Raw genomic sequence first — 60,948 nt, forward strand, 5'->3', positions numbered from 1 at the left:
TGGGAGGAGGAGAAGGGGGAAAAGGTACAGGATTAAGTAGCATAGATGGTAGGTAGAAAATAGACAGGGGGGAGGGCAAGAGTAGTATGGGAAATACAGAATCTAAAGAATTTGTGACACGTGGACATAAACTAAAGGGGGGGTGGGGGAGGGGTGTGCAGTTTGGATGGGAATGAAGGGGGGAAATAGGACAACTGTATTGGCATAATTAATAAAATATATTTAAAAAGTAGAAATTAAATAAAAATAATAAGCAACGAGAACTACCAGAATATCAAACTACATGGAACTCTGACAATGAAGGAGTTAAACAATCATTCATCCAGACCAGTCGGAAGGATGGAGATGGGCAGGCAGGAGGAGAGGACCTGAAGCAAGGCAGAGGACTGGAGGACTGCATGGACAAGGAGGGGTTGGTTGACATGGAAACTAAAGACTCAAGAACTCTAGCTGTAGAGACTTCCGCCAAGATGGAGGCATAGGTGGAAACACTGTGCCTTCTCCCACAACCAAGTTTGGATACAACAAAAGTTTTGGAGAACTAACACACACCCAGAGGCCAGAAAACCGAATTATACGGAAGTCCGACAGCTACGAACCGTTCAACGAGGACGGTAAGAGGCGGAGCCAGCAGTGCAGCTGGGTTGGGCAGGACAGACCTAAGAGCGCAGGCAGCCCAGAATTAGTCGGGGTGCGGAACAGACTGACCAAGGTCGCACATTCGAGCGCAGTGAGACGGACCACAGAGGCCCCGGGGGCAAACCCAGTGGTGGAGGGCTGACAGCGGTGGCACACTCGAGTGCCCTGGAGCGGGGTGCGTGGCCCTGGTGACGGTGGTGGCTGCGGTGCTGGTGGGGGTCGCAGCGGGAGCCAGAGGGAAGCCGTAGTCCCTCTTTGACCCCACCCCCACATACAACGTCACAACCCAGCGACTTAGTTGCCCTGCTCTGGTGAAAACCCAGGGCTCCGGTCTGGCTACTTAACAGGCACGAATAGCCCAAAGGATGGCTCAAGAAGAACTCAAAGCCCCAGAGCCAATAACTCTAAGCGACCAACAGATTTCCAGGCTCTCAGAAGCCCAATTTAAAACACTATTTATCAGGATGCTCACAGAATTGGTAGAGTACAGTCACAAATTGGAGGAACATATGAAGGCTAAACTAATTGAAATGAAGGGAGATGTCCAGGAAACCAATATCGATGGAAAGGAAACTGGGACTCAAATCAATGGAATGGACCAGAAGGAAGAAAAAAATACCCGACCAGAAAGGAATGAAGAAATGAGAATTCAAAAAAATGAGGAGAGGCTTAGGAACCTCCAGGACATCTTTAAACGTTCCAACATCCGAGTTATAGGGGTACCAGAAGGGGGAAGGAAACAGCCACGAGTGGAAAACTTATTTGAACAAATAATAAAGGAGAACTCCCCCAGTCTGGCAAAGGAAATAGACTTCCAGGAAATCCAGGAAGCTCAGAGAGTGCCAAAGAAGTTGGACCCAAGAAGGAACACACCAAGGCACATCATAATTACATTAGCCAAGACCAAAATGAAGGAGAGAATCCTAGAAGCAGCAAGGGATAAGGGGACAGTCACCTACAAAGGAGTACCCATCAGACTGTCAGCGGATTTCTCAAAAGAGACCTTACAGGCAAGAAGGGGCTGGAAAGAAGTATTCCAAGTCATGAAATCCAAAGACCTACAGCCAAGATTGCTTTATCCAGCAAAACTTTCATTTAGAATGGAAGGACAGATAAAGTGCTTCTCAGATAAGGTCAAGTTCAAGGAGTTCATCATCACCAAGCCCTTATTATATGAAATGCTAAAGGGACTTATATAAGAAAAAGAAGATGAAAAATATGAACAGTGAAAGGACAGCAAACACACAGTTATTAACAACCACACCTAAAACAAAAGCAAACCAAGAGGACAGCTAGATCAGGAGTGGAACCATAGAAAGGAAGAACACATGGAGGGTTAGAAACAGGGGGGTGGGAGGAGGAGAAGGGGGGAGAAGGCACAGAAAATAGCATAGATGGTAGGTAGAAAATAGATAGGGGGAGGGTGAGAATAGTGGGGGAAATATAGAATCTAAAGAACTTGAGACACGTGATTATAAACTAGGGAGAATAGTGGGGGAGGGAGTGTGTGGGTGGAGGGGAATGAAGGGGGGAATAGAACAACTGTAATGGTGTAATCAATAAAATATATTAAAAATATATAAATAAATAAATTAAATTAAAAAATATTTTTCTTGTTCTTTAAGATAGGCTAGTAGTGCTCTGAATTCCACTCAGGACTCTTCAATATGTCACATAAATTTTGCATTGTTTTGTTCTCATTTTCTTTTGGTCAAGGTATCTTTTGATTTTTTCCCTCAATCTTATTATTAACCTATTCATTGTTTAGTAACATGTTGTTTAACCCCTGTGTCTTTGTGTATTTTTCACTTTTTTCTTGTAATTGATTTCTAGTTTTATAACATTTTATTCAACTGAACAGAATAGAGTCCACAAATAAATCCATGTCTTTATGGCCAATTAATATTTGACAAAGGGGGCAAGAGCATACAATAAAGTAAAGACAGTCTCTTTAATAAATGGTGTTTGGAGATGAGACTGGAACATGCAAAAAATGAAATGAGACCACCAAATTACACCATACAGCAGAATAACTCAAAATGAATAAGTGACTTAAATATAATTTGTGATACCATAAAAATCCTAGGGCATATATAGGCAGTAAAACTCCAGATATCTCACATAGCAATATTTTTGCTGATACATCTACTAGGGCAAGAGAAATAAAGGAAAAAAATAAACAAATGGGACTACATCAAATTAAAAACTTCTATACAGCAAAAGAAACCATCAACAAAATGAAAGGGGACCACACTGTATAAGAAAACTTATTTGCCAATGACACACCTGATTAGGGGTTAATTTCCAAACTACATAAAGAACTTATAGAACTCAACATCAGGAAGACAAACAATCCAATTAAAAAATGGGGCCCTGTCTGGTGTAGCTCAGTGGGTTGAGTGTAGGACTGCGAACCACACAATCATGGTTGGATTCCCATTCAGGGCACATGGCTGGGTTGCAGGCCAGTTCCCAGTAGGGGACTCATGAGAGGCAACCATACATTGATGTTTCTCTCCCTCTCTCCTTCCCTTCCCCTCTAAAGATAAATAAATAAAATCTTTTAAAAAATGGGGAAAGGGGACTTCAGGCCAAGATGGGGGCATAGGCGGAAACACTGTGCCTCCTGCCACAACCAAAATTAAGGACAAAAAAGATTTAGAAACAAAAACACAACCAGAACAGACAGAAAAATAAACTGTACAGAAGTCTGACAACCATTCAACCAGACTGGTAAGAAGGGAGGAGTCGGCGGCGGTGGCAGGAAAAGGTGGTGGCTGCCAGACCTAGGAGTGCAGGCAGTGCTAGGCTGACCATGATCACACATTCATGCGTAGATAAACTAGGCAAAAATGGGCAGCAAGATAGACCGCGCAACCCAGGGCTCCAGTGTCAGGAAATAAAACCTAAACACACTGATTGAAAAGGTGCCAGGAGAAACTCCTAGCCTCACAGGAGAATGCATTAGAGAGACCCACAGGGTCCTAGAATGTACACAAGCCCATCCACCTGGGAAAGAGCAAGTGCCATTGTTCCCTCTTTGACCCTGCCCCCACATACAGCATCACAACCCAATGACATGGTTGCCCTGTGCTGGTGAACACCTAAGGCTCCGCCCCTCATATATAACAGGCAAGACCTGACCAAAAAATTATGGCCCAAATGGAAGAATAAATCAAAGCCCCAGAGCCAATACTTTTAAGCGACCAAGAAATAGCCAACCTATCAGATTCACAGTTCAAAATACTGGTGATCAGGATGCTCACAGAACTGGTTGATTTTGGTCACAAATTAGACGAAAAAATAGAGGCTACACTAAGTGAAATGAATAAAAATGCACAGGGAAGCAATAGTGATGGAAAGAAAAATGGGACTCAAATTCAATGGAGTGGACCGGAAGGAAGAAAGAAACAACCAAACAAAAAAGAATGAAGAAACAAGAATTCAAAAAAATGAGGAGAGGCTTAGGAACCTCCAGGACATCTTTAAACATTCCAACATCTGAATTATAGGGGTACCATAAGGGGAAGAGGAAGAGTGACAAGTGGAAACCTTACTTGAACAAATAATAAAGAAGAACTTCTCCAATCTGGAAAAGGAAATAGACTTCCAGGAAGTTCAGGAAGCTCAGAGAGTCCCAAAGAAGGTGGACCCAAAGAGGAACACACCAAGATACATCATCATTAAGTTACCCAAGATTAAAGATAAGGAGAGAATTCTAGAAGCAGCAAGAGATAAGGGGACAGTCACCTACAAAGGACTTCCCATCAGACTGTCAGCGGATTTCTCAAGAGACACCTTACAGGCCAGAAGGGGCTGGAAAGAAGTATTCCAAGTCATGAAATCCAAAGACCTACAGCCAAGATTGCTCTATCCAGCAAAGTTTTCATTTAGAATGGAAGGACAGATAAAGTGCTTCTCAGATAAGGCCAAGTTCAAGGAGTTCATCATCACCAAGCCCTTATTTTATGAAATGTTAAAGGGACTTACCTAAGAAAAAGAAGATAAAAATATGAACAATGAAAGGCCAGCAAACTCACAGTTATTAAAACCACACCTAAAACAAAAGCAAACTAAGAGGACAGCTAGATCAGGAGCAGAACCACAGAAATGGAGATCACATTGAGGGTTAGCAACAGGGCAGTGGGAGGAGGAAAGTGGGAGAGAAGGTACAGAGAATAAGTAGCATAGACAGTGGGGAGAAAACAGAGAGGGGTAGGGCAAGAGTAGTGTGGGAAATGTACAAGCTAAAGAACTTATGACACATGGACATGAACTAAAGAAGGAGAAAGTGGGTGGGAGGGGGTGTGCATGGTGGAGGGAAGTGAAGGGGGAAATGGGACAACTGTAATGGCATAATCAATAAAACACATTATAAAAAATAAAATAAATATAATCTATTATAAAAGAAAAAATGGGGAAAGGACCTGAATAGACATTTCACCAAGGAGGACATACAGATGTATCATAGACACATGAAAAGATGCTCAATGTCACTAATCATCTGAGAGATGCAAATTAAAACCACAATGAGATACCACCTGACCCCTGTCAGAATGGCCATCATTAATAAATCGACAAACAAGTGCTAGGAGCCTCTTCAACAAATGGTGTTGGAAGAACTGGACAGCTACATGCAAAAAAAATGAAACTTGAGCACCAACTTTCACCATACACAAAAATGAAATCAAGGTGGATGAAAGACTTAAACATAACTTGTGACAACATAAAAGTCCTAGAGGAAAACATTGGCAGGAAAATCTCGGACGTTCCACACAGCAACATCTTCACTGATATGTCCACTAGAGCAAGGAACATAAAGAAAAGAAAAAACAAATGGGACCTCATCAAATTAAAAAGCTTCTGCATGGCTAAAGAAAACAGCATTAAAATACAAAGAGAACCACCTATATGGGAAACCATTTTTGCCACGGATACCTCAGACAAAGGTTTAATCTTCAAAATCTATAAAGAACTCACAGGGCTGCACTCAGTGAAGACAAGCAACCCAATTAAAAAGTGGACAAAGTACTTGAACAGACACTTCTCCAAGGAGGACATAAAGAGGGCCCAGGGACATATGAAAAGATGCTCAGCATCACTAGTCATCAGAGAGATGTAAATTAAAACCACAATGAGTTAGCATTTCACACCTGTCAGAATGGCCATCATAAACAAAGCAACAAACAAGTGTTGGAGAGAATGTGGAGAAAAGGAAATCCTAGTGCACTGTTGATGGGAATGCAGACTTGTGCAGCCACTAGGGAAAACACTATGGAATTTCCTCAGAAAACTAAAAATGGAACTGCCTTTTGACCCAGAGATTCCACTACTGGAATTATATCTTAAGAACCCTGGAACACCATTTCGAAAGAACCTATGCACCCCAATGTTCATAGCAGCAAAATTTACAATAGCCAAGAGTTGGAAGCAACCTAAGTGCCAATCAGTAAATGAATGAATCAAAAAACAATGGCACATATACACAATGGAATTCTATGCAGCAGAAAGTAAGGAGACCCTACCCTTTGTGACAGCATGGATGGAATTGGAGAGCATTATGCTAAGTGAAATAAGCCAGGCAGTGAAAGAGAAATACCATATGATCTCACCTTTAACAGGAATCTAAATAACAAAACAAACAAACAAGCAAAATATAACCAAAGACTTTGAAATACAGAACAGGCTGACAATGACCAGAGGGAAGAGGGGAGGGAATTTCAGGTGAAAGGGGGAAGGGTTTGAAGGAACAAGTTTAAAGAACACATGAACAAAAACAAAGGGGGGGTGGTAACTGGAGGGAGGTGGAGAGGGCTGGGAGGTGGGCTGGAATGGGAGTAGAAGGCAGAAAACTGTACTTGGACAACAATTAAAATTTTAAAAAATGGGAAAAATATGGTACATTTACACAATAGAATACTATGCATCAGAGAGAAAGAAGGAGCTCCTACCCTTTGCGACAGCGTGGATGGAACTGGGGAGTATTATGCTAAGTGAAATAAGTCAGTTGGTAAAAGACAAATATCATATGATCTCACTTAAAAAAGGAATCTAATAAACAGGTAAAGTAATGAACAAAATAGAACCAGAGGCATAGAATCATGGAATAGATTGACAGCTATAAGAGGGGAGGGAGAAGGTGGGGGCTGATTGAAAGAAGGGGAAGGAATTAATCAAAGAACGTACATGAGGGACCCATGGACATGGACAGCAGTGTGGGAATTGACTGTGGAAGTGAGGAACAGGCTGGGTGGAGGGGGTCAATGGGGATAAAATAGGACACTTGTAGTAGCATAAACAACAAAACATAAAAAAGTTAATTCAGTCAGATTTTAGTCTTACGTTGTTACATTGTTCTATAGCATCAATAGAAATCCTATTGTTTAGATGTTGGGAACTTCCCTGCTACCTGTACTCTCTCAAGTTTGATTGTTCAGCTTTTCTTAAATTTATTTTTTATTTAATTATTGTTCAATTACAGTTGTCTGTCTTTTACTCCCATCTCAGCTCACCCCACCCAGTGCTCCCCACCTCCCTCCCATTTCCAACCCCCTTAGTTGTTGTCAATGTGTCCTTCACACTAGTTCCTGTGAATCCTTCCCCTTTTCCCCTGAAATTTCCTCCCCTCTTCCCTCTGGTCCCTGTCTGCCTGTTCTCTATTTCAGTGTTTTGTTTATATTTGGCATGTTTATTTGTTTTGTTGTTTAGGTTCCTGTTAAAGGTGAGATCATATGGTATTTGTCCTTCAACACCTGGATTATTTCACTCAGCATAATGCTTTCCAGTTCCATCCATGTTGTTGCAAAGGGTAGTAGCTCCTTCTTTCTTTCTGTTGCATAGAATTCCATTGTGTAAATGTACCATACTTTTTTGATCCATTCATTTACCGATGGGCACCTAGGTTACTTCCAACACTTGGCTATTGTAAATTGTGCTGCTATAAACATTGGGGTGCATATGTTATTTGGGATTGGTGTTTTAGGGTTCTTAGGATACAATCCCAGCAGTGGAATTGCTGGGTCAAAAGGCAGGTCCAATTTTAGTTTTCTGAGAAAATTCCATACTGTTTTCCATAATGGTTGTACCAGCCTGCAATTTCACCAAGGGTGAATTAGGATTCTCTATACTCCACAACCTCTCCAACATTTGTTTGTTTGTTGCTTTGTTTATGATAGCCATTCTGACCAGTGTAAAGTGGTATCTCACTGTGGTTTTGATTTGCATCTCTCTGATGACTAGTGATGCTGAGCATCTTTTCATGTGTCTCTGGACCCTCTGTATGTCCTCCCTGGAGAAGTGTCTGTTCAAGTCCTTTGCCCATTTGTTAATTGGGTTGCTTGTCTTCTCAGAGTGGAGGCATGTAATCTCTGTATATTTTGGAGATTAAACCTTTGTCTGAGGTATCATTGGCAAATATGTTTCCCCAAACAGTTGGTTCTCTTTTTATCTTAATATCTTTTATCTGTTTTCTCTAGCCATGCAGAAGCTTTTTATTTTGATGAGATCCCATTTGTTTATTCTTTCCTTTATGTCCCTTGCTGTAGGGGACATATCAGTAAAAATGTTGCTGCACGAAATATCTGAGATTTTCCTGCCAATGTTCTCCTCTAGGACTTTAATGGTGTCACCACTTATATTTAAGTTTTTTTATCCACCTTGAATTTATTTTGGTGTATGGTGTAAGTTGGTGCTCAAGTTTTATTTTTTTGCATGTAGCTGTCCAGTTCTCCCAACACCATTTGTTAAAGAGGCTATTTTTACTCCATTTTATGTTACTGCCCCCTTTGTCGAATATTAATTGACAATAGAGAGTTGGGTTTATTTCTGGGCTCTCTGTTCTGTTCCATTGGTCTATGTGCCTGTTTTTATGCCAGTACCAGCCTGTTTTGATTACAGTGACCTTGTAATACAGTTTGGTGTCAGATATTGTGATCCCTCCTACTTTATTCTTCTTTCTCAAAATTGAAGCTGTTGTTTGGGGTCTTTTATGGTTCCATATAAATTTTTGAAGTGTTTGTTCTATGTCTGTGAAATATCCCATTGGTACTTTAATAGGTATGGCATTGAATCTGTAGATTGCTTTGGGTAGTATGGACATTTTGATTATGTTAATTCTTCCAATCCATGAACATGGTACATGTTTCCATTTGTTTGTGTCTTCCTTGATTTCTTTCTTCAGTGTTGTGTAGTTTTCTGTATACAGGCGTTTTACCTCCTTGGTTAGATTTATTCCCTGATATTTTATTTTTCTTTTTACTATATTGAATGGGATTTTTTCTTGCTTTCTGCTTCTGCTGTTTCATTGTTAATATATAAAAATGCCTTTGATTCCTGGATATTGACTTTGTAACCCGCTGTTTTGGCAAATTCATTTATTAGGTCCAGCAATTTTGGGGTAGCATCTATAGGATTTTCCCTGTACACTATCATGTCATCTGCAAACTGTTCAGCTTTTTGAAGAAGGATTTTATTATTTTTAGAGAGAGGGAAGAGAAGTAGAAAAAGATGGATAGAAACATCAATGTATGAGAGATACATTGATTAGGTGCCTCTCACATACACCCTAACTGAGAACCTGGCCTGCAATCCAGGTATGTGTCTTGACTAGGAAATTAATTTTGTTCTCAGATCACCATTCAATCCACTGAGCCACTCGAGCCAGGGCTGATTGTTCAGCTTTTTATTTGATTATATGAAATATCCCTTGTCCTTTCAATAAATTCTTTGATCAAGTTAGCATAAGTTAAAGTCTATCATTTGTAACCAAAGAACATAAGATAATATATAAAATAGTACTAAAGAGTGGATTGTAGACAACAGAACATGAAGGTAATGACTTATTTGGAATAGCTTATCTAGATAAGTTGGAAAATATTTATTTATATTTCAGATCAGAGTATGCAGTGATAAAACAAGTAATTTATTGCTTATGGTGGGCTAAGACCAAGGACCCACTGAGGGCAAATATCCAGAAGAAATTGTTGTAAAATGCTGAAAAGAACATGAGAAACAATGAGATCCCTATATAATGTGGTTACTTCTGATGGAATGGATACTTTAAAGCAAGAGAATTAAGAACTGAAGTCCTGAATTTCTCAGGTCAAGAAGCAGAGTGAAATTCAATGTTTTTGTGACTGGCTGAAACTGTGGGAATGAGATAGCTAAGAGTCAAATTCCAATATGGGTTGTATTAGTTTAATTACAATGGTAGCTGAGTTCATTGTCCTCTGTTATTTCTTGTATAGAAATTAGAGAACAACTTGGAAAAGATTGGCACACTGACAAAAGTGATGGCAATATATACTTGACTTTAGAGAACTTGGAGAACTGCAGACTTTCTACACTCTTTGGTATCTTCCTCACTATGCATACCCCGTCTGAGAAAGTGGTACCTCACTTCAACTAGCATTGGGCTGCTGAAAGGGCATCTCATTAACCCAATTGCCATTTTTTTCCCGCAGTGGTAAATTTCAGATTAGCATTTATATGAAACTTAAGTATGCTAGTTTTGGGTCCATTTGGCAAAAAGTTCATCCTATCTTTTCATCAGCTGTTGTAATCAATTGTGTTCATTTTAAATCCCTCACTTTCTGACCGCACCATTAGTCACTGCTTATGAATCAGTGTATACTCTGACCTTAGGCTATCTATCCTAGGCAAAGTAGACAGGAAGATATCCTGTTTAATAATATTGAATGTAAACTGTAATTTTTATGAAAATCTGCCCAATATGTGTCTTTCTCTGCTTTGTTGATCTTCCGATTTCTCCTAAAATAGAGCTAAGATGTCATATCTGTCTACTTTGCGCAGTTATTATCATTAAGAGCCATGCATCTGAGAACAATCTCACTTTACAATTTATGGGTACAGAGGTACAAACCAACAGATTTATGACAGTGTGACAAAAGGTACTCCACAGAGTCCAAGAAAGCTGTCAGTGCTACTTATTTGGGCCTTATAGAGGAGTGTAGGATGAGGATCCACTTGATGATGGAGTACTTTATGACTACATGGATATGATTGCACATACCAGTAATTCATGATGGGCATATGGTTCAGGTCATATGGTTAGCTGAAGATCACTACTTAGAGTACATTCTTCACCAGAGTATAGTACTAAATTAGGATCTGTTTCATATCTGTTCATTCAATATATTGAGCATTTATATTCCAGGCACTATTCTAGGTTCTGGGATGCAGCAAAATGCAGACAGACAAGATTCCTGCTGTCCTGGAGCTTATATTCCGGTAGTGAGAGGAAGATAATATACAAGCAACCAAGTATAGAAATAAAAATTTCAGGTACTTATAAGTAACATAATTTAGTGTGAGTTCTGCAGTTGAGTTGAATGTGAGTTCTCTTACCATTTTGACATCAGGATATATCAACCTAATGTAGCCATACATGCTTAAACAATACTAAGCATTTTCACTTTATGTGATCACTGGGCACTAATACGATCATAAAAGTAATCTGAGCACTAAATTTTCATGGCAGATACCCAGGTAATTTAGATAATTGTTAGAATATCTTTGAAATAAAAGCCAAAAGTGCTTAAAGCAAAATGTTTTAAAAATTTTAAGTACTCAAAGGGAGGGGATAATGGGGGGAAAAGGTGAAGGGTTTTCAGGAACAATGATAAAGGACACGTGGACAATAACAAGGTGGGGTGGAAACCGGGGGAGGAGGTAGGGAAGGCTGGAGTGGTGGGGAGGGGTGGGGGGGAAAGGCATAAAATTGTACTTGAACAACAATAAAAACAAATGTAAGTACTCAAGCATATGTGGGAATATATATATCCTGGAACACAAAGGGATCCTTGGACACATTTGCAAACCCTCAATATCGTCCAATTACATATATGTATATGCATACGCATATATAATTTAAATATTTTATTTGTTTTATATCTCAGATATTCATTTATATGATATAATGTTTAAAAATTTTTGTGTCTCTGATATTTTCCCCCTCTGATTTCTGATCTAAAAAACTGGAGTTTGTGTGTACCTCAGATTGGTTTTCAGGAGCAAATGAGATAATTCATGTAAAAAAATTAGAATAGTGTATTAGACATTGGTGTTGTTGATTTCTTTTATCTATTGTTAAAAGAACTGTGAGCACCCTTGTACAAACATCTTTGTTTATATCTCTATTTATAAGCATTACTTTCTTAGAAGTGGAATCACTGATTCAAACGGTATAAAATTGCAACTATTCTCGTGCATATTATTATACTCTCCTCAGTAAACTTCTACTGTTTTACCCTCCCATCAAAGGTACATAAATATAATTTCTTCCCTATGTACTCTCACTAATGCAGAGTATTATCATTTATCTATTTTTTATTTTTTATATTATTACAGTTGCTCCCATGTTTCACTCCCTTTGTCTACTATTACCCAACCCCAACCCCTTCCCTCCCTCAGTTGATTCCCAAAATGCTATCTGTGTCTATGGGTCATGCATATATGTTCCTTGCCTAATTCCTTCACCTTCTTTCATTCAGCCCCCTGCCCTTCTCTGGTAGCTGTCAGTCTGCTTCATGTATTTATGCTTCTGTTACTGTTTTGTTCATCAGTTTATTCTGTTCATTAGATTCCACATATAAGTGAAATTATGTGGTGTTTGTCTTTCTCTGACTGGCTTATTTCACTTAGCATTACATTCTCCATGTTCATCTATGCTCTGAATTATTTGGTAGATTTTGTTATATTATAGCAAATGCAGAGGTAGGGAGGGTTTGTTCTCATTCTGAGAACAGAATGACTTGTCCAAGAGGATTGAAACAAAACAGCTTTGAGGCAAAGCAAAAAGGTTGCCTAGGGCACCTTATATATACTTTTAATCCAGAATTTCAGGTACTTTAGTAGTAAAAATGTATTATTTCTTTGACAATTTATATTCCATTTACTTGTTATTTTGTAACAAATTTCCCAAAACTTAGAACTTAAAATAAAAATGTATTATTATATCTCAAAATTCTGTGAATTTACAGGGATCAGCTGAGTTGTTTTCATTTGGGTTTCCTCATGTGGTTATTACAGAGGGAGCTGACTGTCCAAGAATCAGGAAGTAGAAGCCACTATCTTATTAAATGAGTGGTTCTCAACTGGGGTTATTTTGCCCCAATCCCAGGGGATACTAAGCTACGTCTGAAGACATTTTTAGTTGTCACAAGTGGAAGGAGGGTGCAACTGGCATCTAGTTAGTAGAGGTCAGCCTCATTCAACAAGAAATTATTCAAACTCAAATGTCAGTAATGCTGCATTTGAGAACTTGTTTTAAAGTTTAGGCCCCAAACTGACACACTGTCAATTCTGCAACATTCTATTGGTCAAAGCATCCATAAGATAGAACTTTAGTCACCAGAGACTTTGAAACAAAAGGACTCTGGACACAGTGATATCAAGTACAACTGAGGAGTGAGGTAAGGTGCTTTTTGAAAACATCACGGTGAATTAATTGAAACTATGCATACCAATCAGTGAGATTGTAATGATTTTATGTGTCAATTTAGATAGTATTTTTTATTTTTATTTTTTAATATTTTTTTTTTATTTTTAGAGAGAGGGGAAGGGAAGGAGAAAGAGAGGGAGAGAAACATCAGTGTGTGGTCGCCTCTCACATGGCCCTCACTGGGGACCTGGTCCACAACCCAGGAATATGCCCTGACTGGGAATCGAACCTCGAACCTTTGGTTCACAGCCCGAGCTCAATCCACTGAGCTACACCAGCCAGGGCTTAGAGTATTTTTAGATGAGCTTAACATTTAAACCCAAGAACTTTAAGTAAGCAGATTGTCCCTGATACCATAGGTGAGCCTAATCCAATTAGCTGAAGGCCTGATAGAACAAAATGACCAACATGCCTAAGAAAGAGATAATTTTCTAGCTGACTGCCTTCATCTGAGCCATTAGCTTCCCTGGTTCTTTAGGTTACAGGCCCTTCAGACTACAACTGAACATCACCTGTCCTAGATATTTAGCCTGCTGATCCATACTATAGATTTAGACCTGCCACTTTCCAGTTATGTGACTCAATTCTTTATAATGAATGTATTTACCTATTTATTTTTTATTTATCCATTCTCTCTCTCTCTCTCTCTCTCTCTCTCTCTCCCTCTCTCTCTCTCCCTCTCCCTCTCTCTCCTTCCCTGCCTCTCTCATTAGTTCTGTTTCTCTGGAGAACCTTGATGAATCCAGAGATACAAGTGGCTCTTTTTCCTTAGGATATCAGATTATCTGTATTCAAGCTTATACATCCACATAGGAGATTGTATGACTCCTCTCTAGGCAAACTCACTAGTTGAAAAGAAAAGGCTCATAGAGAATGACATTGGTACAACCTAGTCATAAAATGGCCAGATTCCTACAAATTCCTCATGGTGGCATTAGATGACAAGCTCCACCCAGCCACCTTTTTTAGTGTCTAATTCTTAAATATAAGTGTTAAATATCTTAAATCACCAGGCATGTGAAGTAAGACTCTAACATTTAAGAGAGCTAGGAAAACAAGCCAAAATGGGTATGGGTTGAGAAGGGCAGAAACTAGGAGGAAATATGGCAATCTCGGGAATAGAAAAAATGTAAAACAAACAAAACAAAAAATACCAACAAATTGTAACTAATATAAAATAATATTGAATGTAAACTATAATTGAATTTTTTAAAGATTTTATTTATTTATCTTTAGAGAGGAAAGGAAGGAGAGAAGGAGAGAAACATCAATGTATGGCTGCCTCTCATGCGTCCCCCACTGGGGACTGGCCTGCAACCCAGGCATGTGCCCTGACTGGGAATCAAACCATGATCGTGTGGTTCACAGGCCCTCACTCAATCCACTGAGCTACACCGGCCAGGGCAATCATTGAATTTTTAATGTTGTACAATTAATAACTGAGGGCAGAGGACAGAAAGTCTTACATCAAGAAATAAAAACATAATGATGTAAAGAATAAAAGGCATAGAACGAGAAAGAGCTCATGGAAATTAAAAATAACAAAATTCGATAGACATTCTGATGAAAATATATGGGTATATACCAGAAAGAAAAAAAGAGACATTTGAAGAAACACATTGAAGCAAAGTAAGAGAAAAATGTTTTTAAAAACATTGGGAATCACTCCTGAAGGTCTAACATTCATGTAGTAGGAATTCTAGAAACACAGAATAAAGAAAATGGAGCATTATGGTAGTTAATCTTCAAAGATGGCTCCCCAATGAACCATGTCTTCCTGTATTCATGTCCTTGTCAATTTTCCTTCCTTTGTATTTAGGCTGACCTTTCTTTTGACCAGAAAATGTGGCAGAAATAATACATGGTTTCTTAGACTATGTCATTAGAAGCCTTGTAAATTGTGCCTGGGAAGAAATCAGAAAGCTTCTGGAAACAAATGAAAATGAACTCACAACAACCCAAAAGTTATGGGACACAGCCAAGGCAGTCCTCAGAGGGAAGTTCATAGCAATACAGGCTTACCTAAAGAAAATAGAAACATCTCAAACAAACAACCTAACCCGACGCCTGCAAGAACTCAAAGAACAACAACAAAGACAGCCCAGAGCAAGTAGAAGGAGGGAAATAACCAAGATCAGAGCAGAATTAAATGACATAGAGACTAAAAGCACAATTCTAAGGATCAATGAATCCAAGAGTTGGTTTTTTGAAAAGATAAACAAAATAGACAAGCCTTTAAATAGGCTCATTAGGAAAAGAAGAGAGAGGACACAAATAAACACAATCAGAAATGAAAGAGGAGAGATTCCAACTGATACCACAGAAATAGAAGGGATTGTAAGGAATTACTGTGAAGAACTGTATGCCAAGAAATTTGAAAACCTAGGTGAAATGGACAAATTTCTAGAAAAATATAATCTTCCAAAACTCAATGAAGAAGAAGTAGAAAGCCTGAACAGACCAATAACAGCAAATGAAATTGAAGCAGTAATCAAAAAACTCCCATCACACAAAAGCCCCGGACCAGATGGTTTCACAGGAGAATTCTACAAAGCGTTTAAGGAAGAGCTAACCCCTATTCTTCACAGACTATTCCAAAAAATCCAAAATGATGGGAAACTCCCAAACTCTTTTTATGAAGCGAGCATTATCCTAATTCCAAAACCAGAGAGAGACACAACAAAGAAAGAAAATTACAGGCCAATATCACTGATGAACATAGATGCTAAAATCCTCAACAAAATATTGGCAAATCGCATCCAACAATACATCAAAAAGATCATACACCATGACCAAGTGGGATTCATCCCAGGGATGCAAGGATGGTTCAATATCCGCAAATCAGTAAATGTAATACACCACATAAACAAAAGCAAGGACAAAAACCACATGGTCATATCAATAGACGCGGAAAAAGCTTTTGATAAGGTACAACACCCATTTATGATAAAGGTACTCAGCAAAGTGGGAATAGAGGGAGCATTCCTCAATATAATAAAGGCCATATATGAAAGACCTACAGCCAACATCATACTGAATGGGCAAAAACTGAAAGCTTTTCCACTAAGATCAGGAACAAGACAAGGTTGTCCACTTTCACCACTTCTATTTAATATAGTATTGGAAGTTCTAGCCACAGCAATCAGACAAGAAAAGGAAATAAAAGGCATCCAAATCGGAAAGGAGGAAACAAAACTGTCACTGTTTGCAGATGACATGATAGTGTACATGGAAAATCCTATAGACTCTACCAAAAAACTGCTGGAACTAATAAATGAATTTGGCAAAACAGCGGGATACAAAGTCAATATCCAGAAATCAAAGGCATTTCTGTATACTAACAATGAATCAGCAGAAGCAGAAATCAAGAAAAAAATCCCATTCGATATAGCAAAAAGAAAAATAAAATATCTGGGAATAAATCTAACCAAGGAGGTTAAAGACCTGTATGCAGAAAATTACACAACACTGAAGACAGAAATCAAGGAAGACACAAACAAATGGAGACGTATACCGTGTTCATGGATTGGAAGAATTAACATCATCAAAATGTCCATACTACCCAAAGCAATTTACAGATTCAATGCAATACCTATTAAAGTACCAATGGCATATTTCACAGACATAGAACAAACACTTCAAAAATTTATATGGAACCATAAAAGACCCCGAATAGCAGCTGCAATGTTAAGAAAGAAGAACAAAGTAGGAGGGATCACAATACCTGATATCAAACTGTATTACAAGGCCACTGTAATCAAAACAGCCTGGTACTGGCATAAAAACAGGCACATAGACCAATGGAACAGAATAGAGAGCCCAGAAATAAACCCAAATCTCTACAGTCAATTAATATTCGACAAAGGGGGCAGTATCATAAAATGGGGTAAAGATAGCCTCTTCAACAAATGGTGTTGGGAGAACTGGACAGCTACATGCAAAAAAATGAAACTCGAGCACCAACTTACATCATACACCAAAATAAATTCAAGGTGGATAAAAGACTTAAATATAAGCCATGACACCATTAAAGTCCTAGAGGAGAACATTGGCAGGAAAATCTCAGATATTTCACGCAGCAACATTTTTACTGATATGTCCCCTAGAGCAAGGACTATAAAGGAAAGAATAAACAAATGGGATCTCATCAAAATAAAAAGCTTCTGCGCAGCTAAAGAAAACAGCATTAAAATAAAAAGACAACCAACTGTATGGGAAAACATATTTGCCAATGATACCTCAGACAAAGGTTTAATCTCCAAAATATACAAAGAACTCACACGACTTCACTCTAAGAAGACAACTAACCCAATTAAAAAATGGGGAAAGGACTTGAACAGACACTTCTGCAAGGAGGACATACAGAGGATCCAGAGACACATGAAAAGATGCTCAATATCACTAGCTATCAGAGAGATGCAAATTAAAACTACAATGAGATACCACTTTACACCGGTGAGAATGGCTATCATAAACAAAGCAATAAACAACAAATGTTGGAGAGGGTGTGGGGAAAAGGGGACTCTGGTCCACTGTTGGTGGGATTGCAGACTGGTACAACCATTATGGAAAACAGTATGGAATTTTCTCAGAAAACTAAAATTGGACTTGCCTTTTGACCCAGCAATTCCACTGCTGGGATTGTATCCTAAGAACCCTAAAACACCAATCCCAAAGAACCTATGCACCCCAATGTTCATAGCAGCACAATTTACAATAGCCAAGAGTTGGAAGCAACCTACGTGCCCGTCAGTAAATGAATGGATCAAAAAACTATGGTACATATACACAATGGAATTTTATGCTGCAGAAAGAAAGGAGTTCCTACCTTTTGCAACAACATGGATGGAACTGGAAAGCATTATGCTGAGTGAAATAAGCCAGGTGTTGAAGGACAAATACCATATGATCTCACCTCTAACAGGAAGCTAAACAACAAAGCAAACAAGCAAGCAAAATATAACCAAAGACACTGAAATAGAGAACAGGCTGACAATGACCAGAGGGGAGAGGGGAGGGAATTTCAGGGGAAATAAGGGAGGGATTTAGAGGAACCTATATAAAGGATACATGGACAACAACTGAGAAGGGTGGAAATGGGAGGGAGGGGGTAGCATGGGGGGTGGGATGGGATGGGAGTAATAGACAGAAAACTGTACTTGAAAAATAATTAAATAAAAATATTGGGGAAAAAATAAAACCTTTTAAAACAATAAAAGGCATTTTTTCATATACATTAGGAATTCTTACCAAGAGTTAAATAACTTTAAATATTTAATATGTGTATAAGTGTTTACTGTGTGTATGTCAGGCACTTTCTTAAGCATGTGTGTGTGTGTGTGTATATATATATATTTTTATTTATTTACATATACACATATATACACAGGGTCTGGTAGAAATAATGCCACTGAGTCTGGTTGTCTCACACAGGATGGACAGTAATTTGAACATTTCATCTAAAATGTCATATGGTGTGCTTGAGTGTGATATTGTTATATAATATAAGTACATGTGAATGATTTTGTAATAAAAGTGTAGATTAGCACCTCATAAAAGGGTGTTATTTGTGCCAGAGTCTGTATATGTCACATATGTATAATTTTTTACATGTAATAATCCTATGAAGCAGGTACTATTCTTATTCCCATTTTATGATGAGAAAACTAAAACACACAGGCCAATCAGTTTAATTTACTTGTGGTAAATCCATAGTTTCCTGGATTTCAACTAGGCTATGCTATCTCTCAAATAGGCTTAATTCACAAGCCACTTCTGCCTAATAGGATTTTGTTTTGTAAAAATTGTCTTACAAATTCAATGAGAAATGATGTCACTCACCAGTGTTATAATTTAGATTCTTTAGTCAATAAATATTTATTGACTACCTACTATGTATCAGTTAGGTACTGGGGTAACATCTGTCAAGAAAATAGGGATCTTCCTTGCCCTCATAGATCTTATAGTGCAGCAGAGGAAACCAATATATTTTTATTTTTATATTTTTAAAGATTTTATTTATTTATCTTTAGAGAGAGGGTAAGGGAAGGGGAAAGAGAGGGAGAGAAACATCATTGTGTGGTTGCCTCCCATGTGCCCCCTAATAGGGTCCTTGCCCATAACCTAAGCATGTGCCCTAACTAGAAATCCAACTGGTGACCCTTTGGTTCACAGGCCAGCACCCAATCTACTGAACCATACCAGCCAGAGTGAAAAATATCACCTTTTGTGCCACTACTAGTTTCAAAATCATCCATCTCACTTTGTGACTTATCCTTTCTCTCATCTCTGGAAAATACACACACATGCACACACACACACACACACCTCATTATGGAATCTAAAACAAAATTTCTGCAATTATTGGAATTCACTTGTATTACTTAGTAAATTCTATCAAGTTTGGACTCCATAATACAGTTGTTATGGCATTAAAGTCATGTTGTCAAAAAACGTATACTAAATAACAGTTTTGGCTCATGAGGAATATTTAATTTTTTCTGAATTTAATGTCTAACTATTTAAGAAAGAGAACCAATTTTGATCTACATTATTATGTGATACATGTTATAATTACATAAAGACAATGTTCATGGGGAAAATAAAATTAAAATAAGTTCTTAGAAATTAATAATAAGCTGATTGAAAACTCTAGTTATAGAGGTATTATGTGAAAGTAAATGATTATTACTCTGTTTGCCTATTTACTATTTTCCAAGTCAAGAAAGTCAACTATACTGTACTCAGGAGAATCAAATTAATCATTATTAATGATAAGGCTTACATCCATGTATTTAAAGATAAAAAATAGTAATTGTATCTATTGTGTAAACATCACATTAAAACATTTTCTGCATCCTAGAAAAGTAACTTCACACAAATTGTTTCCTTCCTGTCATGTATAGATTTCATTTAATTTAAATTTAGCACAGGAGGCTGTAAACTGCAGCTGATTTGTGGGTTTTTTCCTCTGTTCCTTATAGAAGGGTGGGCAAATGTAGGCTTACAGTTCTAAGTATGCAAAACACAGCTTATTTTTATATTATTATTTATGTATGTATTATATATTTGTCCATGCAAACAACTGTAAGCCTCCTTTTTCTCATCCTTGTATGTTAACCAACTTGTTCCACAGTTGTTTGTTAAATGTGGAAAATTGTTACAATAGTATCTTGAAGAAAAATAATTATTTTAGAACCAAAACATTACTGTTAGGAGACTTTCAAAACTTGATTTTAAAGATGATGTCAAGGTATATTTGTGTGATCTTAGTAAGTCATTAAAAATACCTATTACATTGTAGTTTAAGAGATTAAACTCCAGCTCCAAGATGCACATGCTCTATCTCCCTTTTCTCACATCATCCCGAACATGAATTTTGATAAGGACTTACTTTTGATATTCAGGTTCAGTATGAAAAGAATGAAATGTTAAATATTATCAGGGGGAAACATTGAGGGTAGGCTACGCATTATGCAGCTGATGTGCCCCTGAATAATTGTGTATACTCTTTTTCTCAAGGTATAGACTAAATTGTACTGTTTGATATAATTACAATATGATTTCAAAGATTATTCCCGTTAATTTTGTTATCCTGAGGCATGCCCTCCCCAGTCAAATTTATGGTTATGAGGAAAACCCTTTAAAGTCATAACAGAATTTTTTTAGATTAAAACTTCAGCATTCTACATTCAAAAAATCAATTGTTGTCATGAGTCAGTATTATATATTACCAAAAATGTGTGTTGCCAATGAGAGTTAACAAAAGATGTTGCTAAAGAGATTCCAAGTTTATTTCTTGATCCTTTCTGTGGGGTTCCCCCAAAATTTATTTATGCCTTTGTCTATCCACAACTTTAGTAAGGATTGCTCTGCTATAGATTTATAATTCATATCCACCCTCACTTACAGTAATGGCATGCTGCCTCTATAAATTCACATTCCCTTACTTGACTCCTCTCTTCACATCTTCCTGCTGCTGAGCCTTTCAGAAGAAAAATTCTTCGAAGCAAGGTTTGAGTGTAAAGGGAAAGAAAGAGCCAATTAAAACATCAAAAAATAAAGTAATCTGAGACCTGAGTAAGGAAATTTACTTTAGTATCATGGTGGGAAGGAATGATCCTTCAGTAGTACACCATGGCATAGTTACATGAATGCTTTATTGTAGTGTTAAAATGTAAGGTGACAGTAGTTTTTTTTTATGTTAAGGGTAGAATTTCACATGAAAAGTTAAGATTACTCATTACCATGATTCTGCCCATCATGTGAAATGTGTTCTTAAAGTGGAAACCAAGATTGTTACTTTATTTTAGCCTTGACACTGAAAGAGCAGTTTCAGTGTTGGAAGTTATGACAACACATTTTCTGTGGCTGCAGAATATGACTAGGAAGTAGGGGATCCAGGCAAGGTACTTAGAAGTTTAAGAAATCCTTACTTGTTGGTTTTGATTAGTTCAGCATTGTATCAAGTTTTAAAAGAGAGTATGAAGTGGTGCAGGGCCTACCAGCCCCAAGAAAGAAGTAGAGTTAGAGATCTGTGCTTTGAAAACTGGATTTCTGAATTTGTGCATTAACTTCTTTAGAAATATTTTTGTAATTTATTGATTTGAGAGAAGAACATCAATTTGTTGTTCCATTTATTTATTATTTCATTGGTTGCTTCTTTTTAAATTTTTTCTTATCCTCATCCAAGGACATTTTTTATTGCCTTTAGAGCAGAAGGGAAGAACAGTTTTTGTCTGTATCTGACACAGAAATATACCAGAGTCTTTCCAGAGGCACAGAAGCAACACACCCAGTGGCCAACTTCAGACATCAGAGCTGGATCCAATAAGCTTCCCAAGCAGTTTACCCAAAGGGATATCTCAACAGGCACAAAAACATGCTGAGGCAAATTCAGCTTTGTGCGGTCAGCACCTGCACAACAGCTTATGTGCCAAGGCCAAGGTTGAGCCACCCTGAAGGTTGATCTCATTCATGACAAGCCAATAACAATCATAACTCAATTATAACAGAAGGGTTCACATAATACACACAAGAGATATTTCCACAGTGTCCAATTAAGGTGATCATGGAGACTGCACCACCAGGTCCCACAAGTCACCTATTACATAAGACTACCCCACAAACACTGGGAGTGATAGCAGATATATCTAACAAATAGAAACAAACATTTTTATACATCAACAATGAACTATCACAAAGGAAAACTAAGAAAGTAAACCAAATCACAATTGCTTTAAAATATAAAGTATCTAAGAATAAATGTAATCAAGCATGTTCTCAAAAATTATAGGATGCTGCCCTGGCTGGTGTAGTTCAGTGGATTGAGCACGGGCCTGTGAACCAGAGGATCACGGTTCGAGTTCCAGTCAGGGCACATGCCTGGGATGCAGGCCAGTTCCCAGTAGGGGATGCATGAGAGGCATTCATACATTGATTTCTCTCCCTCTCTCCTTCTTTTCCCCTCTAAAGATAAATAAATAAATTAATTAAAATATATATTAAAAATTATAGGATGCTGAAGAAGATACAAATAATTGGAAGCATATACCATGTTCACAGATAAGAAGAATTAACATCATTAAAATGTCTATACTACCCAAAGCAATTTGTAGATTCAATACAGTTCTTATCAAGATACCAATGTTGTATTTTACATAAATAGAACAAATGTTCCACATCATACACCAAAATAAATTCAAGGTGGATAAAAGACTTAAATATAAGCCATGACACCATTAAAGTCCTAGAGGAGAACATTGGCAGGAAAATCTCAGATATTTCATGCAGCAACATTTTTACTGATATGTCCGCTAGAGCAAGGACTATAAAGGAAAGAATAAACAAATGGGATCTCATCAAAATAAAAAGCTTCTGCGCAGCTAAAGAAAACAGCATTAAAATAAAAAGACAACCAACTGTATGGGAAAACATATTTGCCAATGATACCTCAAACAAAGGTTTAATCTCCAAAATATACAAAGAACTCACACGACTTCACTCTAAGAAGACAACTAACCCAATTAAAAAATGGGGAAAGGACTTGAACAGACACTTCTGCAAGGAGGACATACAGAGGATCCAGAGACACATGAAAAGATGCTCCATATCACTAGCTATCAGAGAGATGGGAATTAAAACTACAATGAGATATCACTTTACCCCGGTGAGAATGGCTATCATAAACAAAGCAATAAACAACAAATGTTGGAGAGGGTGTGGGGAAAAGGGGACTCTGGTCCACTGTTGGTGAGATTGCAGACTGGTACAACCATTATGGAAAACAGTATGGAATTTTCTCAGAGAAATAAAATTGGACTTGCCTTTTGACCCAACAATTCCACTGCTGGGATTGTATCCTAAGAACCCTAAAACACCAATCCCAAAGAACCTATGCACCCCAATGTCCATAGCAGCATAATTTACAATAGCCAAGAGTTGGAAGCAACCTAGGTGCCCGTCAGTAAATGAATGGATCAAAAAACTATGGTACATATACACAATGGAATTTTATGCTGCAGAAAGAAAGGAGTTCCTACCTTTTGCAACAACATGGATGGAACTGGAAAGCATTATGCTGAGTGAAATAAGCCAGGTGTTGAAGGACAAATACCATATGATCTCACCTCTAACAGGAAGCTAAACAACAAAGCAAACAAGCAAGCAAAATATAACCAAAGACACTGAAATAGAGAACAGGCTGACAATGACCAGAGGGGAGAGGGGAGGGAATTTCAGGGGAAATAAGGGAGGGATTTAGAGGAACCTATATAAAGGATACATGGACAACAACTGAGAAGGGTGGAAATGGGAGGGAGGGGGTAGCATGGGGGGTGGGATGGGATGGGAGTAATAGACAGAAAACTGTACTTGAAAAATAATTAAATAAAAAAATTAAAAAAAAACAAAAATAAAATAAAATAAAATAAAATGTTTAAAAAGAAAAAAAAAAAGAACAAATGTTCCAAATATTTATATGGAACCACAAAAGATCCTGAGTAGCCACAGTAATCTTGACAAAGAAAAACAAGGTTGGAAGAATCACACTACATGATATCAAACTATACTACAAAGCCACAGTGATTAAAATAGCATGGTGCTGGCATAAAAACAGGCATATAGATTCAATGGAACAGAAGAGGGTAAAAGGGGGATAGTAGGTGATGGAAGAAGACTTGAGTTGCGGTGGTAAACACACAATGCAAAACACAGATGATGTATAGAATTGTATACCAGAAACCTATATAATTTTATTAACCAATGTCATTCCAATAAATCCAATACAAATAAATAAACACACAAACAAAAATCTTTAAAAATCAGTTGTATTTCTATACACTAGCAATGAGCACCTCAAAATTGAGATCAAGAAAACAATTCCAGCCCTGGCTGGCGTAGCTCAGTGGATTGAGCGCGGGCCTGCGAACCACACGATCGCGGTTCGATTCCCAGTCAGGGCACATGCCTGGGTTGCAGGCCAGTTCCCAGCAGGGGACCCATGAGAGGCAACCATACATTGATACTTCTCTCCTTCCCTTCCCCTCTAAAGATAAATAAATAAAATATTAAAAAAGAAAAGAAAAGAAAACAATTCCACTTACAGCCTCAGAAAAAATAAAATACTTAGAAATAAATTCAATCAACTTCCAGCTAAGATAGAGGCATAAGTGGATATGCTGTGCTTCCTCACAGAACCCAAAGAAGTACAACAACAAATTTAAAAACAAAAAACAACCAGAACTCCCAGAAAAATCAAACTGTATGGAAGTATGGCAACCGAGGAGTTAAAGAGGAACTATTCATTAAGACCAATAGGAGGGGCAGAGATGGGCAGCCAGGCACAGAGGATTCATGGCAAGGTGGCAGTTGGATGACCGGGAGAGGCAGTAGCTGGCAGAGCAGGCAGTCCCACATATGTGTGCAGTTAACCAGGAGGAAAGACTGGGGAGGGAGACAGACTGTGCAACCTGGGTTTCCATTGCAGGGAAATAAAGCCTCAAAACCTCTGACTGAAAAACCTGTGGGGGTTGTGGCGGTGGGAGGAACTCCCAGCCTCATAGGAAAGTTCATTGGAGAGACCCACAGGGTTCTAATATGTACACAAACCACCCACCCGGGAATCAGCACCAGAAGGGTCCAATTTGCTTGTGGGTAGCAGCAGAGGGGACTGAAGGCTGGCAGAGAGCTGAACAAGTGACATGGTTCACTCTCCAACCCCTCCCCCACATACAACATCACAATGCAGTGATGTGGTTGCCCCATCCTTGAGAACACCTAAGGCTCCACCCTTTACTACATAACAGGCATGCCCAGACAGAAAACTGTGGCCCAAGTGAAAGAAAAGATCAAAGCTCCAGAAAAAATACAACTAAGTGATGAAGAGATAGCCAACCCATCAGATGCACAGTTGAAATCACTGATAATCAGGATGTTCACAGAAGTGGTTGAATATGGTCACAAAATAGAGGAAAAAGTGAAGGCTATGAAAAGTGAAATAAAGAAAAATGTACAGGGACCCAACAGTGAAGGGAAGGAAACTGGGACTCAAATCAGTGGTTTCGACAAGAAGGAAGAAATAAACATTCAATCAGAACAAAATGAAGAAACAAGAATTTAAAAAAATGAGGAGAGGCCTAGTAATCTCCTAGACAACCTTAAATGCTCAAACATACAAATCATAGCAGTGCCAGAAGGAGAAGAGGAAAAACAAAAAATGGAAAACTTACTTGAAAAAAATAATGAAGGAGAACTTCCCCTATCTGGCAAAGGAAATAGACTTCCAGGAAGTCCAGGAAGCTCAGAGAGTCCCAAAGAAGTTGAACCCAAGGAAGCACACACCAAGGCATAGCATAATTACACCACCCAAGAGGAAAGAGAAGGAGGGAATCTTAAAAGGAGCAAGAGAAAAGGAGAGAGTTACCTACAAAGGAGTTCCCATAAGACTATCAGCTGACTTCTCAAAAGAAACCTTACAGGCAAGAAGGGGCTGGAAAGAAGTACTCAAAGTCATGAAAGGCAAGGACCTGTATCCAAGATTACTCTATCCAGCAAAGCTATCATTTAGAGTGGAAGGGCAGATGAAGTGCTTCCCAGATAAGTCAAGTTAAAGGAGTCCATCATCATCAAGCTCTTATTACCTTAAATGTTAAAGGAACTTATTTAAGAAAAAGAAGATAAAAATATGAACAATAAAATGACCACAAACTCACAACTATCAGCAACCAACCCTAAAAAAATGAACTAAGCAAACAACTACAACAGGAACAGAATCACAGAAATGGAGATCATGCAGAAGTTTATAAGTGGCAAAAAGGAATGGGGGAATGGGAAAAAATTACAGGAAATAAGGAGCATAAATGGTAGGTAGAAAATAGACAGGGGGGGTTAAGAACAGTATAGGAAATATAGAAGCCAAAGAACTTATATGTACAACCCATGGACATGAACTAAGGTGTGGGAATGTGGTCAGGAGGGGTGTGCAGAGCACAGGGGGATAAAGGAGAAAAATGGGACAACTGTAATAGTATAAACCATAAAATGTATTTTTTTAAAAAGAAAGAAATTTAAGGCCCTGGCTGGTGTAGCTCAGTGGATTGAGCACAGGCCTGCAAACCAGAGGATCGCAGTTCGATTCCCAGTCAGGGTATATGCCTGGGTTGCAGGCCGGTTCCCTACAGGCCAGTTCCCAGCAGGGGACGCACGAAAGGCAACCATACATTGATGTTTCTCTCCCTCTCTCCTTCCCCTCTAAAGATAAATAAATAAATAAAATCTTAAAAAAAGAAATTTAATAAAGAACATATAAAAAGCTTCTGCATGGCTAAATAAAACATTAGCAAAATGAAAATGGGCCCAACCACATGGGAAAATATATTTGCAAATAGTACTTCAGACAATAATTTGATCACCAAAATATATAAACAACTCACACAGCTCCATTCTAAGAAGACAAGCAACCCAATTAAAAATGGGCAAAGAGACCTGGCTGGTGTAGCTCAGCGGATTGAGCATGGGCCTGTGAAGCAAAGGGTCATTGGTTTGATTCTCAGTCAGGGCACATGCCTGGGTTGCAGGCCAGGTCCTCAGTAGGGGACACGTGAGAGGCATCGACACACTGATGTTTCTCTCCCACTCTTTCTCCTTCCCTTCCCCTCTCTCTAAAAATAAATACATTAAAATATTTTTTAAAAACTGGGCGAAGAATCTGAACAGACACTTCTCCAAGGAGGACATACAGAGGGCCCAGAGATATATGAAAGGATGCTTGACAACAATGGCCATCAGAGAGATGCAAATTAAAACCACAATGAGATAGCATTTCATATTGGTCAGAATAGCCATCATAAACAAAGCAACAAACAACAAGTGTTAGAGAGGTTGTGGAGAAAAGGGGACCCTAGTTTACTGTTGGTGGGATTGCAGACTGGTACAAGCACTATGAAAACAGTACAGAATTTTCTCAGAAAACTAAAAGTGGATCTGCCTTTTGACCCAGCAGTCCTACTGCTATGATTATATCCTATGAACCCTGAAACACCAATCCAAAAGAACCTATGTACCCAATGTTCATAGCAGCATAATTTACAATAGCCAAGAGTTGGAAGCAACCTAGGTGCCCTTCAGTAAATGAATGGATAAAAAAACTGTGGTACATTTACACAATGAAATTCTATGCAGCAGAAAGAAAGAAGGAGATACTACCCTTTGTGACAGCATGGATGGCACTGGAGAGCATTATGCTAAGTGAAATAAGACAGGCAGTGAAAGACAAATACCATATGATCTCACCTTGAACAGGAACCTAAATAACAAAACAAACAAACATGCAAAATATAACCAAGGACACTGAAATAGAGAATAGGCTGACAGTGGCCAGAGGGGAGAGGGGAGGAAATTTCAGGGGAAAAGGGGAAGGGTTTGAAGGAACAAATTTAAAGAACACATGGACAAAAACAAGGGGGGGTGGTAACTGGAGGGAGGTGGGAGGGCTGGGAGGTGGGCTGGGATGGGAGTAAAAGGCAGAAAACTGTACTTGAACAACAATTCAAATTTTTAAAAAGAAAAAAACAAACTATGGTACAGTTATACAATGAAATTCTATGCAGCAGCAGGGGGGAAGAAAAAGGAGCTCCTCCCTTTTGGGACAGTATGGATGGAACTGGAGAGCATTATGCTGAGTGAAATAAGCCAGGCAGTGAAAGACAAATACCATATGATCTCACCTATAAGCTGAACCTGATCAATAGAACAAACAAGGAAGGAAAATAGAATCAGAGTCACTGAAATAAAGAACAGATAGTACCCAGAGGGGAGAAGCAAGGGAGATAATGGGATAAGGAAAGGAAAGGATCGTCATGGAACATGTAGAAAGGACCCATGGACAAAGCCAAAGAGGGGTAGGATTGAGGGTGGGATGTGGGGGTGGATGGGGTTTGGAGTGAGGGTGGGGTAAAATGGAGACAACTGTACTTGAAAAACAATAAACAAAAAAGTGTAAGATTTGCACACTAAAAACTATAAGGTAGTCCTAAAATAAAGAAAACCTAAATAAATGGAAATCTATCCCATGTTCATCGATTGGAAGAAAATTTTGCTAACATGACAGTGTGCCCCAAATTTATCTGCATATTTTTTGTGGTGCCCATCAAAACTCCAACTACCTTTTTTTCTGTAGAAATAAACAAGCTGATTTTAAAGCTCATATAAAAATGTCATGAAACCTGAGCGATCAATGACAAAGTTGGAGAACATATACTTCAATATTAAGACTAAGTATAATGCACCCTGGCTGGTGTAGCTCAGTAGATTGAGTGCTGGCCTGTGAAATAAAGGGTCCTGGATTTGATTCCAGTCAGGCAGGGGACATGCCTGGGTTGCAGGCCAAGTCCCCAGTAGGGGGCGCACAAGAGGTAACCACACATTGATGTTTCTCTCCCTCTCTTTCTTCCTCCCTTCCCCTGTCTAAAAAATAAGTAAATAAGATATTTTTTAAGAAGACTAACTACAATGCTACAGGAATCAAAAGTGTGGTACTGACATAGAAATATGTATATAGATCAACGGTTCAGAATTAACAGTCTAGAAATTAATTCATACATCTGTGATCCATTGATTTTTGGAGTGTGAAGACCATCTAATGAGGAAATAATCTCTTCAAGACATGGTACTTGGAGAAATGGATAGTCATATGCAAATGAATGAAGTTGTTCCCTACTTAACATCACATACAGAATTTAACGAAAGACATACAAAAAACCTAAATGTAAGAGATAAAACTATGTGACACTCTTTTTATGAGGGAATATCTTTGTACCCTGGAGATTGGTAGCAGATTCTTTGACATGCCACCAAAAACATAAGCAACACAGAAAAGAATAGATAAATTGGACTTAAAATTAAAACTTTTTGTGCATCAAAGAACACAGTCAAGAATGTGAAGAGCCCTGGCTGGTGTGGCTTAGTGGATTGAGCACTGGCCTGTGAACTGAAGGGTCACCAGTTCAGTTCTCAGTCAGGGTACATGTCTGGGTTTGGGGTGAGGTCCCCAATAGGTGGTGCATGAGAGGCAACCATACATTGATGTTTCTCTCCTCTTTCTCCCTGCCTCCCCCCCCTAAAAAGAAATAAAATATGCTTTTTAAAAAGGTGAAAAGACAACCTATAAATTGGGGAAAAACTGCAAATCATTATATCTGGTAAGAGACTTATATCCAAAATTTATGTCTTACAGCTGAATACTAAAACCCAAGTAAAAAACGAGCAAAGGCTTTGTTAGAATTTTCTCCAAAAAAGATATACAAATGCACAATAAGCACAAGAGAAGATGCTTAACTTCATTAGGAAAATGCTAATCAAAATCACCATGATTTTGATCACCTTTAAATCCCCCACTAGGATGGTTATAATGCAAAGACAGACAATAACAAGTACTGACAAAGTTGTAGGAAAATAAGAACCCTCATACATTGCTGGTGAGAATATAAAATGCTGAAGCCATTTTGGATAATAGTCTGGGATTCCTCAAAAAGTTAAACTATATGGATTACTATATGAACCAGTGGTCCACATCTAGATACACACATAGGAGAAATGAAGACACATATGCCCACAAAAACTTGCATATGAATGTTCATAGAAGTATTATTTATCATTGACAAAACATGAAAACACCTGAAATATCCATCAACTAACAATGTAGTATTTTGGTTCTATATATTAGCCATAAAAAGGAATGAAATAATATATGCTACAATAGGAATGAAACTGAAAACATTATGCCCAGTGAAAGAAGTCAGGTAAAAATGGCATATGTTCCAAGATTCCATTTATATGTAGTATCCAGAATAGGCAAATTGATAGGGACAGAAATAAATTAGTGGTTGCCAAGGACCAGTGGATGTGGAGTTGTCTGAAATTGGTGGTGATGGTTGTACAATACTGTGAATATACTTAAGAGCACTGATTGTGCACTTTGAAATAATTAAAATGAATTTTGTTGTTAATTTTATCCAAGTGCAAACAAAATTTTAAATGATTTCATGAACATCACAATGGGACTATATCAAGCATCATAATATTTTATTAACTATATTTTGGACATATAACAAACTACAATAATCTTTGAAGAGAATTTTTATTAAGATAAACAGTAAAATTTTGTGGATACACATATAATCAGAACTGCCCTTCTGGAATGAACAAGTCACAGTTGAAAAAGATAATTCTAACTCCTTAGCATTACATGAAAATATTTCACCTTTATAAAAGCAACCTAGAGAACCACGCATGATTTTTTCTTTTCAGAGCTCTGCACATTATGAAATTATCACATACAGGAGTAAAATTGAAGTTCAAAGATTTAACACATAACTTACACAAGAGGAAATTTACTGACAAAGCTGAAAGTGTCTTTTTCTAAATATTCCACTATTATAATCACAAAACTTACAAAGGTTTTATGTTAGGAAATGTGGCTAATGATCAGTGTGAAGATATAATGAAATTTAGTTAATGCTAAAGAAAAACTGCTTATAAAACATTTGATAAAAATATTTACCTCTATTAACATTACAACACGTAGGCACATATTACCAAATTATGAAACTACATAGGGCAGCTTTAAACAATACTCTGAGGGTCTTCTTTCTCTCCATCTTCTTTTACCTCTTCTTTTTCAACTTCAGCCTTATTTTCATTTTCCTTTCCATGCCTTCCACCTTTCCCGTCTCCTTTTCCACCTTCCTCCTCTTTTCCATCTTTGTCATCTTTTTCATCTTCTTTCTCTTTTCCATCTATCTCATTTCCATCTTCATTATCTTTTTTGTCTCCACCCTTTCTATTGTCATCCTCTCCATCTTCATCTTCTTTTCCATCTTCATCCTCTTTTTCATCTTCATCATCTTTTCCATTGTCTTCCTCTTTTCTAACTTCTCCTTGTTTTTCATCTTCTCCTCTATCTTTTTCATCCTCAGATTCTTTGCCATCTTTTCCTTTCTTCTTTGCATCTTCACCATCTTTTTCATCTCCTTTCCCTTTTCCATCTTCACCCTCTTTTTGGTCTTCTTCCTCTTTTCCATCTCCTTCTTCCTTTTTTCCATCTTCATCCTCTTTTTCACCTTTTCCTTCATTTTCATTTTTGTCTTCTTTTCCATCTTCACCTTTCTCTTCTTCTTCATCTCCTTCCTGATCTTCTTTTTCATTTTTCTTTTCTTCTAATGCCACTGCTTGTCCCTTTTCTCCTCCCTCTTCTTCAACATCAATTTTTTCTTCTTTCATTTCCTCAAATTCTGTTTCAAGAGCAGGAGCCTATATATACAGAAAAAAAATCATGATTGTATTTTTAAATTCAGAATCCCCCCTAAATATTTAGACCAGACTATATATATTTTATGAAAAAATAACACTTCATTTACAAAAAAGTTACTTTTTTGTGGAAAAGGCCTCCTAAATATCACATTACAAGGAAAACATTCTAAGAAATAGGATTAATTAAAATACCTCCACACAGACAGACATTTGGCACAATAACTTCAGGGAAACTTAATTCATATAAATAATCATTATAAAAATATGAAAAAGAGTAGTGCAGAAAAAATGACACATTCTATATCAGCAATTCTCAATGAGCAGCATAAATGTAAAAAAACTGCATTCCTTAAAGAAATATTATGTTTTTTTGTAAAAAGTTACTTGAAATGTTTTTATCATATATTATAGGATCACTTAGAAAAAGATTTTCCCTATATGCACAGGTTTAGTTTGTAGATTTGACACTTTATCCCATTTTCAGAGTTTTACTATAATACCTAAAAATGTGGTATGCATTACATGTACAAAGCAAGACCTATTGGAAATATTTACATAATATTTTGTTCTGCAATCTGCAGGGGGTGCAAATAATCATGATTAGGGAAAAGGATTTACAAATAATCAATGTCATGACAAAAGGAATAGATAATTAGTCTATATTTAATGAGAGTCATTATATTACTAAATCATTATCACTGGTGTTCTACTAATAGCAATACTAAGCCACTACTCCTACTACCCATACATGTAAATCTCATATTTAAATTAATTTTCATTTTATTTTCCCTTTACAGACCATTATACTATATGTTATAGATTGAATGTTTGTGTTCTCCCTAATTCATATGATGAAACCTAATTCCCCATGTAGTAGTGTTTGGAGGCAGGTCTTATGGGAGGTGTTTAGGTCATGAGTTAGCTGTCAGGAATGGAATTAATGTCTTTACAAAGGACAGAGCTCTCTGGACCTTCCATCATGTCAGGACACAGAGAGGATTGCCATCTATAAATCAGGAAGCACGTCTTCACCAGCCCCCAAAATACTGTAGCTTTGATCTTGAACTTCCAAGCCTCTAGACTCAGAAATAATTTTATGTTGTTTGTAAACCACCCAATTTGTAGTATTTTTTATAGCAGCCTGGAAATACTAAGACATGATAGAATCACTACTAAATTAATATATCTCAACTTTTAAACTACAAGGCAAATAAGATTCATCCAGTTGCACCAATTGTTAAACTTTCAAATGGACAAATCTATTAATATTGTAAATACCTCTATAATTTTGGCTCCTCCATTTTCAGCATTTTCGTTGCTGTGTTCTTTAACAGCTTCTTCTTGCTTGGTTTCAGCTATGTTTTGGGGACTTGTAGTTGCAGTTGTTTCCATTGTATCATCTTTTTTCATTTTCTGCCCAGCAACACAAAATAATAAAAATAAATATACAATTTAATTGGTGTATTGATTAAATGCCCTAAGATATTTTTCCAGATATTGTAATAATTTATGAAAAAGCTTTAAAATACCTGTAAAAACTTTATAGCAAACAAATTATCACTAGAAACCTTCACTTTCACTGTAAACTGATGTGGTATTAAAAGAGAGGGGTTTGGGGGTACAGGGTGAAAACAGTGAAGGGGTTAAGAAGTACAAAATGGCAGTTACAAAACATTAATGGAATATCAAGTACAGCACAGAGAATATAGTCAATAATATAGTAATAACTATGTATGCTGTGGGGGATGGGTACTAGATTTAATGAGATTGCTTCATAAGTATGTAAATGTCCAACTACTATGCTGTATACCTGAAACTAATACAATGTTGAATGTCAACAATACTTGAAAAACTAAAATTAAATAAAAAATAAATCTCTTCACATATATTAAAAATAAATAATTTTCTTCCAATACAAATTAAACAAATTTTCTTCTAGATGAACAGCAACAAGTTAGAATGCTGAACAGTAGCGACTCAAGGCCAACTGCCAGCATTAGGTTAAACCAATAAATGAATTGCCTTTGACTTAAGGGGCTAGTTCATCTCTGTCATGTCTAATAATTAGCGACAGGGTTTTGTTGATTACAAATCCTTCATTGGTAATAATTAAGAGAAATACTAAAGAGATTATCAACTTACATATATTTCAAAGAGATCACCTGGGGACATAGTTGATTAAACCTATGTGTCTACAAGTTTTAGAATGATTTGAATCATGATTGTTTTTTTATCTAACTTTTGCCTAAGTACATATGTAGTAGAAAGAGCACTGTGTTAAGGAGCCAGAAAATCTGTGAAATTTGTATCTGGTGCTTACTTTATGTGATCTTGAGCAAAAGCATAAATCCCTTTGAGCTTATTCATTCATATATAAAAAACAGTAATGCCATCTATGTCATAGAGATGTTATAAGGAGCAAATGATAAAATACATGTGAAATTGCTTTAGAAACTGTTAAATGCAATATAGATAGGTAATATTTTATTATTTTTAAAAAGAATTTATTTATTTATTTTTAGAGAGAGGGGAAAGGAGGAAGAAAGAGAAGGAGAAAAATATCAGTGTGTGGTTGCCTTTCACGTACCCCTTACTGGGGACCTGGCCCGCAAATATGTGCCCTGATTGGAAATCAAACTGTCCACCCTTTGGTTCCCAGGCTGGCACTCAATCCACTGAGCCACACTAGCCAGGGTTAGGTACATAGTATTTTGAAGTCCAAGATTATATAGTATCTGTTTTATTCTAGCAATACCTTCTATTTTTAAAGGAAATAAAGTATTTACTATTTTTATAACCTATAAATTGAGTACCTAATTTTATACAATAGTGATCTTGAAATGTGAAATAGAGAAAAAATAAACTTTCTCTTCTATTGTCACTCACTCTTATTATTAAGACTTCACTTGCCCTAGTTTTACCAGTATCTTTCAATCAAGAATTTCAAAGCATTTTACAAATAAGACTATAATGCACTTTCTTCAACCACAAAACAATGGGATTACATGACTCTAATATTCTTGTAGCTTTAAATTTTTATGATTTTAATAATTCAATCAATCCTGAAAACATAAATCATACCTCAAAAAAGCACTTAAAATAAAATTGAATTATATTCACACATTTGCATATAAATAAACAAAAAAGTATAAAATGAACTTAATATTGAGGCTATTTCTATTTCCAATGTCTTTAGCTACAACATCAGAGCATAGAAGCCTATATGAAAGCAATTCAGTCCATTTAAAAATAATGTATGTGAAAGCACTTTGCAAATTGTAAAGTATCAAATATGTTAGTTATTAAAATTATTAAAAAGTATTTCCTTGGTTACTATAACTTACACCTTTTGTTTTTTTAGGAATGTGGGTATTGTGACTATATGATGTCAAAGGCATGTACATTTTACAAGTCTATCCAACTAAAATTTTGTTTTGTTTCTTCCTAATGAAAAGACCAAAATACAGTGGACAATCACAATACATGAACAAATATTCCTTTACTCAAAGGGATTAGATATACCAAGTGGTATAATGTAATATATTACTAAGTGAACAGAAAATAAAAGTGATCAGCTGTATGCTTTTCCAAAAAAATTTTTTTGAACAAAAGCAATTTTCTCTCAACATTGCATGTTGAATATTTACTCTTGGAGTTGATCTTTTGGGCTTCAACTCTGGTATAATGGGCACAGGCATCTGCATTAAAAAAACAAAACAAAAAGTGAATAAACAAACACACAAAGAAACATGAGTCAAGATGGGGGGAAAGGAAGAAGTCAGAATTAAAGACCACTAATAACATTCTACCTCTTAATTAAAACAGATAGGTATAGTTCAAGCTGAACACCAGGACAACATTTCCTTTGTGTGAGAGTTTTTCCTTAAAAATAAATCTTATAAATATAGTACTGTCCAGGACTACCTGAGTTTTAAAATTATATTTCACAATACATGAGCAGATATTTAAAAAGACAACTTACAGCAGACAGTCTGGCCGATCTTCTCCTTGGCTATATGTGGAAAAAATATATATATATCAGCTCAGAGAATTATGGATACATAATACTAGAATTGTTTATGTTTCAGTGAAAATACTTAGTGTAACACTACATAAATATGCAATTATTTACACTACAAAAGCAATTATGAACTTGATTATAAAGTGTCATAGTAGAAATAAGTTTTCATTTCTCCCTCCTCTAGACTCCATATAACTAAGAAAAAATCTGAAATTAAACCTCAACTGCTAGGCTAAATGAACAAAATCACTAATAACAAGGAACATATTAAAAATGACAATATAGCCCCTTCTTGTAAACTGACAAAGCAATTCTTTTGCTTAAAAAAAAGAAGCTCCCTCCAGATCTTAACAAGAACAATAAAGTCCTAAACTCCAAGAAGTTTGGAGTTTTCAATACATACTATATTTTCGAGAGGGCTCACTGACATATATATTGGTCACCATTCAAGTGGTGAGATATACTAACCAGCATCTATATTTTAGCTGCTTTTATGAGCCTCAAGTTTTAAAAAGGAGTGGATTTTTGGACAGATTCTAAAACTAAAGAAACTCACCTCCTGCTTCATATCACCTTGACCTGCAGCCTGTACAGAGGAGAAAACCATACAGAAATAAGGTCATCGATATAAACATATAGATGAGAAAATAATGCTTACGGATTACAGTTGCGACATAACCGCTTAGTACTTTTTCCCAGATTCCCATTCAAGTAGCTGAGCGTTTTTTCCTAGTAGCATGCTACATACTGCTATCTACTACTGTGCAAATGTGCACTGAGATGCAAATGTATTCACAAGACATTAAGTTTACACAAATGATAATCAATTTCATCCTTTTGTGTACATTGAATCTCCTAAAAAAAAAACAAACCTTTAAAATTTGAAGATCCACCTGTTGTTGCTAGTGTTAAAGCCCCAAAGAAAACTGTGGGGGCGGGCAGAATGAAGGCGGGGCTTCATGCCATTTCCCTGTTTTGCCTTATGTTTGAGATACAATTGTATTTATCTGAACCTCTCTAATTACTCTGGACTATCCTACCCTCCAAGTTCTTACTTAACACAAGAACTACAACCCCCACAATGCTTTGAAGGGGGGGGGATCTCTTTGTTACAACGTCAATGCGTTATTCTGAGAAGCCAGCCGCATTTTTAAAACTTCCCGCCACTACCTGCTACAAGGTTGCTGTCAGCTCTGCAAAATAGCAAGACACATTGCACAAGCCTAGGAAAGTGCAACGGCGGGAATCTCAGAAAGGGGGATGGTGGTTAGAAACCATTGCTCCCCATGTCTGAGCAGTGCTCCAGCCTGGGAATTATGAAACCATTGCAGGATTCATAGCACAGCCCCAGAGCCCTGGGGAATTTCAATCTTATTCCTATGCTATAGAAATAGGGAAGGTGGATAGATAAATAAGAATCATATCAAAACAATCATAATGCCTTACATTAGCACCGTGTTTTACAATTTTATCAAGCATGAAACTGCATTCAATTTCACTTCTAAGGGACCCTTCCTCCCAAAACAAACACCTAGCGTGAATTTATTTCCCGTCCAAGAGAGCCACACATTTTGAAGTGAGTGTTTTCGGGAGACCCGTAGCCCTTGAGGAGCTCAAATCACTTCTGCATGTTGCTATGCCAACACGAACAACACTTTAACTACTTTAGTTCTTGTTTCTTTCCACCTTTAGACAGAGAGCTTGGAGAGCCCCAGCGCTCTCAGCCCTAAAGTTGTTAATTACAGCGGTGAATCTCTCCCTTCTCTAGGACAGTTTGAAGTCTGCGCCGCCTAATGGCACAGGATTACCATTGCATAGCCATCTGGCATGACAAGAAGTGGAGGAGGGAAGGGGAAAAAAGGAAAAAGAAAACGGGAAGAACAAAGGCAAATATGGGAGAAAGCCACAGCTTTCGTACTCCCAAACGGGATGGTTCCAGGAGAAAAGACGGAGGCTGAGGAGGAAACTGGTGCCTGGAAGTGCGGTTGGGAGAAGTGTTCTCCAATAGGGTAAGCGGAGGAAGGGGGGTGGGGTAGGAAGCGACAGCACAGCGCTATGGCTGTTTGTAATTCAGCATGGAGACACCTCATAAGCGATTCTTTGCCTTAAACAAAACAAGTCAAAAGTGAACTACTAGTTGCATGAGAGACCATCCTAAACCTTACACCGACCATTCTTTGCCCTTCCCTCCCCTTCCATTCCACACATCACAAAATTGAACTAGAAGTCAAAATCCTTTTTTTAAAAAAATCTCTGCCGGTTAAGAAATATGTATTTCAGTAGCCAATCCTCCTTATATCTTCCTATTTCACTTACCTTTCTTTTGGGCATTGTTGCAGCTCTCAACAGAAGATTTTACCAGTGAGCAGAAGAAAAGCTGAAAGCAGTATGCTCCTCCGCTCCGAGAGCAACTGAGTTTTCAATGAACTAATTGCAGCACGACCTGTACTCGCCTCCCCCCTCCCAAAAAAAAAATCTCTCGTTATTGGCAACATTAAACACACCAAGACACAACCGAACTACGTGAATGGTTAGCTGGAGTGGGAGCCAGATTGGAGTGACAGGCTATCAAGCCAATAAAGGGAGGTGACCAGCCTAGGGGGCGTGGTGCACGGACTTGCCTGAAGCCCTCGGTAAGCTCCCTGCTCCGACCGCTGTTGGGGTATAGGAGCACGCGGACTTAGAAAACGCAAAGTGTTCAAGCATAAAACCAGCCAGAAAGCCCGAGTTGTCTTGATCATTTCCCCCCACTTATGTTGTAATGACAGGCAAAAGCCACTGCAGTTGCTTTCTCCACGGCCTCCGAAAGGTCCACTTTTACTTCTTTCCGGGGCAGGGGAGGGAGGGAGTGCTTTTGAGACCTGGTTACGTGTAGGACTCGTCTTTCCATTCTAACTCTGGCAGGAGGATGGAGATGAACTAAGTGGAGAGTGCTCATTCAGAAAGTAGAAAAGAGTGAAGATGCTTTTCTTGTTTGGGGTACTTTCCGCCAAAGCAGAACTGTGGCCCTGGCACAAGGAAGTTGCCAAAATTGTTTGTATCCTGCAAGTAGAGAGTAGCACCAAAACTGGGAGTTGGAAAAGCTGGAGGTGCCTGAAGGTATGGACACCCGATAAATAACCCTTATCCCACTTGGTGGGAGTCCACCAAGAATTCAGTGGGACCCCGCATGAGGTTTGTACTAACAGAGGCTCTCCAGAGGGAAAATGATGGTTCAATGGATTTTAAATCTAAAGGGAGGTCCACATATGAAAGTGTTTAGAACTGAAGTCTGGACTAGGATAAGGTGGTTAAGGCACTCACCTCTGGAGCAAATTTAAGAATGTGCCCAAAACTCGAGAGATTACAGGTAAGCGGTTGAGGTGAACTATGTTAAGTGTAAGGTAGACTCATGTCATTTAAAAATTTGGTATTTTGTTAGTCATGGGCTCTTACATTAATTTACATCTTTAAAATAGTGTATTAAATATTTCTCTTTGTTTCTGAGTTTTGGGGTACCCCCTTATATTTTGTACCTAAGGACAGTGCTTCCCTAGCCTCGCCCAAGTCCTAGACATTTTAAGTGGCTTTCCACGCTAACAGAAGCTTCTATTTGCTTTCTAAAGTTGTTTCCTGAGACCTATGGATTGTTGGAGTGGGGATGGGCATTGGCAAATAAGGTATTGAATATAATTATGAGTAAACATAGGGTCCAAATCCCTGAAGCCCTTTCTTACAGTACCTTGCTTTGACTGTTGTAACAGCTAATTGGACTTAAAGGTGCTCCAACAGCAGCCCAAATCCCTATTCTGGAAAGCATATCCAAAAAAAAAGAAAGAAAGTTAACCAAATTAACCTTTTGAACAATTACTTAACTGGAGGATTCCATTTGTATTCATGTGGATTTAAATAATTGGAATGGTGAGTTTAAAAAAATAAATATTCAAACCATCCCTTCAAATTAAAATACAGCCTAACAGAAAAACCCATCATTTTTATTTTTATCCATTCTTCCCCAGCATCTATAGTGGGGAATTAAACATATTAGGTAATAATATAAGATTGACTGCAGCTCAATTCCCTTCCTCCATTCCCTTCCTCCATCCTCATACTGCATTCTAAGTCAAGTAGGTAAATCAGAAAGACGTTTAAATTGCATCTTTTGCCCATCATTATTAGGATCATCCCCAGATGCCCTAGATGCCTCTTTTTACCCTTATTGTGAAAGCATTATTGGGTGAGACTAGATATGTTTCAATCATTTTATTTTCCAAGAGTTAGAAGCTAAGCATAAAAATTGGGTTCAATATAAGTATTGCCTCATAAGGATAAAGAGAAACATGAAGGGAATAAAAAATCTATCATCACCAGAACACATTCATTCAACAAATATATGTATTTAGCATTATTCTGTGAGTTGGATTTTGTTTTTGTAGACTAGCCAAAGAAAATGCAAAACCCTGTGGCATGAAAAATTGCATTGCGTGGTTTCTGGCTTTAAGGATTTTTTTCATAAGTTTGCAGGATAGAGCAAACAGATGCATACATATTTATAAATCAAGGTTACTGGTTGCTTGTATCATGTAAGTTGTGCAATCTATGTTCAATTTCCTCTGAATTGTTCGGTAGATTGTTATATTTTAGCAAATGCAGAGGTAAGGAGAGTTTGTTCTTATTCTGAGAACAGAATGCCTTGTCCAAGTGGATTGAAACAAATGATTATGAGGAGCCCTAGGAGGAAAGACAGTTGGGAGGCATAGCAAATGTTGCAGGTCAGTGAGCTCAAGTTTGCAAGCAATTTCCTTTCTTGATCAGTTTCTCTTCCATGCAGTCTAACCTGTTGCAATTATGAGTCTGTCTTATCAGAATGCAAAAATAGCCATAAATGCATAAGAAAAGTTGGGTATGAAATATTTCTTGAATTCTTGACCTGTACCCTCCATGTTTTTCTTTTTAACCATTAACCAAAGTGATCTTCTGTACAAACCAACCTTCCCTAGGCTCTTTGCCTTCCCTATGTTATTACTACTGACTGCAGTCTCCCACTCTTTTATCTTCACCTATCAAATGTCTACCAAACTGTTCAGGCCCCAGTTGAATATCACCTCCTTGAAAAAAGCCTTCTCCAGTCATTTCAGCCTAAAAGATACTACCCTCTTGTCATATTATAGAATTTAGATTGTACCACTCATATATATCAAAGCTTGATATTTTCCACTACACCCCAACAACTCAGTCCTACAATTTCACATTTAATTACATTTGTATATATTTAGTTCCTCTTGCCTAAATATTTTCTTAGCACATTAGACTATATAACTTTTATAGAATTTAATATTAAATACTATTTTTGTAAAATTGATAAATTATTCCTTAGCAAAGTTTTTACTTTTGTACAATTTATTGAAGTTAGACTTTTTATTAGTTTACTTTTTCTAAAATTACATTGGCTTATTTCTCTTTTTAGATTATTTTTGAATGACTATGAAGGTTCGTTGTTAGGCAATTCTCCACAGAGCCCTCTAATTTCCACTGAGTATTAAGTATGCCTACTACAACTCCGAAAACTTACAGGAGCTTCAGCACGTCCATTTAGTAACCATGGGGAAATGACATGGGATAATATGAAAAAGTATACAGGAAGACACCAACATTGCTCTGTTTGAGGAAGAGAATCCAAAAGAAAATATTACATGTTTATGAGAAAAGGGATGATGGTAGGCAGTTAAGATAAAAGGGGTCTTCAAATATTTTGCTTAATCATAGTTTTAAAAGATATATATATACAAAACAGTCACTGGGATGTAAAGCACAGCATAGGGAATATAATCAATAACATTGTAATAACTATGTGTGGTGCCAGGTGGGTACTGGAAATACTGGGGGACTACTTTGTAAAGTATATGATTGTCTAACCACTATGTCAGATATCTGAAACTAACACAAAATAATATTGAATGTGAAGTGTAATTGAAAAAAAAATTTAAATTGTGATATACACATACAATAGAATACTACTCAGCAACAAAAAGAAAAACACTGTTGGTACCCATGGCAATATATGAGAACATCACAGACACTATGTTGACTGAAAAGGCCAGACACAAAACAACACATGCTGCTGTAATAAATTTACATGAACTTTAGAAAAGGCATAACTATGGTGACAGAAGCAGAAATGGGAGAGATTGAATTTTGGGATGTGATAGGAATTTTTAATAATTGATTATGCTGATGTTTACACTGCTATACACATTTGTCAAAACTCATTACATGGTATACTTTAAATGGGTGCATTTTATTGTATGCAAAGTGTGTATCAATAAAATGGATCTTTTTTCTTTTTTCAACTCTTTTTAAAATATATTTTATTGATTATGCCATTACAATTGTCCCATTCCCCTCCTTCACTCCCCTCTACCCTGCACACCCCTCCCCCACCAATCCCCCCTTTCTTTCATGTCCACGTGTCACAAGTTCTTGTACTTTTTTAATTTAATTCTTATTCAAGTACAGTTTTCTGTTTTATATTCCCTGCCCTGCCCCCCAAAAAATGGATCTTTAAAAAGTGGAAAAATAAATATATATAAATGATGCATTATGAAGTATATTTCTAAATATGTTACTTTGCATGCCATGGGATCTCAAAAATACTGATTCATTAATAAAAGTTTTATGTTCCTTATTAAGTTATCATTAATTTTGGCCTCATTCATTACCCTTATTATCCCTATTGTATTATCAAAATAAAAATGAACAAAACTAGTTACTATTGTTAGCAAATAATAATGTAAAACTTGTAGTACACAATTAAAATAATATATTTTAAACAGATTGTTTGTTGGTGTTTTTAGAGGACAAAATAAATAGTAAGTCTAGTGAGCCAAATACATCAATGCACTTATTTTTTGAGCTTTGTTTAAGACTGATGACAACATTTAGCTGAAACTGGAAAAAAACAATAATCCTGGAACCCAAAGTCTCCCATATTCTGTTTATTCACAGCAGGCCTATGATTAATAAAATACTGAATTAATGAGTGACCCCTAATATGAAGGATTTGGAAAATATGTTTCCAATGATAAAAAGTAAATGGGGCTGCTTTCTAGAGGAAAAAGGAATATAATACAATTTTATGTTTTTAATTGGAAAATGTCTACCTATTTTTAAAATAGTAATTTGAGCCCTGGCTGGTGTGGCTGAGTGGATTCATCACCTCCCTGTGAACCGAAGCATCACACTGGTTCAATTTGTAGTCAGGGCACATGCCTGGGTTGCAGGCCGGGTCCCCTGTGTGGGGCACTCAAGAGTTAACCACACATTGATGTTTCTCTCCCTCTCTCTCTCCCTCCCTTCCCTCTGTCTAAAAATAAATTTAAAAGTCTTAAAAAATAATAATTTGAAAGAATTCACCCTGCCTGGTGTAGCTCAGTGGATTGAGAGTGGGCTTGTGAACCACAGGATCACTGTTCGATTCCCAGTCAGGGCACCTGCCTGGGTTGTGGGCCAGTTCCCAGCGGGGGATACATGAGAGGCAACCACACATTGATGTTTCTCTCCCTCTCTCCTTCCCTTCCCCTCTAAAGATAAATAAATGAAATTTTTAAAAAAATAATAATTTGAAAGAATTCTGTCTTTAGTCTTTCAGAGCTTAAAGCTTAGATGATACTGTTAGGGCTTGCCAAGTACTTGCCCATGTTTCTTCTTTCTTTTGCCAGAAGAGTAATTTCCAACTTCTAGTACATGTTCTCATTTACCTGAAAAGTTTCAAAGTTTCTCACTTTAGTTATAGAATTCTGGTCCCCTTAAGTTTACTAAATTCTATCTATTGAACTTAATTTGCTTTCATTATGGTTATTATTCATGTTTTGCATGAAATGTAAGACTTTTAAAATCTTAAAATTTTGGTAATTTTTTATGATCAGTCCTATCATATAGAAGCATAGATATTAGTCCATAGTATATCAATTAATATTTAGATTGGGACACTTTTGTGAGCTGTGTATTATGGTACGGTAACACAATAACATCTTTAGTGTAAAACAGTTATTTTTTGGCTTTCTATATTTTAATATACCTTAATGCTCCAGGCTTCTTCTCTCTCCTAGAAAGTTCATTAATGTTGGTTACCCTTTTAAAATAATTAAAAAGTTGATTACTGTCTCATGCTTCCCATATGAGATTAGACCTTAGTTTCCAAAAATGATGGGTCAGATTTTTGGTGTAGTCCAACTGTCTTTCAATGAGGCTTTGTTAGAAACAATCACCTGTCACCGAGAAAATAGTGGTGACCTGTCAAATAGGCTATGTGGCCTCATTAATAAAAATATTCACCTTATTAAATGGATGTCATTTTATCCACTGGCTAAAAATAAATATTTGGCCTTCATCTACTGCTCACTTAGAGTCTGACATACCAGAATGTTTTATAATAATTACCCTATAAGTTGCTTTATTTTATTGTAAAATACTTGAAACACATTGGCCATCTACTGAAGCTTACTTAAATTTAAACATATCTAAAGTATGATATCAAAGTTAAAACTACTTTTCTTCAATCTTCAGACTATACTTATGAATGCCATGATAAAGTCGTAGAACTCAAGAGGATTTTGTTTGGGGAAATTGGCAATCTGTGCTATTGTTATCCCTAACTGAATATTCCTTCAAGATGATAAATGAATAAACAGCTGTAAAACAAAGGTGTTCAGTTTGAAAATGCTTTGAAGTGTATAGCAAAGGAAGAGTTCCAGAAGAAAAAAGAAGATCACTGAAGAATAGTCATTAAGAAATTATCTCTTAAGAGTCATCAACATACAGAAGAGAGCAAGAGAGTAAGACTAGAAAAGAACTACAAAAACATTCACTAACAAAACATTCACAAACAAAAACTACAGAAACAATAAAGTGGCAATACCTACATACCTACCAATAAGCACTTTAAATGTCAAAGGTTAAATGCTACAATCAAGACATTTTTGGGTAAAGAAGTGGTACATATATAAAAAGGATTATTACTCCACCATAACTAAATAGAGTAAATAGAAACAAAGTTATAGATACAGAAACCAGACTGATAGTTGGCAGAGGGGTGGGGTTGGGTGGATGGGCAAACAAGGTGAAGGGATTAAGAAGTACTAATTGGTAGTTACAAACTAGTCATGGGGATGTTAAGTACAGCTTAGGGAATATAGTCAATAATATTACAATAACTATGTATGGTACCAGGTGGGTACTGGACTTGTGAGGGGGGGTCACTTTGTAAAGTATATAAATGTCTAACCACTATCCTGTACACAGGAAAAGACTATACTATTGAATGTCAACTGTAACTGAAAAATAAAATTTAAAATAGTCATTTTGGGGGTTAATTGATAAACATATGTGTTCTTAAATTCTAAGCACATGGCAAACATTTATGGCAGGGGTTCCCTCATTACCTCTTTTTCAAGGAATCATTCTTTTTGTTTGTTTGTACCTGTCCTCCTTTGCTGACTTACTTCATTCATTTTCCACTTACTTAAAACATGGGAAATTATATTTTATATTGAAATCAGTAACAAGTCATGCAGCTGGGCATACTCAGTTTTTATATACTTTAATGACAATGGTATAAATCTATATTTACATATTCTTATTAATTCCAATAAACTAAACATATCTTTGGAACCTCTTTTGGTTTCAGGGTTACATTGTTTAAATGCAAATAATACATTAAAAAAGATGAACAGTAAGTACTTTATTTTTTAGATTGTATATTTTCTTGTCCATTTCATGTATGGAGTCATTGCTAATTCAAAAGAAGAGAAAACAGAATTACTCCTTCAATTTCCTTCCGTTTTAATGTTCTACTTCATTTTTAGATTAATTGTGAGATTAACTGCCATTCATCACTTAATTTCTTCTGAATATAGCCAACAATGGAGATTTTTGTTTATTTTAATTTTTTTATTGTTGTTCAAGTACAGTTGTCTCCATTTTCACCTCACCACACCCCTCACCCCACCCACCTTCGATCCTACCCCCTTTGTCTTTGTCCACGTGTCCTTTATGTATGTTCCTTGATGACCCTTCCCCTACTTCCCCCATTAGCCCTCTTCCAGATTTTTAAAAGAGTAATAAAGTGCATGGTATTTGGGTATATGACATATGCTTTGTTCTGTGAAAAATATTATTTGTGTAGCTCTTGAAAACAGAAACATTATTTTGTCAGTTTATGCTAATTTTGAAAATTAAAAGTAGTATTCTATTATAGTCATCTTAATTCCACTTTAAAATAACTGTGGGAGAATAATTTCTTTAAATATTAATTTGTTTTGTTTACATTTAAAGAACTCACCCAAATCTTTATTTTTCTTCTTTCAGCCAGTTGCTGATGTCTGTGCTTTGAGATTCTTGGAATTTGTAAAACTTGAGAGAAAGGGAACTCAAAGAGTAGAAGAGAGGGGAAAAGCCATTTTAAAGGAAACTTTGAACTTCCCTCAAGTCCAAGGAGATGACAGGTCATGGGACTGTGAGACCACTGTAGTTATTTGGCATTTAGTGTCCCAGATTAAAATATGTCTGTGGAATGCCAAATTAGATACTGAAATTACTGTAAGAAGGGTAGCTCAGAAAATTATTGGGACAGAAGTGCTTCAGCGATGGGTAGCAAGAACCGCTATTGGAAATATCCTCTCCCATTTGGTCAGTTGTCTTTTTGTTTTGTTGGCAGTTTCTTTTGCTGTGCAGAAGCTTTTTAGTTTAATGTAGTCCCATTTATTTATTTGTGCCTTTGCTTCCCTTGCCTTTGCGGTCAAATTCATAAAACCTTCTCTAAGACCAAGGTCCATAATTTTATTACTTATGTTTTCTTGTATGTAATTTATTGTTTCAGGTCTTATATTTAGGTCTTTGATTCATTTTGACTTTAGTTTTGTACATGGGGACAAGCAGTAGTCTAGTTTCATCCTATTGCATGTGGCTTTCCAATTTTCCATCACCACTTATTGAGGAGGCTTTTCTTTCACTGTTGTATGTTTTTGCTATTTGATTAATAGGTATTCATCCATATACATGTAGTTTTACTTATGGGCTCTCAATTCTGTTCCAATGGTCTGCATATCTTTTTTTCAACCAACATATCAGATTTCTGTTGACAGTAATCTATTATGATTACTCTCACTTTGTAGTATAATTTAAAGTCAGGGAGTGTGATAACTCCAGCTTTGCTCTATTCTGTCAGGATTGCTTTGGCTATTTGGGGTCTTTTGGGTTCCATGAAAATTCAATGAATTTTTGGTTTTATTTCTGTTAAAAGTTCATTGGGATTTTCAACAACAGTTCTGACAAGGGGTTAATATCCAAAACATAGAAAGAATTCATAAAAATCAACATCAAAACATTCAATTAAAAAACTAAAAAACTGGACAGAGGACCTGAACAGACAGTTCTCCCAAGAAGACATGTTAATGCTCAACAGATATATGAAAAGATGCTCAACTTCACTCATTATCAAGGAAGTGCAAATCAAAACTACAATGAGATACTACCTCACACTTGTTAGAATGGCTATTCTCAACAAGACAAGTAGTAACAAGTGTTGGAGAGGCTGTGGAGAAAAAGGAACCCTCTCATTTACTGCTGGTGGGAAGGTCAACTGGTACAGCCACTATGGAAAACAGTATGGAGGTTCCTTGAAAAAATTAAGAATAGAGTTACCACATGACCCAGCAACACTGCTCCCTAGTATCGAAAATTTTTAAAATGTTCATTTGCAAAGATATATGCACCTGTATGTTCATAGCAACATTATTCACAGTGGTCAAAACATGGAAACAGCCCAAGTGTCCTTCTATAGAAGAGTGGATAAATAAGATGTAGTACATGTACACAGTGGAATACTACTCAGTCATAGGAAAAGATAAAATACTACTATTTGCAACAATGTGGATGGACCCTGAGAATATGAGGATCCATACCCTAAGTGAAATAATTCAGTCAGAAAAAGCTAAGAACCATATTATTTCACTCATATGTAGGATAAAAAACTGAAAACAACAATGAACAAACAAGAAAAACAAATAAAAATCATAGACACAGACAACAGTATGGTGGTTACCAGAGGGAAGCAGGATGGGGTTACTAAAGGTTAAATGGAGTCAAGTATATGGTGGTGGAAGGAGATTTGACTTTGTGTTGGTGGACACACAATGCAATATACAGATGATGTATTATAGAAACAGGCACTTGAGGACTTCCGCCAAGATGGAGGCGTAGGTGGAAACACTGTGCCTTCTCCCACAACCAAGTTTGAATACAACAAACTTTTGGAGAAACAAAGACACAACCAAAGGACAGAAAATTGAATTATACAGAAGTCCGACTACATCTAACCGTTCAACCGGGAGGGTAAGAGGGGCGGAGCCAGCAGCGAGCAGGGTCGGGCAGGACAGGGCCCCCCACCCAGGCTCGCAGGCAGATGGGAACCAGTTGGGGTGCGGGGCAGACCTCGGGCGCATAATCGAGCACAGTGAGACAGACCACACAGGCCCCAGGGGGCGAGGGCTGACGGCGGTGGCACACTCTCGTGCAGTGGGATGAAACGCGTGGGCCTGGTGACAGCAGCAACTGCGACACCGGTGAGGTGGCAGGCGGCGGACAGGACGCCATAGTCCCTCTTTGACCCCGCCCCCACATACAGCGTCACAACCCAGCGACTTAGTTGCCCTGTTCTAGTGAACACTTTAGGGCTCTGATCCTGCTATGGAACAGGCACGAACAACCCGAAAGATGGTGCAAGAAGAACTCAAAGTCCCAGAGCCAATAACTCTAAGCGACCGAGAAATTGCCAGCCTCTCAGAAGCACAATTCAGGACACTATTTATCAGGATGCTCACAGAACTGGTAGATTATAGTCACAAATTAGAGGAACAAAGTCACAAATTAGAGGAACATATGAAGGCTAAACTAATTGAAATGAAGGGAGATGCACAGGAAACCAATAGTGATGGAAAGGAAACGGGGACTCAAATCAATGGAATGGACCAGAAGGAAGAACAAAACATCCCACCAGAAAGGAATGAAGAAATGAGAATTCAAAAAAATGAGGAGAGGCTTAGGAACCTCCAGGACATCTTTAAACGTTCCAACATCCGAATTATAGGGGTACCAGAAGGGGGAAAGAAACAGCCACGAGTGGAAAACGTATTTGAACAAATAATAAAGGAGAACTTCCCCAGTCTGGCAAAGGAAATAGACTTCCAGGAAATCCAGGAAGCTCAGAGAGTGCCAAAGAAGTTGGACCCAAGAAGGAACACACCAAGGCACATCATAATTACATTAGCCAAGACCAAAATGAAGGAGAGAATCCTAGAAGCATCAAGGGATAAGGGGACAGTCACCTACAAAGGAGTACCCATCAGACTGTCAGCGGATTTCTCAAAAGAGACCTTACAGGCAAGAAGGGGCTGGAAAGAAGTATTCCAAGTCATGAAATCCAAAGACCTACAGCCAAGATTGCTTTATCCAGCAAAACTTTCATTTAGAATGGAAGGACAGATAAAGTGCTTCTCAGATAAGGTCAAGTTCAAGGAGTTCATCATCACCAAGCCCTTATTATATGAAATGCTAAAGGGACTTATATAAGAAAAAGAAGATGAAAAATATAAACAGTGAAAGGACAGCAAACACACAGGTATTAACAACCACACCTAAAACAAAAGCAAACCAAGAGGACAGCTAGATCAGGAGTGGAACCATAGAAATGAAGAACACATGGAGGGTTAGAAACAGGGGGGTGGGAGGGGGAGAAGGGGGGAGAAGGCACAGAAAATAGCATAGATGGTAGGTAGAAAATAGATAGGGGGGAGGGCGAGAATAGTGGGGGAAATATAGAATCTAAAGAACTTGAGACACGTGGTTATAAACTAAGGGGGGGGAGAATGGTGGGGGAGGGAGGGTGCGGGTGGAGGGGATTGAAGGGGGGGAATAGAACAACTGTAATGGTATAATCAATAAAATATATTAAAAATTAAAAAAAAGAAACAGGCACTTGAAATGTATGTAATATTATTAACCAATGTCACCCGAATAAATTTAATTAAACATTTAAAAAATAAATTAAAAACCCAACACTGAAGAGCAGCACCACTTTACACTCCTGACAACACAGAAGTATGCCACTTCCTTACCTTGGACAGCATTTAGTATATTAAAAGGTATTAATTTTTACTTATTGGATACATTAAAATATCTCCTTTTGATTTGCATGCTTTTAATTATGAGTGAAGTGAACATCTTTTTATGTTTGAATGCCACTTATAATTTTTTTCTGTGAATTATTGCACCATATTCTTTATTTTCCTACTTGATTTTCTGTTTCATCTTTTGAAGGTTTTTTTATACTGGTATGTTTTTCAGAGAGAAGACTAAGTTTTAAGTAATTTCATCACTTGTTCTTTGTGACTTTTTAATTCTGTTTTTTGCAGAAGAATTTCTCCATTTCAAAATTGTAAAAATAGCCATCCATACTTCTCTTTATAAATTATATAGTTTCACTTTTTATAAATACTTTTTCAGTCCTCTGGACTTTATTTTTTATTTTTTAAATATTGTATTTATTTATCTTTAGAGGGGAAGGAAGGAGAGAGGGAGAGAAATATCGATGCATGGTTGTCTCTCATGCGTCCCCTGCTGGGAACTGGCCTGCAACCCAGGCATGTGCCCTGACTGGGAATCGAACCACTATCCTCTGGTTCACAGGCCCATACTCAATCCACTGAGCTACACCAGCCAGGGCTGGACTTTATTTTTTAAGGAGTGAGTGAGGATGTAGCTTTATGTATTTTTTCTAAATATGAGTCAATCACCTCTGCATAAAACCAATCATATATAAGTGAGGAAGTTGAGGCCTGGAACAATGAAGCAACTCACCTAAAATTTCTAAGTAAGTTATTAGCAAGGTTGAGAGTAGAAATCAGGTCTCCTACTTTAACTTTTGGCCTGTGATTTTTCCAGCAAAGTGCACTGACTCATTGTCACTGCCTCTGTTTAATTAAGTACTTTCCTGGCTTGACAGTATTGTGATTTAGTCTAACCCACTAGAAATTGAATGAAAAAGGCTTTTTATTATAAACAATTATCTGCTTGCTACCAGGAAAGTGTGAATTAGAAAATGATTTATTTCCTTGTATAGGAAGATCTATACCAGGAACTTCAGAGAGAGAGACCAGCTGTGCTTTAGACTGGTGCTTGGTGTAAGTTGGGAAAGTAAGGATTACAGTGTTATCATGAAAAGGATTGAGGTGAGAATGGGAGCAAGATAAGAGAGGGGAATGGACTTCTTTAAATTTTTCTCTTGGGTTATATTTTCAGAGGATCACTCCTTGGAGATTATTAGTAAAACATTCCCTACTTTTCTCCAGATGAAGTTAATAATAACAACTACCATTTGCTGGAAGCTTGTCCCTATGTGTCAGGGACTATTTAGGCTCTGTATGAATTATCTGTGGTCCTCAGTTTACAGATGACATGTCTAGTAATTGTTGAGCCAGAATTCAAACTCAGATGAACTTGGCTCCAGAGTCTTTGAGCTTTTAATTATATTTCAGTTCTTTCAACATGTAATGAGCATAAAAATACCTGTTTCTTTTATCCACTAATTCTATTTTTCAATTATAGCTTAGAAATCTATTAATATAAAAACACACAAAATAAAAATTTGCTAATGTAATTAATTAGATAAAGAATTAATTACATTTGGTTTCCTGTCTTGCAGTTTCAAATTTTCAGTTCTCCCTGGGACAGACACGGTGCCATCTTGCCTCCAACTGTGAAATAGCTACTAGATACATGCTTGTAAATGTAATTTTTATGACCACAATTGTAATTTACATTTGTTCAGTCTATAAATATTAATTGAGCATTTCCCAGGACCTAGCATTAGGCAATGAGAATACAAAGATTTGACTCTGGCTCTTGAGGAATTCGTAGTCTAGTACAGAAGTAGGTGTGCTTACAAAAATTATAGTGTCACCTTAGATGTGATATAATCAAGGTATGTGCAAAATAGTATGGAAATTAGAGTAAGAAGTGAGTAACACTGTCTGAAAGAAAGATCAGGAAAGACTATTGGGGAGGAAAAATTAAAATAAGAGAAATAGGCATTCCAAGTAAAGAATTACTAATGATTTTATATATTTTACTCATTCTAAAGAAGTAATATTTGTTAAAATACTGATATGCTAATTATTTATTTTTTTGTAATGCACATTAAAACAATTACACATGTATTAGAACACTTGCCAACATATTTCTCCAAATTATCTTGTGGGGCACCTATGAATGTGTTCACACTATGAGAAGTACTCTTTCATTAGAGTCACTGGCACTGTTCCCAGAGCTCAGCGCAGCTGGCTGATTTTATTTTTTTCTGTAACTGGACAATTAAATGAGCATTTTCTATTATGTATTTTTTAGATAGTGCTGAACAAGTAACATTTCTCTTTTCTTGCTTGAATAAACAGAAGTAGAACTGTACCTTGAGTACAGCCAGGTATACCTATGCAAAGGAACTGTGCTGGAATTGAGAAGGTTATGTTAGTGCACAAGCCAAAGTAGCAAATTTGATCCTGACTGTCCACCATTTTAGGGAAGCAGGGGCTGGTATGAGTCAACCAGCTGATTTGTAGAATAAGTCAGTATCCTTGCACAAGATGTGAAGATAAGACTGGCAAACATATGACATGAATACCACATAATTTCACTAATGTGAAAAATTAAAACTATTATTATCTTTTTAACTTAGTATATCTTTTTTGTGTTGTTGCCAGTTCACTTCAATATTTAAATTAAAATTTAAATATAAAAAGGTTGTTATCTAGATAAATTGGATTGCCATTGAAATTGTCTTATTATATAAGTCATATAATAAAAATGAAAATACCTCTTTGCTCTCACCGAGTACCAAGAAATGAATGAATGTATTGATGATGAATGTATGAACAGATTTATATCTGGCAAATAAGAGTGACACTAAAAAAACACAATGTTTATGCATATTACAAAACTTGCCTAATATAAACAGAGCAGCTGACTAAATATTGAACTTTAGCCTGTTAGAAATCATGCTATGTGCCGTACTGTTGTACAGCCATTTCTCAATTGTGTTGTGTTCTTTGGTTACAAGGATTTATTACAACCAGTTTAGGACCTCACACTGAACTTGAATGTTGCAATCAGTTTTGGATTTAATATTTGTCTTCATTAGTGTTTTAAATTTGTTATGATCAACTTTCAGATTTAATCATTATGTTTATTTCTTCTTTAAGTAAGCAAGTTTATTGAGGCATGATTCACATACCATAAAATTTACCCATTTAAAGTATGCAGTTCAATGAATTTTGCATATTGAGAGTTGTGAACCCATCACTACAATCAGTTTAGAATATTTAAATCGCTCTAAAAAGAATACTTTTACGCATTAGCAGTCACTCCCCATTCTTTCCTAACCACCACATCAACTGATCTGCACATTTAACACAACCCCTAAATTCATGTGAAAATTAAAGGGACCTAGAAAAACCAAAATAATCTTAGAAAAAGAGAATACAGTTAGAGGATTCACAGTTTCCAATCTCAAAATTTATTCCAAAGCAATATTAATTATGACAGTGACATAAGCATGGACATATAAAGTATTACATGTGTGAATAACTGGTTTTCATCAAGGGTACAAAGAAGATTCAATGAGAAAAGTCTTTTCAACAAATGACACTGAAAAAAGTCTACATGAAAACAAGTAAAGTTTGATTCATTCTTTATACCATGTAGAATGCACTCAAAATGTATCGTAGACATGAATGTAAGTAATAAAATGGTAATAGTCTTAGAATAAAATATAAAACTAAATATTTTTGACCTTGGATTAGGCAATGTTTTCTTAGATGTGACACCAAAAGAACAAGCAACAAAAGAAAAAACAGATAAATTGCAGTTCATCAAACTATAATATATTGTGAATCAAATAATATCATAAAGACAGTGAAGAAACAACATGCACAATGAGAACAAAAATTTCAAATCATTCATCTAATAATGGACTTCTTAGGTGGGACTTCACATATTCTGAATATGTGAAGAACACTTATAGATAAATAATAAAAAGATAAATAACCCAATTTAAAAATGCACACCAGATCTGCTATGACTCACCACTCCCACTTCTAGATATCTTCCAAAGACAAATAAAAACATACATGCACATAAAAACCTGTGAATGAATGTTCAGAGCAGCATTATTCACTATACCCACCAAGTAGAAGAAACACAAATGTCCATCAACTGATAAATATGTAAGTAATATATGATATATACATATAATGAAATATTGCTTAGCAATAGAAAAAAATGAAATAGTGATACATTCTACCACATGGATGAGCCTTAAAAACATTATATTAATTGAAAGAAGCCAGTAAAAAACATGATATATGATATAATTTTTTTAATGTAAAATATCTAGAAAGACAAATCTATCAACACTGGTAGATATACTGGTACTTGCCTGGGATTGGCAGGGACGGGGAAATTCTGAGGAATGGAGAGTGAGTGCTAATAGGTACAGTGTTTATTTCTAGAGGGAGAGAAATATTTTAATACTGACTGTGATGATTGTTGCACAACCATTTTGTACTAAAAATATTGGATTGTACAATTTGAGTGAGTAAATTATATGGTACCCAAATAACTTATTAATAAAGCTGTTAAAAAGAAATATGAGTACATACAGTAGATCATGCTTTTACTCGTGAGTTTTATAAACCTTATTTTAAAATAAGAAGAAAAAGTATAATGCTATCAAATATAAAGAAAATGACATTTAAAAGTGAAGAAAGTAAAGGGACTTCCATGGAAGTGTGGTATCCACACTACAAAGTGGTAATATGTTGAAACCAGTAGACTATGATATATCGCAACACCCAGAGCAACCTCTACTAAAACTATACAAAGATATACACTCAAAAGCAATATAAATAATTCCAGGTTTGGTCTTAAAATGTTTTCAAATAATAAACAGAATGGCAGGAAAAAAGAACCAAAAGAATGACAACCACATAACAAACAGAAAACAATAATAAATGGTAGACTTAAGCTCTAATGTATCTACAATAACATTAAATACAGATTGTCTGAATACATCAATCAAAAAACATGGATTGCTGAAACAGAAAAAAAATGTCTCAACTATATGCTGTTAACCACAAACTCAGGTCAAATTCAATTCACATGAATTGGTTGAAAATACAAGTATGGGGACAGCTATACCATGCAAATATTTATTTTAAAAAGCAAGAGTCTCTGTATTAACATCTAAAAAAAGTAGACTTCAGAATAGAGAAAATTATAAGAGACAGGAGGACATTAAATAATAATAAAAAGATCAATCCACCAGGAAGAGAAATGATCCTAAATGTCTATAAACTAAATAATAGAGCCTCAAAACACATACATGAAGCAAAAACTGATAGAGTGGAAGGGAGAAAAAAACAAATCCACGAGAGGAGTACAGGTTTTCAATATGCCCTTCTTAGCAACTTACACAACTGCTAAGCAGAAAATCATCAAGTATATTGAAAGAAGAATACAATAAATGAACAGATATATGTACACATACATACATACATACATACATACATGAATGTTTGTCCAGGAGGTATCCGGCATGCAGTATGAAAAATATATTCATTGAACAAGATACAAGATACAAGAAACAGTGTACATAGGACAATGATGCCTCAGTTCCCTTCAAAGTAGGCACCTTGGAACCTCACACAGTTCTCCCAATCACCATCAGCTGTCCTGTCGTATTTTACTGAATCTTATTGATGGTCTGAAATCTCTTTCCTTTCAAAGGGAGAGTAGTAGAGGGGAAATGGAGACAATTGTACTTGAATAACAATAATTTTTAAAGAGGTAATTTTAGTTTGGGGAAAAGCCAGAAGTCAGAGCATGCCAAATCTGGGCTATAGAGAGGCTGAGTCACCTGGGTGATTTGATGTTTCGCCAAAACTCTGCACAAGACATCATGCATGAGTGGACATGTCGTTGTGAGGAAGCTGCCAATCTTTGGTTGTCCAGAGCTTCAGCCTTCTGAATCATCTGAATAGTCTCCACGGAAGAATGTTCAAGCTTAACACAAAATTTGATGCAGATTTGTTGCTCTACCTACTTGTCCTTTTGAATGTAACAACCACACAGTACACATGCTCACTCAATGGCATCTACCACCCCCACTAACTAGTACAGTGAAGCTGTCATTGTTCACACATGCACATTCCAGTCTACTCTCCTTGGCTGCCAGGTTGCATCAATGTCCAACAAACTGTACTTATTATATTAACAATGGCTGGACTTTTTCCAGACAGACCTAATATATATACACATACATAAACTAGTCTACTCCACAAGAATAGAAAACACATTTTTTCCAAATACCCATTGAAAATTCACCAAGATAGAGAGTATCTAGGGCCATAAGACAAACCTCAACAAATATAAAAACTCAAAGTTATATACGTATGCTTATAAATTGCTAGTGGTAATGTAAAATGGTACAGTAGCTCTAGAAAACAATTTGGCAGTTTTTTTTTTATGAAAGTAAATATGCAGTGTTAACCTGCAACTCAACAATTGCTCTCCAGGTCATTTTTTGCCTGTAAAATGAAAACTTACATTAACACATAATCATGCACAGGATGTTAATAGAAGCTTTATTGATAACAGTCAAAAACTATAAAAATTCAGATGTTCTTCAATGTGTTAATAGTTAAGCTGTGGAACAACTATACCATGGAATAGTATGCAGTGATGGAATGGAATGAACAACTGATGCATGCAACAACCTGAATCCCTATGGAGTTAATATGAGTGGAAAAAGCCAATCCCCCAAGGTTACAATTTTTATGAATCACTTCATATAACATTCTTGAAATGATACAATTATATATTAGGGACAGAGTAAGGGGTGGAGAGGAGGTTGGGTGTGTTTATAAACATACAACACAAGAGATCCTTGTGATGATGAAATTTTCTGTATCTATGGTTGGCTTGGGATATACAAACTTGCATGTGTAATAAAACTGCATAGACTTAATAGAAATACAAACAAATGGATACATAAAATATGGATAAATATGAATAAGATTAGTGGATTATACTACATCAACATACTGCTTGTACTGTTGTTTTATATGTGTATATACTCACATATATACATAGTTTTGAAAGTTGTTAATGGGGGAAATTGAATAAAGGGCATAGGGGATCTCTCTGTATCTTTTCTTATAACTCACTGGGAATCGATAATTATCTCAACAAAAATTTCAATTTTAAAAAACAGTAGATTAGATTTGATCTATAAATTGTTATTTGTTAACCCCTCCTCTAAAGAATATGCAGGACCATTGTTTTTTCAGGGATTAAATGGTCATTCGTGGTAGTTGTTGAGTGGCTGATGTTTTCCTGCAATGTGTGCCTCCAATGTAGTATTGGAAGCAGATATTTGTACTATATGAATGTGTTCTACATCAGGGTAGGCCAGAGAATGGTTAGGAAAAAAGCAGGACTAACACATCTGAACAACAACTAAGATCATGCTGATTCAATTGTTATTTAATCACAATGACTGAGCCCTCAACCCAAAGTTTATAGCAGAGTGAAAACTTCAATTCTGAGTTCTTTTGTCTAGAGCTCTTCCTTCCACATAGCTCAGTGTTGTGCTTCTTCAGCTTCTTCTAGTATTTGATTAAATATCACTTTCTAGGGAACGTCCCCTGATGATCACATTTAAAACTAACCTCCTTACCCCCTTTCCTTGCTTCATTTACCTCCATAGCATTACTACTTTCTAACTTACTATTTAATTTACTTATTTGTTTTATTTTGTCTTTCACTTTAGAATGAAAGCCTCATAGAGTAAACAATTTTGTCTGCTTTGCTCACCACTATATCTCAAGTGCCTATATCATAATAAGTCATTAATAATTACTTATTAAATAAGTGAATAGCCATGTATCTCCTCATCATTTTGTTCTGAGAACAATTCTTGGTAGGTTGATTTCCTCTTGGGCACTCAGGCTCTATGATTATTAAAGCAGGCATACCTTAAAAACCTGAAATCATTGATATTATCAGTAAGCAAAGATGAAGCTTGCAGAATGTTCCAGATGATAGTTCAGTTATGAGCTTAGACTGATTGAACTCAAGAATGAACATCAGAATGAGTAGCCCCATGTAATTACCTACTCTAACAAGTTCTACTAGATGATGGGTTTCCCCTAGCAGCAGATGCCCATTACATGTGTCCACTAAGTCTGGTAAAAGCTTGATGCGTCTGGACCTGCTGGACCACTAATGAGTTCTATTCCCCAATTCTCTGAAATCTGTCATTATGTGGGTCTATTGGCCGGTTATATAGGTAACCAGGATTCCCCTGACGTAAGATAAAGCTACAAGGAAGAGAACCTAGCTGTTTTTTATCATCACTGAATAGCTGCAGCATATGTTGCTGATGGGCCCATCACATATATACATAAAGTGACCAACTTTTCTGCAGTAAAATATTTCATGCTGCTGCATTCACTCCTGACTTGTGCAAGACTGAACCAGGATGGCTAGGAGGTGGGTCCAAGTGTTCAGGTTTATACACACAGGTCCAGGTTGCTAGCCTTGGCTATCTAGATCTGTTGTTCACACAAAAATATGTAAATCCCTTTTTGGGTGTTATGTTTAGAGCAGCATCATTCTATAGCATATCTTTTCAAAAACTGGAATTCACTCACAGTGTCTCTGCTTTCTGCTCTGGAACTATTGGCACTTCTTCATGAGCAGAAAGTCACAGAACACCAAAAGTACTAATACTAATCCAGCATAGATCTTCAGGATTGCTGTCAGCTTATCTCTGTCCATATGTATAGTGTTTCTGGAGCTATGTGTTTAATAATATGATAGCAATGAGTGGGCCAAAGAGTTCATTTCATTTTTTTCTTTAAAATGGCTCTAGTAGCACTTAGTTGTCTTTAACTTCATTCAAAACAATTTTGTGAGATTTTTTAGTGACAGCTGTCATAAGAGTATGCACTAAAAAACATAAAAATTAGTGAGCTTGTGTAGTCATTTTAACTGGAATAGAAGTGTGTATGTGTCAATGGAATTTTAGGCTGAAGAAAGAAAGAAGGAGCTCCTACCTTTTGCAACATCATGGATGGAACTGGAAAGCATTAGGCTGAGTGAAATAAGCCAGGTGTTGAAGGACAAATACCATATGATCTCACCTTTAACAGGAAGCTAAACAACAAAACAAACAAACAAGCAAAATATAACCAAAGACACTGAAATAGAGAACAGGCTGACAGTGACCAGAGGGGAGAGGGGAGGGAATTTCAGGGGAAATAGAGGAGGGATTTAGAGGAACCTATATAAAGGATACATGGACAACAACTGAGAAGGGTGGAAATGGGAGGGAGGGGGGAGCACGGGGGTGGGATGGGATAGGAGTAATAGAAAACTGTACTTGAAAAATAATTAAATAAAAATTGGGAAAAAAGAAGTGTGTATGTGTAAGTGGAATACTGCTATAACAAAATCTTAAAGTGCGTATCAGCTGGGATGAAAAGGAATAGAAATAGTACAAAATGGAGTCCTGTGGACTGCCAGACTACTACAGGGGAAACAAGCTTAGAAAACTATTCAGCTGCAAACATGGAAATATGGCTTAGATTTTTCCAAGATGTAGGACACAAGGAAATGGCAACATGACCATATTTAGATTTCAGAATTGTTATGGACCAGTGAGTGCTGCCTTCTTTCTATTCCCCACTCCTTCCTTTTGCATTAGTGTTTATACTGGCTATGTTAGGCCTGCCCTCCCCCCAATTGTAAATTGGTTATGTCTATAAGATAAATTGTAATATGAATTTTCCTATATTCAAGTCAAGATGTACTCAAGGAGCCCTGGCTGGTGTAGCTCAGTGGATGGAGCGCGGGCCTGCGAACCACATGATCTCGGTTCGATTCCCAGTCAGGGCACATGCCTGGGTTGCACGCCAGTTCCCAACAGGGGACTCTTGAGAGGCAATCATACATTGATGTTTCTCTCCTCTCCTTCCCTTCCTCTCTAAAGATAAATAAATAAAATCTTTAAAAAAAGATGTACTCAAGGAACTGTATCCAAAGAACCAAATCTGAGGACCTTCATTTATACATGAATTTGATTTAGAGAATGAGATCTGATAGGTAAAAGTCTGTCATATGGGTTTAGACTTGGAGGATGAGATCAGTGTATTTTGTATGTGGGAAGGATGTTAATTGTTATAGCCAGTGGGCAAATTGTGACAGATAGTATTTTCCAAAGTTAACTATAACAGTATCTCCAATAGCACATGTTCCTCTTAAAATGTGACTTAACTACTTATTTCATGAAGAGCTGAAGTTTATGGTCCCTCCTATTCAAGCTGAGTGGGCTTATAACTATGGAACAACTGATGTTGTTTGAGTTCCAAAGGCTAGAACATAAAAGGTGATAGAGTTTCTATTTTGTGATTATTGGGACAGTTGTTCTTGGAACCCAGCCACCATACTGTGATGAAATATGAGCAGGTATGTGAAGAGGTAACATGTTAAGCTAAGAGTCTTGGCTTAAATCAGAGCTAACAGTATCAGTTGCCAAACATGGGAATGAGTGAGGCTTCAGATGATGTTAGCTGTCTTTTAGTCTTCCCTTCTGAGGACACAGACACTCACTATTGGGCAGAAACAATTCATCTTTGGTATTTCCCAATTCCTAACTCATAAAATATGGTGTATAATAAATCAGTTGCTACATGCCATTAAGTTTGAATGGTTTGTTATATTGAAATAGTAACTGGAACAGGACCTAATAGCCAATAGACTTCATTCCTAAATTAGGCACTAGCCAAATAGGTAGAGTATACTACAATAGTTCTTGCTGAGGAATTCCATCTGTAGACTTTTGAAGTTGTATTTTTTTTAATTTAGCCTGAAC

General features: G+C 36.8%; 1 protein-coding gene across 1 annotated transcript; it reads right to left on the bottom strand.

The window, feature by feature from the left end:
- Nucleotides 1-21,044: 21,044 nt before the first annotated feature.
- HMGN5 (high mobility group nucleosome binding domain 5) lies at nt 21,045-38,413 on the bottom strand. The gene is made up of 7 exons (XM_037047768.1): nt 38,244-38,413; nt 36,484-36,513; nt 35,889-35,918; nt 35,554-35,604; nt 33,185-33,319; nt 31,823-31,906; nt 21,045-21,083 (listed from the first exon to the last, which is right to left on the bottom strand). Exons 1-7 carry the CDS (start codon nt 38,256-38,258, stop codon nt 21,045-21,047), a joined length of 384 nt encoding a protein of 127 aa, XP_036903663.1. The 5' UTR covers nt 38,259-38,413.
- Nucleotides 38,414-60,948: the final 22,535 nt, after the last annotated feature.

The sequence above is a fragment of the Sturnira hondurensis genome, unplaced genomic scaffold, assembly GCF_014824575.4.
Source record: "Sturnira hondurensis isolate 20B ecotype Veracruz unplaced genomic scaffold, ASM1482457v3 Scaffold0006301, whole genome shotgun sequence".
Lineage (NCBI taxonomy): Eukaryota > Metazoa > Chordata > Mammalia > Chiroptera > Phyllostomidae > Sturnira > Sturnira hondurensis.

Excerpts from the sequence above, each read along its gene's own strand:
- HMGN5 (XM_037047768.1), bottom strand. Across the intron at positions 35,919-36,483 it reads AAGGTGATATGAAGCAGGAG|CCAAGGAGAAGATCGGCCAG; the intron begins GTGAGTTTCTTT and ends TTCCACATATAG. Across the intron at positions 31,907-33,184 it reads GAGGAGCCAAAATTATAGAG|GCTCCTGCTCTTGAAACAGA; the intron begins GTATTTACAATA and ends CTGTATATATAG.